Source organism: Lepidochelys kempii, chromosome 9 (genome assembly GCF_965140285.1).
Source record: "Lepidochelys kempii isolate rLepKem1 chromosome 9, rLepKem1.hap1, whole genome shotgun sequence".
In the NCBI taxonomy this organism is placed as follows: domain Eukaryota; kingdom Metazoa; phylum Chordata; order Testudines; family Cheloniidae; genus Lepidochelys; species Lepidochelys kempii.
In genome coordinates, this window is record NC_136388.1 from 100615321 (window position 1) to 100683745 (window position 68425).

The following is a 68425-nucleotide window of genomic DNA, read 5'->3' on the forward strand; positions in this document are numbered from 1 at the left end:
CAGCCACAAAGCTTGCTTTAACACTGCACAGGAGAGATCAAACAGAGCAATTCCTGAGATAGCAGAATGCTGGTCTCTGCGCTTTCCAACCAACGGGAAGACAAGCTGAGCTGAGAAACAGCTGCTGTGAAGAATGGCCGCCACATGGTCAGAAGATGTCTAATACAGAGCAAGAGCGCTGCTCCCCTCTGTGAATGGAGTCCGCAGTGTTCCTGCACACTTAGCACAAGCCAGTCTCTGCTCGGCAATAAAGAGCCTGAGGTAACCGGCATGGCAGCCGAGCCTCCAAGGATGAGAAAGGGAGCCAAACGGGACAGTACCCACACAAGGGCTGTAGCATGCCAAACAATGCAAAGTGAAACAGGACAGGTGGAAAACGCAGAAATATGGCCACCAGGGAAGATGCTGGGGGAAGAACAAAGGGACACGGATGTGCAGCCTTTTAACACTGGTCCATGCCCCACTACAAGACAGAGGAGGATGAGTCAGCAGCCCGGTTATTGAACACGAGCCAGTCACAGAGAAACAGAGACAGACGTGAGAAACAGACAAAGCACCATCAAGGAATCCTGATCAGCAATGCCACAGCGAGGAACCTGGACTGGGAGATCTGAGGCCCAGATAAATGGTGCAATGGTAAATCTATTAGTGGGAATGCTGGGAAATTCTCACCAATTATAGTCCCCACTGGGGCAGAAATAAAAGGAGAATGATTCAAGATCATCAAGAACCTTATCAGAGAGGTTGTGAGTTAGTTTCTAGAGAGTCTATGGTGCTCCTGGCAGGTGCCAGGGTAGAGCCCTGGAGAATGAAGTCCTTTATTTACCCACAGAACAGGCAACGCTGACCCAGAGGCCATCTCTAAAGGTGAAAAGTTCATTCAGTCCCTGACCTCTGTGTTGAAATTGCCAGCAAGAGGGTCCATTGGTGTCAGTTACTATGGGGGAAAGTTTGTGCAATACGCTGAACACTGGACTAAGGCCACCAGCTTTATTTACATAGTAAAAAACCCAACCTTGCTGCTGTCCAAGATCCTCATGGGGAAGGAATAGTTAAAGTACAGAGTGCTTCGTGAGCAACAGTTCATCCCTGGGGAAGCAGGCATGGAGAGATTTGCTCAAGGTCACTGGCAGATCAGTGGGAGAGAGTCAGGATAGAAGTAGGTTCTCCTAACACATAATCCTTTGCCCTAACCGCGAGAGACACTGGCTCTCAGTAGTGCAGCTTGGGAAGCAGTGTGGACTTTGACACAAAGTAAGCTGGTCAAGATGAAGTTTAGGCTCACACCTAGGTCTGAGCTTGACTAGTTTACCATATCTTAAAGCATACATTGCCTTGTCTACAGAAGATATTTAGAAGGTATTCATTAGAACACATTAATACACCTTTGGATCCTGGTCAAGACAAACCCCAAGGGAGTCCAGGAGACCAGCACAATTCAGTTTTCCCCATCTTTGCTCTGTTTACCACTCTCCTCACCTTTCCATAGTTCTGGGTTTCTCATTTTTCCAAGAGCCCGGCTGCTTCTCCTGGCACCAGCCGTTCCCACATGGGAGGTAGTTGATAAGGATTGTAAATCCTCACTCCGATTTGCTTGTAGAATTTGTGCAATGGGCTAATGCTGCTGACGTGGGTAATTTGCTTGGCTTCCTAGTGTTTGTTTCCTTCTTTTAACCGTCTCGATGCTGCTAAAATGGTCTCCTTCCAGCAGCAGCAAGTTGCTAGATCACCTTGGCGACAGGAGAGGGTGATACTGTTGCTAAGTAACCACTGCAGGAAAAACTTTATAGGAACGTTTGTAGTCATTCTGAGAGAGGATGCATTTACCCAAGCGTTGTGATTCTGATGTGATAGGAGAGACAGTGAAGTGAACCTTCCCCCACCCCCCCATGGTAGCTGAAGCTAATCAAGGAGAAACCACTTCCCCAAGAAGTCAGGTCAATATCTGGAGCAATCAGATAAACAATGAGACACAGAGTATAAATACTAAGCAAAACAGAAGACAGGAGAGACCTTTTAATTATGTTCAGCTCTTAGAAAAGAACAAAAATCAGAGCCAATGTCCACTTAAGCAAAACAAGACAGATAGCCCTGGATGTGAAGAGCTAATTGAAACTCATAGAATATCAGGGTTGGAAGGGACCTCAGGAGGTCATCTAGTCTAACCCCCTGCTCAAAGCAGGGCCAATCCCCAATTTTTGCCCCAGATCCCTAAATAGCCCCCTCAAGGATTGAACTCACAACCCTGGGTTTAGCAGGCCAAAGCTCAAACCACTGAGCTATGCCTGCCCCCCATCCCATCCTATTAGGATTATCCCTATCCTAATGTAGCTAAAATTAGGAAGTAAAAGCTTAGCATCTATAAAAACTAATTTCCCTTTAGTAGGAACCTTCCCTGAAGTACCAGCTGGATAGCCATCCTCATAGTCTAGCCAGTTCAGCCACAATAGCTGGTTTGCAGAGGAAAATGTTACCCTTGTATGAAGGAAACACCGCTGAAAAGGAAGTACATCTCAGTCCTATGGAGGCAGCACCACTCTGCTTTGCACCCCATGGGGCTCCATTCACGTCACGAAGCGGAGGGGAGTCAGAGCAGGCAGAATTCAGCCTGGAATGGTTCTGTGTTGTTATAAGAGCAGGGGAAAAAGATGCTCGGAATTGGACTGGCTTCAGCCAGCAGAGTATGATCTGACCCTGACTAGAATTTAGGGGCCTTACTTTGGCTTGACAGGAAAAAAGTCCAGCTATGGTAGCTCCAAACAGATGTGACTCTCTGAAGAGAAAAAACAGTCCCATGCTGTCAGCTGCATTTGCGATCCTAAGACAGAGTTTCCTTAAAGTGCAAGAGAGAAAACTTCTTATATTACAGTCTTTGCAAAGTGACACATTTTAAAGGACTGAAAGATGCATTTAAATATTATAAGTCATCATACCCAGATGTCAGAATCTGACTAGAGTAAAGAGTATCAGTGAAGCTGACAAATGCATTCTAAGCAGGAAGAAAGGTGCACAATGGTAACCTGTCACTGACTGACAGGTCAGTAAGCTTCTAGTAGGAGAAGTTCATGCTTAAAAGGATTCTGTCCAAGTTGCCTTACAGAAGACTGATCTGTATTTAAATATATGTATGAAATGGCTAACAAAATACTCCAAAGACCATAAATGGAATTAGAACATAAATTGGAGCAGTCATGACATTTCTAGTAGCCATGAAGAGGATAATGCTCTGTCCCTAGGAGATAAAAAGGATGTAGAACCCAAATACAAAGTTCTACCAAATATCAGTACTCTGGAGTACCAGAAGTTTTCAGTAAGGTCACAGCACCACTGCTGGACCTTTTCCATCTTGTTGTCATTAAAATTCTGAAGTCCTTATTAAGATTTCCCTCAGCTGAGTAACAGGACCCAAAGAAACCTTGCAAGTCCCCTTTGATCTTAGTTACTCTTTATAGTGTGCTGTACTAGTGAAGTCACAATCCACAAGAAATCTGGTTCCAAGGCCCCAGATCCTGGGGTGTACTCCATGTTGATGGAACCCATGCAGAGCCCATGGCCAACCCCAACTGTTCAGAATTCCGGAGTCAGGCTTCCTCCAAAAAGTCATGAAAACGGTTTCAAAATGACGTTTTTAAAACAAGTTGTGGGTCTTTGCCTTCTGGCCTCTGATCCTTTAAGTTTTCTGCTGCATAAATTTAGGAGACTGGAGAATTGTGGCCCAGTCACCAAGAAGCTTATGCAAAGAACCCAGGCTCTTGGCCTACGCTGGGATTTTTAGCTTTTGCAGACAAGTCTCTCCACTGTAATGCCATCTTGCTGAGGACACTGGAGTGGCATCTTGACATCGAAGGCCCAGTGTCAATTGCACTGATAGGGGTTTATACTGGTGTGAGGACTGTCTCACCACCCGTTCTGGATTGGAAAAAGGGTCACTGAAAGCAGGAATTCCCCCCAGTCTTTGGGTATTTCACAAAAACAATTGTCTGGATTACAAACAATTGTCTTCAGTCAAATATCTTCCATACAAAATAAAAATTCATCCTAAAAACCAACTGAATCTGCAGCTTTCATCTATACTGACAGAATTTCCAAAGCCCCGAGCATTTCCCCTTTTTATTGGGAACAGTATCCCTGACCATGTACTTCAAGTCACGGACTCGCTCCATGAACGCTGGATACCAGGTGTTGAATCACTCTCTGAAAAGCCATGATCTATGCTAAGTGTCACAGTCCTGCATAGTGCCCCAAGTTCTCATTCATCTCCTCTTGCTCAAAGAGATTTGTGCAGACACGCTAGAAAACTCGTTTGGCACCACTGGGGTTCACTGCGATGAGTTCATAACGCTGGGGCACCTTTGTCAATAAGTAGACCTGTACCTCCTTGTGAGGATGGCTAATGGCAATACAAGGAGGCAGCCCTTTTAACCTCACGGCACAACTATTTCACAGAACTTGGCCCTTTCACAAGGAATTAATTTGCTGGCACATGCCAGATTTGGAGCTGCAGCTTTTCCTCTGATATAGATAGGGCCCTACCAAATTCTTGGCCATGAAAAAAAATGTGTGAAATCCAGTCACCCACCCCCCCATCCCAACCTGTGAAATCTGGTCTTGTGTGGTTTTACCCTATACTATACAGATTTCACAGGTGAGACCAGTGTTTCTCAAACTGGGGGTCCTGACCCAAAAGGGAGTTGCAGGCAGGTCGCAAGGTTATTGGGGGGCGGTTTTGCCACCCACACTTCTGAGCTGCCTTCAGAGCTGGGTGGCCGGAGAGCGGCGGCTGCTGGCCGAGGGCCCAGCTCTGCAGTCAGCAGCGCAGAAGTGAGGGTGGCAATCCCACACCGGGCCACCCTTACTTCGGCGCTGCTGCTGGCAGGATGCTGCCTTCAGAGCTGGGCTCCCAGCCAGCAGCTGCCGCTCTCCAGCCGCCCAGCTCTGAAGGCAGAGCCACGCCGGTGCTGTGCGCAAGTCAGGGTAGCAACACCGCAACCCCCCCCCCCCCGACAATAGCCTCGCGACCCCCTCCCCCTTTTTGGGTCAGGAGCCCAACAGTGATACTGTGACATTTCAGATTTAAATAGCTGAAATCATGAAATTTACGATTTTTAAAATCCTATGACTGTGAAATTGTCCAAAATGGACCATGAATTTGGTAGGGCCGTAGATACAAGCGTCAGAAGAATTAGCATTTCACATTGAGAACTCTAGCCAGCCTAGCTTCACAGGGATGGGCTTCAATCTTTAAACACATTCTAACATGTGGTTAAGGTCATATTTTGTGGGTGGGAAGCGTGCAGTGTCACAACTTCTCAGAGTAATTCCCACCAATACTCTCGCATTGTCCCCTGGATAGCGAGTGGAAAAATCTTCCAGTCTCCGCTGAGGCTGCCCAGGGCCCAGAATGCAAAGGGTGTGCGGGTGGAGAGGCTGGCAGGGAGCCAGAAGGCTCCTGCTGGGTCAGAGACTGCCCTGCCAGGGGAGTGGAGAAGATGCTTGTACAGCACCAGCCAGGGGCAAAAAGTGCTACCAGGAGAGGCTCAGAGAGCCGAGCTGATTCCCGCAGTCTCTCCCCAGGCACCCTGTGTAAGGTCCTAGACAGAGCAAGGTGGGAAGTGGCCCAGGAAGAGGTCAGCATAGCCGGGCCTTGACCTCTTATTAAAAGGTTCCTGGACCAGAACCAATGGGGTGGGGGTCAGGGGGCTGGGTTCCCCTACCAGGCCACAGAGGAAGGTGGAACAGAACCCCCCCATGACAAGAGGTAAAAGACTATTGAAACTCATGATACCGGGGGTTAGTACTAGTGAGTCTGAACTCAGATGGACAGTCCAACATGCCAGGCATCTCTAGGACCACGGGGCATGCCGGCCACTGCCAGACCCTTGGGGGCTGCCCGGGCTCCCTCCCAGCCCCAGACCTCAGCCCCCATCCAAGGCAATCTTCCACCACTTTGACATGCTACTCTATGGATTCCTAGCACACCCCCTTCCGAGGCTGGCATTAACAGCCTCGGCCTACACTTCACCCCCATGGGTTTCCCTGAAGAGCCATCGCCCTCCAAGATTGCCTGAAGAGCCAGTCCACCACCCTGACATCATGCATGGAGTTCATGAGACAATAGCCAGTAAGTCACCAAGAGGCAGATGGTATCTCCTTGCAGGGTTCCCCACTAGCTAACAGGGTGGAACAAGAGAAGGAACCCTTCCCCTTAAAGGTCTGTTTCTATTTGCTTTATCGTTGCTTCATTGCACTACCAAGAACCCCCACCCCCCAAGGCACACTTACTGCTGTGGGTAGGAAAAATGAATGGCAGATGACTAGAGGGGGAATTGTTGTGTGAGCCAAAAGGAGAGCAAATTCTAACATCACCATCAAATGGAAAAAAGGACCTCTGAGAAGCAGCTCAGAAGGAATGGAAGGGAAGTACCAACTAAGTAGGCTCCAACAAGCAACAGACAGAGCACCTGACAGATGAAGAGCTGCAGCAGTGACGGTAAAGACAGGGGCAACAACTGGACTGTGGTTCAGCACCTGTTAAGGATTGATGATTGTTTACCCCTCTGTGTTTCTGCTGCAAAAAAGTGCTGGATCTCACCAGTTCAATGAAATCTGTACAAGAGGCCACACATATTGGGACTCCTTCTCAAAGTATCTCTGAGGACATGCAGTATAATTTTGCTCCACCAGTCCTTAAAGTCCACCTCTATTAAGCAACCAACCATGGTTTGTCAGTCTGTGTGGTGTTCACTTAAGAAGCATTTCACCGGGTATCCAATCAACCAAGAGAATGTGATTTACAACTCATTCATCAATTGTCCATTTTCTCAAACGCAGAGTCAATCTGGACACCTCTTGGGCATTATGGGTCACTGATCTATTCCTGGGTTGATGTGGATGGCTGACAGTTTCCCACAATTCTTCATGTCCCTGAGGTTGGGAGATCATAAGCACCGGGCTAAGATTGTGTTTTCATATTGTGCTTGTTACTTTATTCCAGACTCTGATCCAATTTAGTTTTAGCCCTGACATACAATAAATGCTTCCTGTTTCTCCTCTCATGTGCCATTCTTAATCCTAAGGAGCTCTTTACAAGTCTATCAAGGGGCACTTGCTTAATGATTCTGTATCCAGATGTGTTCATAGAAGCACAGGGACAATGTAATTGTTTCAGTTTGGGAGGCTGCCCTTTTGATTCAGGGGGGAAAATGGCTGACAACATTCTGGCATGTTATTCTTCAGAAGTTCTAGTTTAATGAATGTCAAAACACATTCTCCCTGATGGACTGTAATGGGATGTGCCAGGCCCTTGTCAGAACACTACCTGCTGCCTTATAGTGATCATTCTGCAAGTCTAGAACTCGGCCTACCAGTAAATTGGGCATGATCTCTCTTCCCCTGTGGAAGTCACACAAGCCTTGTAAGGAGAAGTAATGTTTTTTCCCAGCACTGGTGCTGAATTGGCTAGAACACACATTTGCATTTGGATGAATTCTTAGTAATTTCGTATTGTTTGTAAACACTCAGCAAGTTCCTAGTTTGTTTACGGGTTATTTCAGGCCCTGGCCTGCAGCCTTTAGTCAGGTAAAACTCCCACTGATGGAGTGGAGAACACGGATCTCAAATAATCAAGTCCTTGTGCTCTCTATGGATTTATTCTGCACTGGGACTTGTGATCGTGCCGATTTAAGAAAATGTAAATGGAGACAGTTATCAGTTGTTGCAACACAAGTCAGTCAATGGAGGTTCTGGCCAGGTAAAAAGACTGATTTGTCCTTTAATAGTTGTGGCTAAAACAAAAGGGAAAACTGAAGTAACAAGTGTGCTGCATGCAAAATTACAACATAACGAATATTCCTCCGCTTATTATTTCAACCATAGGCATCTTTTAAGAAAGAGCTTGGTTAATCAAGGCTTGCCCACGGTGGAAGTGTTTCCTCTAGAGAGATACAGCAGCTTGCTTTGCTGAGGCCATCACTCCAGAAAGCGGCAGCACAAAATTGGCATATGTGTCTTTGCCTTCTTTGCAAAATGTGATATTTATTTGTGCAGATGAATTTAGCAAGAGATTGAATCTAAGTTTAGTTTTATGGAGTAATAAATAATGAAAGAATCACAGCTCTTCTGGAATAGATACCAGCACTCCAAGCAGCAGGCCCAGTTCCAGACTGCAGCTCCCGCTGTGAGCTTTAAACGTTTCGTTCAAAAACGAGCTCACAGTAAGCAAACGCCGTGAGAGAAAGCGGAGTGTTCCTTTCTCTTCACGCACCAGGACATCGGCAATCCAATGTCTGTGAACATGAGAGGACTTCCAGATGAGAAGAGCTTCACTGTTGCGTTCCTTCCACTCACTTAGCAGAAATGCCTTCTGCGGCTAGGACATGGGTCAATTGCTAAAGTGGTGGCTGTGGTGGGGTTCATCCAGTGAACAGGAGACGTAAATGGAGGAGCTCAACAAGAGCATGTTGCTACTAGCTGACAGCCACTCTATGCTTGTAGATTCAGACTGGGCCTGAAGGGCCAGATCCAGAGACCAGCTGTGCATATATCCATAGACAGCACACGCCTGAGCAAGAAACATCCTGTCTTGACCAAGAGAAAGGGTCAGAAGTTCCTGTTAATGCACAGAGGTTGTTCACCCATCTCTCCCCACCAGCCACAAGGATGCACACGTACTGCAGCTCCCATTCTGAACACCTGACTAGGGTTTTACTTCTGTGTGCTAGCCATGATCCAGAGAACCAAGCAGCCAGCCTGGACACCGAGGTCTGCGTTATAGGCACCACAACTACTGTGTTTTGAGCTGTCTGGAGTATTGACACTAGCTTATAAAAAAAAGTTAAATGTTTTTAACCAAACAAAACATTCCCATCTGCCACCTGTAAAAACCCCATTGAGTTATTTCCATTACTCTACAAAACCTTGCCTGACACCTCCACAGCTGGGCATCCTCTCTTTTCCATGCCTGCTCTGGCAGCATTTCTTAGCCCATTCCCTGCGCCTTAACTGGAGCCAAGAGATTCCTTGAGCTTTGCAAGTTACAGTAATGGGTTATTAGGCTTGAGCATTGCCTTAGAACAAACATCTGTTTTTAAAAGGGAAACTTCATCTTCACTGAAACACGAAACTACGTTTTCAGCAAGTGATACTTCCAGAGAAAGCCAGTTAGAGAAACAGACATGCAAATCAAATGTAACAAGCCTTACCATTATCTACAAAGATAAAGGGATCTGCTCCAAAGCCCATTGAAGTCCATCGCAGTCTTATAGTAAGATATACATCCCCTATGTTTTATAGTTGATTTTGTCTTTCAGCTGCTCCTCTAGAAAGTAGCTGGTAGATAGATGGCTAACCTGTTTTCATTTTGTTTTTACTGGGTATGTGATAAAAGTTTTTTTTTTAAATTGACTGAGAAGTTAAGCACTGAATGGCAGACATCATGATGTTATAACAGTAACAAAAATTTTGTTGCTAGGAATTATAGCTTTTCTCTCTCTCAACAAAATATGCACGCAAATAATCTACGTTTATTTATAGAGCAACATCAAATTAAACCGTTTGTATAATGACTTCAAACTGGTTATCACTATGCTGCACAATATCTGTTTAGCCACATCATTGGTAGCAAGCTTTCCGAATCAAAGGAGAAGACAACCCCCCCCCCCAATATCATCATGCTCTCTTCTGCGCACAATATTATGGCCATGCACTGCGCGGCACAAAGTGGTGGGTTGTTTGTTTGTTTTTTAAACCACCAGTAGATGGAAGAGAAACTTCACAAACATTTCTGCACAGCTATTTTGAGTGTTCCACTGCCAAACTCTCAGATCTAGGAGATCAGCTGTTTTTGTTTGTTTGGTTTTTTTTGTTTTGGGGGGGTGTGTTAAGAGCAACATTAAAAAAAAAAGCAGAGATACAAATGTTTTATACACTAAATTGACTGATGTTTTATGTCCAGATGGGCCTGGGATCCACCATTCTTTTCTGAGTGTTTGGATTTTGTACTCAGTTTTGCTCACAGCTGCTTTAGGAGCCTGATCCCCCTGAAGTCCCTTAAGTAGCAGTGGATGAGGACTTAGGTGCCTTTGTATCAGGGCTGGGTGTTCAGAGACCTTGATTTGCAGAGCTGACTCGAAAGATAGAACTTTCATTTCTTTGTCTCACTGCAGCACCGAGGAGCCCCTGCGGCAGCCAGGACCCCATTGTTGCTAGGCACTGTACAGACACAGACTGAGGTCCAGATCTGATCGCCCCCAGGTTTGTGGCTGCAGGCTCCAGTTGAGGCCCATCTCTAATGGCAGGACTTTGCACCAAGGCATGTGCTGTAGCTGCTTTTGCGGAGGTGCATAAAAGAGATCTGAGAGCAGGAGAGGGACCTACATAGTTTAAGGGTCTAACGTTTGATACTAATGTTGACCAGGTCTAAGCAAGACTTTATTTCCAAACACCAGATCAATGGGCACTTGCTAACGCCATCAGCCCGGATAACCAGCCCTCCACCCCCCAAAAACTATCAGTTGTAATGAACAGGGACAAAAGCAAATGCAACCCCAGAAGTTACATAAATGAAGTCCTGAAAACACTTTCCATAAGCTTTGATCTGTGGCAAGCAAGTCTGGTCTCCAGTCACCTCTCCCCTGATTCACTTTCCCTGTCCATGGTTTTGAAGAAGGCCAAGTTTCATAGCTTAAACAGCCCCACTGCAGTTTACGATGGTCTCAGTGACCCCTATGAAACTCCGGCTGCACAAGACTGGCTCTGCAAGCTGCTCCTGGAGCTGGGATGCGCTCCAGCATGCACGCAGGGGTCAGAACAGTTTCTGGTACAGCTTCCTTTGCCTGCATGCTTTGGAGGAGTGCCCCAGCAGCGCTGTGCTGGTGAAGCAGTGCTCGTTAATCCAACAAGGGCAAACCTGCCCCGCACTCAGGGGTGACCGCTGTTCATTTTGGCGGTCTCTATTAACTTCTCCTTCTCTGACATGTGGCGCACAGGCAGTTACCAGCTTTCCAAGAAGGCATTTATAACATTGATCCCTCAGGTTGCTAGATACACAGTGTCAAGAAGGTTGCATTCTCCTAGGCATTGGCTTTTATCCACCCCCGCCCTGGGAGCCGTCTGCAAGCACAAGGCCTCCAGGCTCTGCTGACATGCCCAGGGAGTGCACTGGTGCTCCATCCCTTTCAGGGAGCCGGCACCCACTCCCCTCGCGGCTGACTGGATCTGCTAACAAAGCAGAGCGCAAGGAGTACAGCTGTGGCTAGCCCAGACATGGGGGAGGAAAGGAAGTGGAAGATCCTTGCACCTTCCCCTGCTCGTGTCCCTGTGCAGGGGAGAGCCACAAACAGGCCCTAGGCAGATCTGTACTTTACCTACCTGCAAGCCAGTGATGTGATTTCTCTACTGTAACAAAGTGCCCCCCAAGCCTAGGAGAGACACTGTCCCGGGGTGCATGACCTGCCGAGAAGAGAGACATTTGTGTTCCCCATAACCCCCAGCCTACTTGGCAGATGGGCGATCCTGCTGCACCCACTAGCCACAAGGACACCATGTTCCTGAAGAAGGTGCTGAATATACTGTGTTGAGTTCCTAGCACATCATGGGGGGCTGGGAAGAGCCCTACCTGGGGGCATAATCTCTCCAAAACTGCAGCGCAAAAACCCCTGAGGCAACTTTGTGCCTTCCAGTAGGCAAGCAAGTGTGGGCTCCTAGCTACCCAGGAGCTCTAGGGATGAGTGGTCTCTAGCCGCTTAACAGTAGCCACAGGAAGGGCATGAGTTCTGTGCCAGGAACCCAGCCCTGCAGGTCGGTGGGAGCGTTCTAACAAGGGACGGGGAACTGTGGTGAGCACCTTCCAGCACACTGCCCCTGCCAGGGCTCTTTGGGCCAGCCGAGGCGAGCCTGATAAGCTCAGCTCGCTATTTCTCAGGCTGAGGCTAATAAATTTGATACTTCATTGCTCGCTTTTTCAGTCTCCATGCATAATGGATTTCTCTCTTCAGGCTCGACTGCTAATGAGGTAGGGAGCGTTTAAAAGTCTCATAACACCAAGAGAGCTTTGCTGGAGCAATGGCAATTATTCGTTAGTTTGGTTTTTGTACGAACAAGCAGGATTCTATTCTCCTTAGCATCAGTGGCATGCATGAAAATCACTCAGCTGTTCCATCAGTCCCCCCACACGCGCCCCACCCAGTTTAACACAGCAACACACCCAGCCAGGTGTCTGAGCGCCTCTGTGCCCAGCCTGGAGAATATGCAAGAGTCAACGGCGGAGATGCCTGCCGCAGGGTGGGCTGGCCATGGTGGGGTGCCTCCACAATACGTGGGATTTGTTCATTGTTTTTCCTTTGTGTCACGGGTTATTCCTTCCTGCCAGGTGCGAGCACCTTCGGTTCCCATTCGAGACAATAGGAACTCTAGTCACTTTGCAAGAGATTCGTCCTGGAGGCAATAGGAGGAACGTGAGGCGGAGGTGACCCCAGGAATGCCAGCACTTCAGGGGACCAGGCCCTTCCAGAGATTGCCATTCTGCTGATGGGTCTGTGATGAACACGGAATAGCAGTGAGCTTGCTCTAGCTGGGACACGTTTCAAGTGCACAAAGCCTCACGCTGCGCTCCTTTGCTGGACCTCATTTGCAGCACAGTCCTGCAAGGGGGGCCAGTGGATTCCAGACAGCATCCATGCGAGTCTGCAGTGTGACTGCAGGGACCAGAGCTCTCGGAGCAGGATTCACGTCTCTAGGAGCTGGCAGTGTCCCAGCTCTACGTGGCACATCTCAGGCTGTGCAGCACAGGAGATGGTGTCTGCGGGGTGGACAGAGACGAAGGTGGCTTCACACTGGAATTTGGGTTCCAGCCAAGAGCATGCCTGGCCCCTAATGCAACTGAGGGCAACCCTAGAGGTTGTTTGACAGTGCCTTTGATTGGCCTCCTACATGGCAGTCTGCCACCCAAGAGTGGCAAGAACCCTCCCCACTGTGTCCCTCCCACTCTGGCACATCCCTACGGCATGGATGGAGAGGGTGGGCAGCATGGGGTCATTTTGCTGGCCCTCTTACCTGAGGAAATGCCCTGAACTAGCAGAAGATCATAGGAGCAAGTTTGGGTGTCTCTGCAACACCATTCTAGCAACGGAGATGCCATGAAGGTGCCACACAGTCTGCCAACCAAGCTGGAAGCATTGAAAGGGAGAGACCTTTGAAAAATGCTGATTCCCACCACATTGCCTGCCAGGAGTGGTGGGAAGCACCATGGAGGAGTTTAGAAGAGAGCTGTCCCTGTTGCTTAGCCAAGTACAAACCCTGGTACATTTAACACCGCAACCCGGCGGAGCTAGGGCACATGAAACAATGCGCCAAGAGACAGTGTAAGGAAGATCAGCTCTGAGACCAGCGAAGTACATACTGCATGAACGGCATACAAGGAATGCCAGCCGTTAATAAGACATTGATTGGCGATCACAGAGCAGATATCACCTCACTACCAAAGCATGCGAGACTGACAGGAAATAAATTGGACCTTCAGTCAGCTATTTGAAAGTTGTGAAATGCTCACCTTTCTTCTTTACCAAATTAAGTGACCTGCTGCTGGGGGATTGCCCCCCTCCCTGCTCTGTTCCTTCTCTTCGGACTGTTCCTGGGGTTAAGGAGTAACTAATATTGCAGGAAAGAATTATTTGACTCAGCTTTTTCCACACACGGGAAGAAACGTTTGTTTATATGGTTGGAATATTTGCTTAACTGTTTAAAGAATTTGGGTTTGATGCTCGGATGTTTATTTGTTGTGGGGAAAGAGTGAAGAGGCAAATTCTATTTTGTTTTATTTCTCTTGTCGACTGTATCCCCATATTTGTTTCATGCTACTCCTCCCACCTCCGTCTACTGCAGGGTCCTTGCACCTTCCTCTCAAGGATCTGGTGCTGGCCACCACCACACACAAGATACTGGATTGGATGGATAAAAACTGAGATCCAGTTGGACAGTTCCTGGGTCCCCATATGGACAGAGGGTGCAGTAGACAAATGGGAGTCACACAGAGGTGGCCAGCCTTTCTCCACGTCTTTGGGTAGATGTTTGCTTCCCTTGTGCTTAAGAGCCTACTTCCATTAGACATTTGTCACTGTTAACAAACACCCACTCATTCCTTTTAAAGGTACAGGCCTTTTAATGCAGAGTTTGAGTATTGGGACATAACATAAGAACGGCCATAGCGGGTCATACCAATGGTCTGTCTAGCCCAGTTTCCTGCCTTCTGACATTGGCTGGTGCCAGGTGCTTCAGAGGGAATGAACAGAACAGGTAATCATCAAGTGATCCTTCAGATCTTTCCTTCCATCTTCCTAGCAGTCCCAGCCTGGAATGAAGATAAGGAAAGAAATCAAGATGTCCAGAATCACTTAAAGCTTGCAGTGAAGAGATAAGAGCAGTGGAACGATAGAATGAATTATTGTTAGCCAAAGAGAATAACAGGAATAATATCAAGGGCAAGTGTCAGAATACAGGACCCATGTGGCAAACAAGTTTAACTCTGTGCACAAGAAGATGTGTTTATGTGGAGCAAGATCCCTACCTAACCTATGAGCCCATATATTGCACTTTGACTTTGCTTTGTACTTCACTGGGCCAGGTTCTCCTTTTTCCAATCACTTCTCAGGAAGATGATGGGGTCCAGAAACTTAGAATGATCACGACCCTCAATCTGCTGGCAATGCCCCTACTTATACATCCCAAAATGCCATTGGCCTTCTTGCCAACAAGAGCACACTGTTGACTCATATCCAGCTTCTCGTCCACTGTAACCCCTAGGTCCTTTTCTGCAAAATTACTGCCTAGCCATTAGGTCCCTAGTCTGTAGCGGTGCATGGGGTTCTTCTGTCCTAAGTGCAGGACTCTGCACTTGTCCTTGTTGAACCTCATCAGATTTCTTTTGGCCCAATGCTCTAATTTGTCTAGGGACCTCTGTATCCTATCCCTACCCTCCAGCGGATCTACCTCTCCTCCCAGTTTAGTGTCATCTGCAGACTTGCTGAGGGTGCAATCCACACCATCCTCCAGATCATTAATGAAGATATTGAACAAAACCAACCCCAGGACTGACCCCTGGGGCACTCCACTTGATACTGGCTGCCAACTAGACATGGAGCCATTGATCACTACCCGTTGAGCCCGACAATCTAGCCAGCTTTCTATCCACCTTATAGTCCATTTATCCAGCCCATACTACTTTAACTTTCTGGCAAGAACATTGTGGGAGACCATGTCAAAAACTTTGCTAAAGTCAAAGAACAACACGTCCACTGCTTTCCCCTCATCCACAGAGCCAGTTATGTCGTCATAGAAGGCAATTAGATTAGTCAGGCATGACTTGCCCTTGGTGAATCCATGCTGACTGTTCCTGATCACTTCCCTCTTCTCTAAATGCTTCAGGATTGATTCTTTGAGGACCTGCTCCATGATTTTTCCAGGGACTGAGGTGAGGCTGACTGGCCTGTAGTTCCCAGGATCCTCCTTCTTCCCTTTTTTAAAGATGGGCACTACATTAGCCTTTTTCCAGTCGTCCAGGACTTCCCCCGATCGCTATGAGTTCTCAAAGATAATGGCCAATGGCTCTGCAATCACATCCGCCAATTCCTTCAGCACCTTCGGATGCAGCATGTCCAGCCCCATGGACTTGTGCTTGTCCAGCTTTTTGAAATAGTCCTGAACCACTTCTTTCTCCACAGAGGGCTGGTCACCTCCTCCCCATGTTGTGCTGCCCAGTGCAGTTGTCTAGGAGCTGACCTTGTTCGTGAAGATGGAGGCAAAAAAAGCATTGAGTACATTAGCTTTTTCCACATCCTCTGTCACTAGGTAGCCTCCCTCATTCATTAAGGGGCCCACACTTTCCTTGACTTTCTTCTTGTTGCTAACATACCTGAAGAAACCCTTCTTGTTACTCTGAACATCTCTTGCTAGCTGCAACTCCAGGTGTGATTTGGCCTTCCTGATTTCACTCCTGCATGCCTGAGCAATATTTTTATACTCCTCCCTGGTCATTTGTCCAATCTTCCACTTCTTGTAAGCTTCTTTTTTGTGTTTAAGAGCAGCAAGGATTTCACTGTTAAGCCAAGCTGGTCGCCTGCCATATTTACTATTCTTTCTACACATCAGGATGGTTTGCTCCTGTAACCTCAATAAGGATTCTTTAAAATACAGCCAACTCTCCTGGACTCCTTTCCCGCTCATGTTATTCTCCCAGGGGATCCTGCCCATCCGTTCCCTGAGGGAGTCAAAGTCTGCTTTTCTGAAGTCCAGGGTCCGTATTCTGCTGTTCTCCTTTTTTCCCTGTGTCAGGATCCTGAACTCGACCATCTCATGGTCACTGCCTCCGAGGTTCCCATCCACTTTTCTTGACCTGCTGCTCACAAACCGGGAAGAATTAGTAAGGGAAGCAAGAGCTCTGCCCCTAGTTGGTTCCTCCAGCATTTGCACCAGGAAATTGTCCCCTACACTTTCCAGAAACTTCCTGGATTGTCTGTGCACTGCTGTATTGCTCTCCCAGCAGATATCAGGGTGATTGAAGTCTCCCATGAGAACCAGGGCCTGCGATCTAGTAGCTTCCGTTAGTTGCGAGAAGAAAGCCTCGTCCACCTCATCCCCCTGGTCTGGTGGTCTATAGCAGACTCCCACCACGACATCACCCTCATTGCTCACACTTCTAAACTTAATCCAGAGACTCTCAGGTTTTCCTGCAGTTTCATACCGGAGCTGTGAGCAGTCACACTGCTCCCTGACATACAGGGCCACTCCCCCACCTTTTCTGCCCTGCCTGTCCTTCCTGGTCTCTGACCCATGGCAATAGTGGTGCTTCTCTGCGACAGTGCAGATCACAACGCCCTGGGTGACGCCTCTGAGCACGGACACAGCATTCCCTGGCCAGGGGACCCAGCTGTGGGACACTCTTCCAAAGGAAATCAGGCCACCCCAGTGCCTGACGGCCTTTAGGAAACATTGAGGGGGGGAGAGGGGGAACACCCCCCCAAAAAACACTCTTCTTTGAGAAAGCATTTCCACTATAAGGGACTTGCAATAGAAACACGCCTGCTAATCTCAGGCCCCTCCCACTTGGCCAAATACCCAGCCCCTCCCCGGAAGCGGACTTCTGACTCCAGAAAGGGAAAGTGCTAGAAACGTCATGAAACCTGCTGGAGCTTCACGATTTCTTGCTTACTTGAAAGGCACTTCGATGCTACGGTAACGAGCAGCAGCACAAACCCGAGGACAGAGAGCGCCTTTGCGCTGCAAGGGGGCACACAGCTGCGGTTAAACTGCTTACGCGGCCCCGGGGGCCTTTCCTGAACATGGACGTCTTTAGGTGGTAGAAAGCAGCTCTTCCATCCCTCCCCACTGCATTTTCTGGGGAAGAGGGCATGTCTAGGGCATCCCCTCCGGCTGCTGGGATGGCCCCATGGGCTGGGGGGCTGCCAGGGTGTTACGACAGCCAGGGGAATTTGTGCCAGGGGTCCAAGCCAGAAAAGATCAGCACCAGGATCTGGTGGCCGGGGTGCTGGAACAATGTGTGCAGTGGGGGTGCGGAGAGCCACTGAACCCAAAACTGTAAACCCAGGATCTGGCAACCCCCCCCCCCAGCACTCCTAGTTCCAGCACCATACTGGTGGCTACAAAACGTGAGAGGAATTGCCACCAGTCTCACACCAGCCACAGCTCTGTCAGTTGCAGGTTCTGGGACGCTATTGGGTTATTCCTCCTCCTAGAATAGAGTTCGGGAGCTACTGGACCACGGTGTCACTAGTGACTCACAGGGGAAACAAGGTTAGTCAGGAGTGGGGGTAAATCTAAGCAAGAAGAGGGATTGTTATTTCCTACACAATATTAGGAGAAGTATAAACAGAGCCAAATGGATGGATCCTGAACTAGCTAGCTGGAAAACCAGAACAAACAGAGTAGGCTGCCCGGTCTCCCCATTTCCTGCCTTCCCAGCTGACAGCTTTCACAGTTTTACGGAACCAGTATATAAACAATATACTGCCTGCTCTCCCTTTCAGGGGCTCTTCACCGATACGTGGACGTGAAATTTCTTATTCTTTTGTATTATGCAGCCAGAGTGCAGCATCAGGAGTTTTCCTGCATTTAGAGCTGACAGGTTTGAGTTTTCACTCATCACAGCCACGGCCTTAATAAAAGCTAGGAAACTAGTGTTCATGAAGTTAAATCTACATTTAAAGGCTTTTCTGCAGAGGAAAAATAGAAGCCAGTATTCCTGAAGGATTTAAACCTTCAGAAACAAGCATCGTGGTGAGGCAAAGGCAGGGAAGAGAGTTGACAAGACCCTAATTTTGAGCTCTCACTAAAATATGCCGTGGTCTCATCACAAAAGCTTTAGAAATATGCTTTGTAGCTCTGATGAAATGTCTGGAGGGGCTTTTTCTGCAGTAGGCAATGGTTGTAGGACCTGCAAATTACCCTCTGAAAAAGCCACCGAATTTCTCCATTGTTACAAGTATTTTAATATAAAATCGAGCCTGAATAAATTTTCCTATTTGGGTTGCAACGTAGGAGGTGTTGTAGCTTTTATATCAATCGTTATGCAAACCTGCCTTTAGCATCACCCTTGGTTAAAATCATCCTCCAGTCTGTTAAAGTTATTATAGACACTGAGGTAGTGTTTGGACTAAGTTAACTTTCCAGAGATTGCGTCATGCAGCCAGTGAGTTAGCATTATAGAAAGCAAGGAAGAGAGAGCGAGGAGGAGCCTAGTTCTTCTTTCACAGCTGTGAGAATCAAAGGTCAGGAGAATGAACTGGTGCAGGAGAAAGCAGAATCCCATCTTCTTTAAGAGACTTGTGTGCATTTGTCACCAAATACTCTGAGTGTTGCAGACTTAAGTTGAGACTAAGTATATATCTAAGTGATCACACTTCTGGAATGCTTTGGAATATAAGGGTGATATGTAGGGCTGTTTACTCACTTCTTCTGCAAGGAGGCTACCCAGCCCAGCAGGAGAGCCTCTCCAGGTATAAAGAAGTTTTATTGTTCCATGGAAGTCGGTGGAACTATGTGGCTTGACACCAGCTGATACTGCCTGGCCTCTGTCCATGGGGGTGATTTACATCTGCGAGGTACACAGAGTGAGCAGCTCCTGTGCTCCCCAAATGGAGGTATTGCAGATCTCCCCAGCCCTTGTGCAAGTCAGCAAGACTCCTCGCATGCACGTGCGTGCACACAAGCGCCCCCTGCACGCTTCCACAAGGAGTGGGGACACGTGCCCCATAGTGAGCTGGTACCAGAGTAGCGTTGGGATGAGCAGGCAGTTGGGCTTTCCCCTCCCGCCCCAGCACATTTCTACCCGATTGGATCTATCGACGTGCTTTGAGCGATGGTCAATGGAACAAAATGGGGAAGAACACTCAGGGCTCTAATTATTTACTTCAGCTCAAACATGTGTCATGCCATAGCCTGTCAGGCTACAGCACTGTCTATGCACAATGTTTAGGAAGCTACCAGCAGAATACATCTAACATCAGCAGGAGTCCTGCAGCCCTCTTCCCATGGCTAAGGCCTGATCTACACTAGAGAACGAGATCGGTTTAGCTACGTCGGCCAGGGGTGTGACAAATCCGCACCCCTGAGCAGCATCATTAAGCTGACCCAAGTCCCCATGTAGACAGAGCTAGGTCAACGGAACAATTCTTCCATCAGCCTAGCTACCACCGCTCGGGGAGGTGGGTTACCTACCCCAATGAGAGGAACCTTCCCGCAAGCTATGCTGTTGTAGCACTTTGAGTATAGACAAGCCCTGAGATACTTGGTTTCTATTACCCGCAACTACTCACTGGTTAGCGTGAGCTCAGGACACACAAAACCCATCAATTAGTGCCGAGTGCCAACACGGTTCACAAGTGAGCTTGCCTTTCTCAACAGCTGGTCTCCCAGAGGAGGCTTTTATCTACTGGCTCCACCTCCTGCACGAAACCCATATTTTTTCTAGTGGGCAACTGCAGTAAAACTGCTTTATGTTCTATGAAGCCAGATTTTTTAAAACCACTGCATGGCTTTTTTTTTTTTAAATACCGTTTTATATTGGCCAGGCAGGTTTCCCTTCAGCAATTGTGCTCTATGAGGTGGAACACAAATAGGTCAGTAAAACATCCAAGTAGGATGGTTAGCAGAGACCTGAGACTACTCTATGTGATTAACGATCTGCAGATTAGTTATCAGATACCATCACTTCAGCACCACACTTTTGGGTGTGCCCTTTCTCTCCATGAAATTGCAAAGAGAAACCACCAAACCAAAACCCACCACACAGAGCAGAAACAAAAGGATCCAGCAAACAGAACAAAAATCTTACAAATGTTGAGTCCAGTTCAGAAAAGTGTTGCACACCCTCAATGTCTATTGATGTTATCGAGGGGGCTCATCAGCTTGTGGGACTAGGCCAGCTTTTTGTACATGGAGTCCTCAGTGGGGGGGGGTCTCCTACCGCACACAAAGGCTGATTAAGACCCTGACTCAACTAAGCAATTTCAAGCACCAGCATTCCTGTTGAAGTCAAGGAGGCGACTCGTGCTTAACGTTAAGCATTTGTTACGTTCCACAGTGTGCACTGAAGCATATTAAATGCAAAAGGGAAAAAAAAAACCACCAGTGGAGTATTATGGTTGTCAAATTAAAAAAAAAAACCCAGAACAAGAGTGAGGGTATGCAAACGTTGAACTTGGAAAAGCAGCGTCAGCTCAGCTGGGTGCATGTAAGTCATCTTTTGTATGCCTGTTTTTTCTGGTTATGTATGTAGATTAGTTACTGTTTATATAATGAGTATACGGGGGGCTGGAACAATCTGTACAGTGGGGGTGCTGAGAGCCATTGAAACAAGTTGTAAACCCTGGATAGAATGGAAACCACTTCAAGCCGGGGGGCATGGCAGCCCCTGCACCCCTAGCTCCAGCACCTATGTGAATATACCTTTGACTATGCAGAACGTGAAGCGTTTCACCCTCATGATCAGCTGTACTCCTATTTACACGTGGATGGGCTTTGTAAGGACAGTGTGTGGAAACTTATTTCACCCTCAGATCACATTCTTTGCTTGATTTGCCAAAACATTCCCAAGTGGTGTTTGTCTTGGTGAGGAAGAGTTGAAGAATGAAAGAAGAGATCTGAGCCTTTATCTCTTTCTTTTCCCCTTCTTACCGCCTTTCACTCTCATGTTCCACACCTCCCTTTGTCTTTGCTCTGATTTTCCCCTACTCTGGCCTCTGGCACATACCAGTATTTAAGTTAAAATGATGATGTCATTAGTAACTGTCAGTAAGCTTTCTGATATCAATATGCTCACATGTCAGACTCATAGCAAAGAGAGCTACCTCCTCACAAAGGCTGGTGACAGCTGAATCAGCATGGCTTGTTTCTCCATCATGGACTGCAGCCACCAGCTCAGTTTCCCTTTGTTTGGTTCAGTAATTTAGCCTCTGGTCAATCCCAGATCTCTTCTACTGCCAGTGTAAAACTCCAATCAAACAATGTATCCAGCAAGCCATTCTACATCCCCTTCCCTCCAGGGTCTGGACCATCTTCCATTTTGATGTAGGAGAGATGAAAGGGGTTTCCTCACCCAACCTCTCTCACAAGTCCCAGCCACAGGCCCTCAACCAGGAACTCAACACTCAGTTCATGTCCCAAACCCTCTGTTCTCTCTTTGCCTAAGGCTTCTGCCTTCCCTCTTTTAGCCATTTAACTTCCTCTCCCAGGAAAAGGCTGTGGCTGACTCTCTAGTTTAACACCCCCCTCCACAGATAATCCAACACCCTCTTATTACTAAAAGTCAGAATGCTTCTTAACTTTCTGTCCATCTACCTCTTAGGACTCCTTCCAGCTCTTAGCACCTCCACAAAGGGACTCCACAATACACTTCACCTCTTCCTTGGTCTCTCTTGTACTAGAGAAAGAGGGAGCTCTTTATAGTGCTTCCCATTTTCCCAGCATGCATTACTGCCAAGCCTACAACTCCCATCAGTCCTCGGAACTACCACTCCCAGAATTCTTCTGTTCTGGGTGGAAACCAGGACCATAGCAAAAATGAACGGGGTGGGGGGGGGGGGCGTTCAGAGAGCTACCCCTGCCTGTGACAAAAGGCAATAACAATCTCTATCAATACTGGGCAAAAAACATCACAACCAGCTGTCACCAGCGATGAGGAGAATGGCTCCATCTCGCAGGTCATAGCCTGCAGCTCCTGCCCCATCCAGAACCTGGGTAAAAGCCACTGAGTGACGTGCCATCAGAGCGGATGATGCATTTATCACATCCTGCCCTTTACAACAGGCAATGCAGGGAGGTAATTAGGGGTTCCCTGATTTGCAGTCTCCTTTCCAGGCTCTTGTGAGGGTAGCACAACAAGATATTGCCCTTTATCCCAGGTGGCTTGAGGCAGGCTAGTCTAGTGGGTAAAGCCCTGAACTAGGAGACTTAGGTTCTAGGCCTAGCTCTGTTGTCGAGTGATTTTGGGGAAGTTACTTCCCCTCTCCGTGCCTTGGAAAGGGCTTTGAAAAGTGCTACGTAAGGGTCCCTTTTCGACGGGGTGTTCCGGTCACAAACTGGACACCTGGTCACCCTATGTTATTGTTATGACTCATGATCCGGCCCACGGGTAGAACATACCGCTCTGTGTGAGTGTGGATCACACTCCCCTGACTTACAATGAGGCAGCGAGAAAGCATAGGGCCATGCCACGTCTTCCCAGCGCAAAGCTTTCTGCCTCTTTCCATAGGACTGACAGCTAGGTTCCCGGCATTCCTACTTCGTATGAGAAAGTGGCGCTATTCCACACGGCACCTCAGGAGGAATCTGCCCCTGAGATGCAGTGGGGCTGGGGCAATTTTTGTTTTCGAGTGTATATATCTATAGCTACAGATGAGGAATGTTGCAAATCACTTTCCAGCCTTGTGTGTTTGCTTCGTGGCAGGAATGTGACTGGGGACTGGGCAATCAAGTTTCTGGGCACAGTCATTTTTGCAGGTATATCTTTTATTCTATTTTGCTCCGGATGGCCAGAGTGCACCAAAGGGGGAGACCTGCCTTGCTGAATAGGAACAGCTTGTTTCTGTTCTTTGCAATGTCAGCTTGAGTAGCCTTTTTGTAGCCGAACTGCATTAAGATGTTAATAACGAGAGCTCAATATCCCATATAGCTGTGCTTTGCAGGGAGGAATCCTGCTCCATCCCCATGCCACAGCCACAGGAGTTTCCCTGTGCAGGGTGTCAAGGTGCAGAGAGAAACCCATACAGAGGGTTTGGAACTCTCCACCCTGCCTACCCCAGGGCCGTGCTCCACTCCCAGTAGGATGGTCCAGTATCGGGTGGGTGGGCGACTGGCCTGTCGCTCCATGATTAAGGAAGCTTCTCCAGGCCCGGGGTGGGTGAGGCACAGTTATTATTACATCCCTGACACTCCTGATGGCCCACAGCTTGGCTGCCACTTTGGGGGGGATGATTCCATCTGCACCCTGTGCCTTTATCTCTTGGGGATAAGCCTGGGGATTTGGCCCTGACTAAGAAGAGTAGAGGGTGTATCTCTTTGGGACCTGCATGGAAAGCCTATTTGTACATACCAGTTCTCTACAAGTTGGGGAGCTCAATTTGTAACTTGTGTTCTTTTAGGTTTATTTTTATTTTTGCTTTCGGTGATTGCAAAGCTCTGCACAGTTATGGCGACTGTATTCCTCGCCCAGCACTGGTTAATGATGAGAGGGCTGCAGCACTCTCTGAGGCCTGAGTCTGACATAACTCACCCTCGTGTAAATCCAGAGTAACTCCACTGACATCACTTTAGATAAGATCAGAATTTTGCTCATACAATCAGAAAAAGGCCATAAGAGGTAAGTAAATGTCTCGTTTTTAATAAAGAGCCTTATTACTAAGCACGGCCATCTAGAAAGGAGCTGTCAGAACGATAACTAACATTGACTTACATCTTCTTGCACAATATACACTGTAGTAGGTTTACTGGGCAACTCTAAAATCTCTAAGAGTTTCTTGATTTCAGGTTAGCAACCTCTCCGCAACCATAAGAAAGAGAATTGCTAACCAGTAACTTCCAATTACCTTTAGGAATCTGACTTAAGCCATCCTTAACTCAGCCTGTTTTGCTTTGTTATTAAAGTTCATTTGACGTAAAATTACCTGCTGACTGGGGACTCCTGCATACACAGTGTGGGCTGCAGTACTTTACAGACACCCTGAATTTCCTTGCTTTGAAAGTTTGTACTAGTCCCTCAATGTAATTTTAAATAGTATTCTATGGTTTCACTTCCTTTGAGACGGCACTGAGTTAATGACAACTTGACAGTCTTAATGAATGTCCTTGGAATCACTGCATAAGATTTGCTGCAGGATAATTTTTAGACAATGATAAAATAGCCAGCAGTTATGAGTTATGGATAATGATTAGTGCAATTCACAGTACACCAGGTGAGGCATGTTTGTGTAACATGTATAGTAGAAGCAGGAATATGACCCTCTGGAAATGATTGTATTTAGTATGTGACTAATTCATAGGGCCATTTCTGGCTTCATCTGGCTATATATAAAATGTCTCAAAATTACTCCTAAGCTATGTGAGTGAGCCATGTACCACAGCTGTGGCCTATAAACCCTGTACTTCTATACCTATCATCCTGGGCCAGATTCTGATACCCCCTACTTACACTGACTAGAACTTCAGTCCATGGGTGAGACCATTCTTTTTTTTTTTTATTGCCTCGCAGACCCAATCATTGTCCAGGAGCCCATTGTACTAGATACTGTACAAACCATGACCAGGGAGATGAAATCAGTGGGAGTTACTCACCTACCAATCTGTGAGGATCTGGGCTTTAGAATCCAAGTCAAAGTGACCATTCACTGCGTGAGGTGCTACTCAACATGAGCGGTGAGTCGGCATCTGGCCCCATGATGTCCCCTTAGACCTTTGTCTTTATGTGAGGAGATGGGCTTCTTTCTAGACAAACACTTAGTTCACGGTCAACGGGGGTGTTAAGCTGCCGTGCACTAGCCGGCCATGTGCTGATGGTCTGCGTGGGCCCTGGTGCTGCACGTATAACGTTCACAGTGTGCTTTGCTCAGCCTGCTGTGAAACAGGAGTAGATCAGAGCATGCTAGGGAACTGCCAGTGGGCAGTAGCAGGGTCCACACAGACAGTGTGTGGCAGGCTAGTGTGAGGTAGATTTACAGCCCAGCTGACTGCATGCTAATTGTTCATATAGACAAGCCGTGAGAGGGCCCAGACCAGAGGTGGAGTTGGCCAAGCCAACTAAACTTCAGGTGTCGGGTGTTCAAGTCCCACAAGTAAACAAAACATTTTAGCCTGGCCTTGAGCCTCTTTCACAGTGTACATCCACGCTCACATGCTGGACATGGCCTAACCCTGATCTGACACCCATGGAATCAGACCCACACCGGGAGTCAATGGGCATTAGACTGGTTTATCAAATGCAATTGCAGTAATGTTACTTCAGTTCATTGAATGAGTGTGTGATGCTGGCAGACCAGGTGCCAAGACTTTAGGCTTCAGCTGAGCACTGACAAATTCATCGCTGGAAGCAAGTCTGTTTCACTTGTGTGATCGTATGGTTAAAATGGGGGTTAGACATATGGCAATGTGTTTAGCGTTCAGACTTTGTGAAATGCTTTTCAATTGCTGCATGCATTAATCTCACTTATAATATCTTTACCATATGCCATAAGGTAATAGTTATGTTTTTGCTTTGTAACTATAACAAATATTTGCTCTGGAACTGTGAACCCAGTCAGGAGGGATCCTCTCCTGCCCATCAAGAAGGCCGATCAAAACTAAATAGGCCATTGCGGGACATCACAATACAAAGGCTTTGTTAATTTCCCCTTACATCCCGAAGAGGCTACGTGCAAAAGGGCTCATCCCATCAGCTTGAATTCTGGAAGAAGGAAAAAAAATAGCCGGACAGAAAATTTTTCATCTTTTGCTGTTTAGACACTCACAGAGCCGGAGCTATGAAACAGAAGCAGAGATCCCAGGGTCAGTGTGGGTTAGTCCTAAAAAGACCTTCACAGCTGACAGATTGCTACAGCTCTGTCACCTTTTGGAACCACAGACTAACTCATTTGTGTATATATGCCTGCCTGCTTTAACGTTGTCATAACTCTCTCATTTCTTTCTTAGTTAATAAATCCGTAGGTAGTTTACTATAGGATTGGCTACAACTGTTGTCTTTGGTGTGAAATCTAAGGTACAAATTGATCGGGGGTAAGTGACTGGTCCTTTGGGACTGGGAGTAACCTGAATGTTGTTGTGATCTTTGGTCTAAGTGACCGTCTATCAGTAAGTCCAGCTTGCCTGGGTGGTGAGATAGACTGGAATACCCAAAGTGACTGTCTGTGACTCCATGGTAAGGCTGGTATAGTGCTGTAGGAGTTCACATTTGTTACTGGGTTGGTGAAATGACAGAACACACAGCCAGTATGGGGTCTCTGCCCTGCTTCTGGACAGTCTGGTCTGGGGTTGGCACTCGCAGACGTGAGCTACTCCAGATAGCATGAGAGAGTGCTCCTTAATTAATTCACTTATCTTGGATCTGTAGGAGGATGGAATGTCTTTGGGCCAGGTTTACGAAGGGATTTAGGTGCTTAAAGAGGTACATAGTTGCCTAAAAGGACCTAAGCAGGTTAGGTACAGCGAAGTTAAGGGACTTGCCACAGAATGACTGTAACAAAACCAAGATCTCTAGAGTCTTCTGCTTTAGCTACAAGACCAGCCTTCTCCTCCTCTTCTCCACTGGGAGAGACTGGTGATACAGATGGCAAATGCTTAAAAACCTAATAATAACTCCTATCTAATAACAACTCCTACACCACCTTTAAAAATGACTGGGGGTTAGAGGATAACGTTTAAACAATATAGACAGAAAAGCCTGAAATGTGAAGGGGTTTGCTTGTTATACGTGCAGGATACTGCATTAATTAGAGACTTTTCATCAGGGGATTTCAAAGAACTTGACAAACGCAGAAAGAAACCAATTTAAATATGCAGAGTTTCCATCCTAGATTATCTGAGCAGTCAGCACTATATCATCCTCTAGTGGCATCTGTAATTACTACACTCCCATGACTCTACAAAGGACACTGCATTATATTGTGCCAGCAATTTCTCGTGAAGGGTAGCGGTCAAGTCAGACATTGGTTAGCATGATTGTTTGCAGAATGTTTCACATTAAAAACTAACCACCCTGTAAACAGACCTTGTAGATGACTATGCAGAGGTATATTTCATTATAATTAGAGCTATACAAATAATTGACTTTTTGGCTTTTACTAGCAATTCCAAAAAAATGAAAACACAATTGTTTTGGGTCAAACCAAAAATGATTTTTAAAAAAATGTTCAGTGAATTGGAAGTTGAAGAAAAAAATAATTTCAGATAGAACAAAGCATTTTGTTCAACCTAAAACAAAATGTTTCATTTTTGACTTTTGAGCATTTAACATGTTTGATTATTTTAAAATTAAATTGAAGGAAATTTCTAATTGAAAAGTCATTTTGAACCCAAACGAGTGACGATTTCTGTTTGAAAATGTCAAAACAAAAGCTTTTGACTTTTTCTGAATTTTTGTTTTTGTTTTGCTTTTTTCGACATGAACAGATTTGGCCAACCCGGTATGAAGTCACAATATGTGTGTGTTGCTGAATCTTCATGGGTCACACACACACACACACACACACACAAATTGGTCTGAAAAATTTCACCCAGCTCTATTTATAAGCAATGAGTACCCAAAAGCAACCAGGGCTGAACATCCAGAATGATACTATTAAAAGTGGGTGCGAGGTATTGGAATCCTAACTGCTTCGTCTCTTGTTTACTGATGCTTGTAATACAGGAGATTATATGTATTATATATGTATTAGCCAACAGAGCTCTCATCTATTTAGGAGGATTTCATACTCTCTCTTACCCAAGAACCCCCCAGCTATTTTGTTTCTCAGGTAGAGAGATGAGGAGCTGTTGGCGGGTGGAGTAATGGATTCATTTGCTGGCTCTTAGAGGTATATTTAAGACTGCCTCTGTTTTTCTGCTAGGAGTCATAACAGTTGAAAAATAGGCACCAGGAAAGTTATAGTTCTGATCAATGTTACGGTGTTTGAACAGCCAACTAATGCTGTTGCCCCGTGCGATAGAAGTCTGAGCATGATGCACACCTTGTTTCAACAGAGGCTTTGCCAATTATCTGGCCATCAGTAGGAAGGCAGCATGTTCCTCCTCCTGTGAATGTGTTAAGCAGAATTCAAGCCTTCAGCTTACACACAAAGAATCAGCTTCACATAGCAAACCAGCCCATCTGTGAGGATAGATGGAGACACACAAATGTCCCTGTCTATAGCCAAATGTACACCAGGCCAAATCCGCTTAGGCCAGCCCCAGTCACCATTCCCAAGAAAAAGGCTGAAGGGGTTCTGCAGGGTGATGAAAACTCAGCCTAGTTCCCTTCACCGAAGCTCTGAACACGTCTCCTGTAACGAGGAGGGGTATGTCTCCATGGGATAAAAGCCCCACAACACAGCTGCGGCTGGCCCGTGTCAGCTGACTCGGGTTCGAGGTGCTCAGACTGCAGAGCTAACAATGGAGCCTGAGCTCTGGGACCCGCCCCCCTCAAGCACCGAGATCCCCAGGGGGCCAGGACCACCTACTCCAAAACTCTGTGCCTCAGCACTGACTCTGGTGCTCCTGCCCAGCCCTATCCCTGGAGCCGCACTGCCAGGGCGTGTCCGTCACTTGCTGCCCCTGGCCTCGGTGCCACAGCATGGAGGAGACACACAGAGAAGCTGATGCAGCTTCAGGCCGATTCCCTACAGGGCTGGGAATTACCAGACCCCAGTGGCTCTGGGTGGTCCTGCCTCCCACCACTCCACTCTACAGCACAGCACTTTGGACCATGGGGACCATGCGAGTTTGGGCGGACCCCATTCTAGGGCCTGGATCTCTTTACAGGTGCTGCCTGGATTGTGAGCCCCTGTTATGTGTCTACCGTGGCTGGCACAACAAGGCCCCGAGGCTTGACTGGGAGCCTCTAGATCAGTGGTTCCCAGACTCGTTCCGCCGCTTGTCCAGGGAAAGCCCCTGGCGGGCCGGGCCGGTTTGTTTACCTGCCGTGTCCGCAGGTTCGGCCGATCGCGGTTCCCAGTGGCCGCGGTTCGCTGCTCCAGGCCGATGGGGGCTGCGGGAAGTGGCGGCCAGCACGTCCCTCGGCCCGCGCCGCTTCCAGCAGCTCCCATCGGCCTGGAGCAGCGAACCGCGGCCACTGGGCGCCGCGATCGGCCGAACCTGCGGACGCGGCAGGTAAACAAACCGGCCCGGCCCGCCAGGGGCTTTCCCTGGACAAGCGGCGGAACAAGCTTGGGAACCGCTGCCCTAGATATAACTCTAATATGAAGAATTCAATGTGAGTAATAAGCTTAACCATAGTGGGGGGTCCAACTCATCCCTGGTGTAACCCCATTGACATTGATGGTGTTACATGAGGCATGAGTTTAGTACAGTGCATTCACCATGTTATACACCGGTTGCATTTTTTTATGAATAAGATAAAATGTACTTTTTTCCCCGTCAATGGCCTTGTTCACCTCACGCAACGTACAAGTCTCTTGAAGCCCAAAAGATCATGAATAATGCAAGGTGTTTGAGGTCGTTACCCCACACATCCGAACCAGTGCATTTTCATGTCTGAAAGTTTAATCACTTCTGTGGAAATGTAACTTTCAATATTTCATTAGCATAGTCTCCCAGCTGTCAGACATCAGCCAAGAGGCTTTGGTGACACTTTCAGTGCAGCTGTGAGAAGATGCCTTCATTTTAGGTGGAATTGGACAGCTGCTTTATCACAAATTAATGAACCACAGTGACCAGAAAATCCAAATTTAGCAAATAATTTATTAACAATTAATTCTGACTACAATCAGAACTAGACAAGTGATTGGGAGCTTTCATGTGAGGCAATGACCTGAATTAAAAAGAAAACCACAGGGCAACGCAACAAGGCAAAACGCTTTGCCATGACAGTGCGTCTCTACATAAGGGCAGGTATCCTGAGATAAAGATCATTGCCCAGGGACCCAGCCACCAAGGTCAGCAGCAGAACTGCTTGACTGCAGATGCATCTTCTCTGGCCCCAGCACCTTTGAGCTGATATTTCCCTGATATTACACCCACTGGCTGTGGCCCAGCTGCTCCCGTGGACCAACCCAAACCAGCTTGATGCTACACCACATTCTCCCTTGTGAAAATAGGTCCACAGGGAGCGTGAACACCTCCCTGCTTGGCTGATCCACGATTTGCCTGCTCCCCACCCCGCTGCTAAGGAAGTACACACATTCTACTGCCAATCAAAGCTAAGCATGCCCACAGAGAGGAGACTTAGGGGTTTTTTAGGGGTAGGGGTGAAGACAAGATTTGTGCATAAGTGATTTTTAAAATTCAGCTCAGCCATTATTCCCCCCAGCAGATAGGCTCTGGAAGGTCACTTTTACCAAGCTTTCCACCACCCCCTTAAAGCAAGCTGCTAGAATATGGTTCGTTTGGATTGCTCTGATTTAGTGATACTGCTTTTGTCCCTCCAAAGACTGAGTGCCTGGCTCTGTATTTAGAATGGTGGTATCCTTCAGCAGAAATACCAGGAAGTTTTCTATCTAAGAAATGTATATGGCTCCCACTAGTGCAGTTAGACCTGGTGAGGAATTTTTCACTGAACCATTTTTGTGCTAAAACACAGTTGATTTTGACAAATCTCCCAACTCAAAAACTTTTTGGAAGGAAGAGTTGAAATTGTCAGAATGTCCCATTTCAGCATCTTCTATCCGGAAAGTATTGGGGGTTTTGAGTCACAGTGACTTTTCATTTCAAAATTTTAGTAAATTTAGACTAAAAAAAGGTTTATAAAAAAGGGGGGGGAAAGGCAAAATTGAAATAAAAAATACCTAGATTGCCCCCCAAATATTGTGGGTTTTGTTTGTTTTTGTTTGCAAAAACTTTTGAGATTTCAACTTTTCATCCTGATCTTGGATGGGAAAATTTTTTTTGAAACCTCAACAATTCTCACAGGGTGAGAAAACTGCTTCTGGCCTCGCGCTAGCCACAGTATTTGAGCACCTCACAATCTTTATTGTGTTTGCCCTCACAACATCCCTGTGAGGTAGTCAAATGCTATTACCTCTATTTTATAGATTGGGAACTAAGGCATAAAGAGTAAGTGACTGATCAAAGTCACGCAAGGAGGCAGTGGTAAAGCAAGGAACTGAAGCTGGATCTCAAGAGTCCCAGGCTAGCACCCAACCCTCTGAACCACCCTTGTCCTTTTTTTCAGCTGATTCCAAGCTGGCCAATGTCGGTTTGGAAAAAAGCCGATATACTGATTCTGACTCGCCAACTGAGGCCTATACAAAAGCTCAGAGATCAGCAGAAGGCTTCTAACCAAGTCTGCTGGCATTTCCACTAGGGTTTCAAATTTCATGAGTAACCAGTTTTCTGTTGGAAATCTTTGCCGTGACAAGAAGCTCCAAAGAGTTAGCGGAACGGAGGTGCGTGTGCCACATATATAAATCACTTGTCGCTGGCTGCTAAAATCAATCCCGCCTTGATCACTGAGTTTTCATTGCAGCTGCCTCCAGTTCTGTCTCTGCTTCAGCCCGCCACATGGCCTTCTTTTCAGCATTCATCCTCAGCAGCGTGTCCTCTCTTCTCGCAGCCTTTGAACATAAACGGTGAATCTCATTTGCACAATAAAATTTCCCCAACAATAAATATCCCACTTGTTTGCTTCTCTTGCTTTCCGTGTTCTTTTGATTTTTTACAATGAAAGAAATTATTGAAGATAGATTTCCTTGCTTCACCTAATTGTCAGCATTTGGAGCCTCTGATTAGCAGAGAAAGCATATTGCCTTTGCTCCAAAGGCATGCAAACATCTAGGACAAACCGGGGCGGTGGGGGGGCTTTCATCACTGAAAGACCCAGAAGCAGAGACCCTCTGGAGTTGTTTTTGTTTGCTTCCAAAGCCCATCCACCCATCCCTGTTTGTTTAATTTATTTCACTCATAGGCTTCAGGCCACCAGTTTCCACATCAAGGTTTCCCATCCCTGCCAGGAGGCCACCTGTTCCCACCTACGCTGAGCTGACGTTTCTGGAGGCTGTGTTTTTTCTGTGCTGTCACTCATCAGAAGGGTCACACCAGCCCAGCAAGGAATGGTCACTGCACACAGCTGATGCGTGTGTAATTAGACCACGGCGCTGGATGGTCTACCTCACAACCAGCAGGGCAGCATGAACATCAAGCAGCTGCTGAGCGATGCCGCCGCAAATGACAATTCCTCCAGGGCAAGCCGAGCTTGCGTGGTCTGCTCAGTGGGGAGTGTGAGCCCACAGCACTGGGGAAAGAATGGGCTGAGTGGCCTGAAAGAAATGGATACAGTGTCTCACTTAGGCCTGAGCCAAAGCCCACTGAAGTCAGTAGGAATTGTCCATTCTCTTTGGAGAGGACCTATACTGAGCCACAGAGAAATAACTGGTTTTTAAAGTTGCATTGCAATGGGTTATTGCAAAGTCAATCAGAAAGAATAATGGTCCAATAAGTCACATCACCAATACCATACTACAGCCAGAAACATGTGGTAAGTAACTCATCATCCCTAATATATTGGTTAATGTGTATTTGCTCAAAAAACCTTTGTATTTATTAAGAAAAAAGTCGTATCTGCACCAGTCAAACAGTGCGGTTGCTGACCAGTCAGTACAAACATACTTACTTGCTTGCCTGAGATGATCATGACCAAGCAGCCTAGCAGAGTCAGCGCCATTGTGATGTAGCAAATTTTGATCCTCGCTCTGTTCGTAGCAGCTTTGATGACTTCAGATCTGCAGAAGGGCAGAGCAGATATCTGGTCAAATGACAACAGCATGAAATAAAACAAGAGGGTTGGGGGGGGGCAAGAGGGGAAAGTTGTTTAAAGAATTGCACAATTCTTGCCAGTGGCAGTTTATTTTGGTCAGAGGTCTTCTGGTTTCTTTATATTAATGGATTGTTAAACAAGAAGTTAACAGTCAACTAGCTGCTGCCTGAGGGGTTTAGCCAAACGCTGCATAAAGCAAACATCTGAAGGGGGCCCACCAGGGAATGAATGCTGCTCCTCTGCCTTTTCCTGACCCATTCAGGAGTGAAGAGCAGACAAGTGGCAGAGCTCGGAGTGCAATTTAATCCTTTTCATGACTGAAATCCAGGGGGCCACGTCCTCAGCTGACTGTGCTGATTTAAACTAGATGGGGGTCTGACCTCCATTGATACGTACGAATGATGGTCCTGCCGGCTAATGCTACCTTTGGTGGGGCGACATGGCGCTCTGGCCTGGGCCAGGAACGCAAGTCTTGGCTAGGATTAATGGAAGCTTTCACATTGCAGCTGCTTCTCACGGCGACTCCCCCTTGGGTCTGTCATTATCATCCTATCACATTCCAAGACAAGCTCATGCACGAGGCGCTTTTCAACGTAGAAAAGTCAGCCAAAGCAAAGCAAGCCGTCCAGCAGCTGCGAGGAGGATGGAAGCGAGTGGGCAGCAGCTGAAGGCTTAAAGCACGGGACAGTAGCACACCAGCTGGGAGGATTTTATGAAGCCCAGCGCATCTGCAACTGTGACCATCAAGTAACAAACGTTGTTAATAGCAGACTCCAGGGCTAGATTCTCAGCAGGGCTAAGTGAGCATCGTTCCCCAGTGCAGGTCACCTGCATCGTGGGAGCCAGTGTGGGGAGAGAAGCCACTTCTTGCACAGGCAGGTGGGCAGAGGAAAAGTCAGGAAGCAAATTGTGATTCTCAGAGGCACTGTCTGATTCCTACCCTGCTCCTGGGACAGTGAGCTATGCTCTGCCCTTGACTTGATCTGGACCGTGTCCTTATAATCCATGTTTTATACTGGGCATCAGTGGTGACTGATCGCCAGCACCTCAGGGGCCATCCTGTAAACACCTGGAGACCTTTAACGGTCCCATGGGTCTCAATGAGACTCCCTACCACAGCGCGGTTAAGCCCATTTGTGCTTGCTTGCAGGATTAGGGCCTTGAATGGAAAACAAATATGAAAATGGAACAGATCTGAGACACAGGAAGAGGCAGATTCTGCACTAACCCTACCCCCAAATCAAATACACATTAGAATCAATCCACTTGTTGAAACCCCCATGTTTCCCCACTGACTCTGTTCCCCTCCTTCAGCAGAGAGCCCAGGGGAATATTTTATGTTAGAACACCCACTTTGAAGACATCTTTGTTTGATGTTTCTTTTCCTGGTGTTCAATTGTGTTAAGTGTCCACAACGGTCACTATCATGAGGAGTGAACTAGTCACTTCCCGGAGCTTCAAAATCTCACAGCAGGTCAAACATGATCTTAGGCAACAACTAACTGTATTGCAAATCCTTCCACACATCATGAGGGGGAAAACACACCACCGGTGCTGCACTTATGGGTACAAAGAAAGATGTGTGCTTGTGGGCAGGTGGCAAACAAGCAGTCTGTAAATGCTGGGTTTTCTTGCTGCAGGCATTGGCATTTTTATGCAAACCCATGCCCATGTTAAAGTTATTGGGACTATTCAAGGAATAAGCTTGATCCCAGCAGTTCTGTTACTTAGGGTCCTCAACTAAGTGAGGTGTCCTTGTAGCTCAGACATCACAGCCCTGCACCTTGGCAGTTTTCCCAAACACCTTCCTACTAACACCAGGGGACTGCTTGAAATGGTCCTTGAGGCTGTAGATGGTAGATGCAGTCTTCCCAGAGACTTGTTAACTGTTCATAGTCATTGCTGAGATGTTTCTACTGGGCTCTGCAGATGACTGAGGGCACTTCTTTGACTGTTATTTCTTGCAATAGACATTTTAGCATGACAGCTTAAGCCAATCACTCATGAAACTGTAGCAAAAGAGTGACTTTAATTACATCTGTATGGGGAAAGCATGTGTTGAGGACCCGGTAAAGAAGCCCACCACCACCACATAAACACACCAATGTTAAAAACCAGGTGGCATTAATGTCTCTACACACTGAACTGATGTTCTTTTTCAAAAAAAGATCTAAATAGGGAAATGAAAATATAAACTGGCCTGATGGAAACTCACTTCAGACGTTGTTTGCTAAAGCTATGGATGTTCCCGATTCAGAACAGTGGTTAAAGCACGTACCCTGAAATGGACATTAGGCAGCTCAGTGATTTGTGAGCTACCCAGCAATTTGTGTCAAAAATGATTTCTGTCCTCTTCTGAAATTCCTAATCTCCAGAGCAATTTAACTCAGTTCACCTTACAGAGTTGGCAAAAAAAGCGACTGCTTCAAGATGGGCTTGTATCGTTTTTGTACTGAGACAGCAGTGCGCCCACACATTTCATGCACGGTCACGTCGTCCTGTTGTACTATTAGAAAAAAGAACGCTCATTGTGTAAGCGCAGCGCTGGCGACTGGCCACGCAAGGGAAGGTTTGAACTGGCCGTTCCACACATACCCAGTGGTGGAGATTTTGACAACATAAGAAAACAGGTTTACTTACGATACTAGAACTGGAATATCCTCCTCTTTTTTAAACCGTCCCGCCCATAATAATATCTTTTTATCAAATGCTGTAGGTCTCCTGTCATTTCTGAATGTGTCACGGCCTGTAAAAGATAGTACCAAAGAAAGTCATCAGCTAAGTTAAGAGTGGAAGTAAAAAGCTGCATTTAAAGAAAAAGAGCCTTGGGCTGAAAGTTTAGAGAAGGGCTTCACGTGCTCGAGGACACCTGTCATTAAGGGCAAACCCACCCTCAATTAAGATCAATGAGATTTAGCGACTCAACTCAAGGGCCCTGTCTAGACATTTTCTTTTGTAGTTGTCCCCCATTGCAATTCAGCCGCAATGATGAAAGGAGTTTTTTAGTCATTGTGTAGTCTAACCATTGCCAGCGATGGTTAAAATACCAGTGGCCGGTCTACTTTCTGGATGGGCACTCTGCCAAGCAAGCTGCAATGGTGCAATGTTCACGACAACACTACAAGAAGTTAGAAGATTTCATGTCATGAATTGTATGGATTTTTCCAATTCGGGGGCAAAACGTAGATACATAGGATGAAACCCTGTCCTCACTGAAGTCAATGGCAAGATTCCTATTGATTGCAATAGACCAGGATTTCACCCACAGATTTTTAAGGCCAGAAGGGACGTTAGATCAGTCCAGCATCAAGCCCATAAATGAAATGAAAAATCTTTAATTTAAAAAATGTTGGAAGAAAATTAACTTTTTCTTTGGTGGGAGGGAATTTCCATTCCATTTATGAGCCTTTTCCATAAAAAAAAATGTTTCAAAGAAATAATTTTGAGATGTTCTATTAAAAATGGTGCTGCGGGGGGGTGGGGGGTGGAGGATAAGAGTCTAGTGTGGACACAGCCAAGGACTGGCTCCAAGTGCCTTGTTGTTAACTGCAGCCTGGCCGCTGTGGGCTGATTTTGCTTGGAGCCCTCGGATGAATGGCGAGGGAACGAAGGTTCTTTCTCTCTTTGAGGGCAGCGTCACAGAAAACGTACCACAAGGTCAGAGTGACATTCTCCCCACCGCGGTGAATGGCTTGATCTATACTCTGATCCCAGATGTAAATGGCAAGTGTCTCGCCCACCCCAGTAATTCCCTTCACTGAAATCAACAACACACACGGCTCCCAGGAAAAGCTTTGCAGCAAAAACAGACTGTACATTATTTATGTTTGTAGAAAGAAAGCCCCAAAATAAATTGCTGGTCTGAAACTATAGCCACTTTTCAGCATTACCGCACACAGGTCAAGCAAGAGATTTACAAGGAGATGCTCCCCCCCACCCCCTTCCAGTTCAGTGTTCGGAAGTCAGAAACACAGCTCAGTTCCTCCTCATCATCTCTTTGTATTTGATTGTATCTGTGTTAGCTGCCGCATCTAGTACACAATGTGCAGCTGCAGGAGAGGCTGCTCTGGTACCGAGCCGGAACCGAACAAACTTCAGGCCCGCCCCGCGCTGACAGAGTCGCACTCCTCCATCGCCAGGCGTGGCCACTGCAGTAGTTTCCCCTCTTTGCTGGTGTGACTAGATCAGTTTTGCGCTTGGGCCAAACCAGCAAAAATTCTCCCTTTCCAAGGTTAACAAACATCAAACAAAAAGTCCACAAAAGGTGCCCGTCTGCCCATTCTTCCTCTGTGCCAGGGGTATAATCGCACCACTTCAGAACACCGCCCTGCTGCCATGGAAGAGTCTGTGCTTTTCCACTGCCATGCCCCTGAACCAGCTGCCTCAAACTCAACCCTCCCTGTTTTCTGTTTGCCCCAGGGCCACTGCCAACATTGGCCTCCTCCCCAACCCTTCCCAGGATTCTCCAGTCCAGCACCTCCATGCTCCTTCTACCCCTCCCCGAGACTGGGACCACCACGGGGCACACCCAGTCACTGCAGAGCCTCCCATACTCTCCCCAGTATCTCTTTACACTGAGCACAAGGGCTTTCTGATATCTCTGCCCCCTTTCCCCACGTGCTCTGGTTCCCGCTGAATCTTTCTGCTCTGGGCCAGAACTTGAGAATGTCCTGGACCCATGCCTGCCTTCCTCAAAGGTCTTATCTATCTTCCTTTCCCATTCCTCTCCCCCAGGCAGATGCTCTGACTCTGAGAGCGGAGTGGGATGTTTTGCTGAAGAGAGTCTTGTTGACCAGGAACCCTGTCTCCTGTTTCGTCTTGTTTTTAAATGCTCAAAATAGTGAGGTTTAGCAAACTGTCTGCTGTGTTAATTCCTTGACAATGTCGCCATTCCACAAAGAGAATGAGGAGGGAGGTTGTGTTAAGATACAGTCTATTGGGAGGCTGACAACATGCTTTCATGAGAGCCAATGACAGGCACAACCATTAGGATGCATTGCACCACACGAGATTATCCGGGGGAGCCCATTGGTATTCTCTCTCAACATGTGTCACTACAAAGTAAGTTCTGTGCCCCAGCCTGGAAATGCATTCCCAACATTGGGTCTGAAATGAGGCCAGTTGAAGTAAGCCCACTGTGAAAGAATAACAAGAAATGGCCAGCCGGATGCCAGAGCACCTGGTTTTCCACGGCCTTCTCTCCCGCACAGTTAGAAGTGAGCCGAGGAATCTGCTCTGGCCGCGTGGAGCTGTAGATGACAACTTGAGACACAAGGCAGGAGAAAATCAACCCCCCTGAGCCGAGACTATGCTGCTTGAGTTTGAAAATAAAGAGTGGCATTAGAAGCACATAATGCTCTGTGTGGGGGTAGGGGAGGACGGGGTGCAGCTGATGTGCCCAGCTCCCCTTGAGCTCCCCACGTTGCTAATGGTCACAATTACTGCTGCTCTCCCTGGATGAAACGCACTCTGAAGCTACATACAGACTTAGGAGACAGAAGACAAAGACCATCATTCCCTGCTGAGTTTACCTGGATAAATAACACCACATTGTTCTGACCAAGGCCTTTCTTTCACCCCAGTTTTGAGAGAGGCTGAAAAATTCAGAGTATAAACCCTGCCCCCCTTTCTCACACAGTGAAGGGCGGGGGGGGGGGGGGGCTTTTACTGTCCCAGCCCTGGGGAGAGATGTGGTTCAGAGGTGCGGGACACACTGCTGGCTTTCTTAGCAGGGTGAGTCAGTGACAGCAGAGCAGGCTTGTAAACCAGCAGGCTGGGGCAGGATGACAGCCCATTGCAAGGCAGGGAGGGCTGGAAGCCCAGGCAATCAGCCATCCCCAGGGAGTCAGCTGGAGATCCCCAATGGCTACTAGCCTCCACCCTGCACCCCGACTCTTGGCTGCTGAAGCTCCAGGGGAATTTTGTCAGGGCCAGCCCCCGTTCAGACAGGCAGCCAGACCACTCTCCCGCCCCCTCCCCCAGGCCAGGTTGCTGAAAGCTGGCAGTGCAGGTTAGGAAAGGAGACCTCGGCAGCCAGGGGTGACACTGGTAGGGTTGGAGGTGGCTGAGCAGCTGCTGCAAGGTCCCGGGTATCATGGCTGCTGGAGAAGCTGCTCAGCAGGGCTCATATGGAGCGCCAAGCAGCTACCCCACCCTCCAAGCCACCTCTCCCCATGGGAAGGCTGTGCCAGCACGAACTGCCCTCTCTCAAGATAAATCCCCACTCCGGGTCTCTCTAGCCCAGGGAGTGCAATTCAGTCCGCTTCCTGCCTAGCCATCGTTCTGTGCCTGAAAACATTACCTTCACTTGGTGCCTGCAGGAGCCCTCAGGGACACAGAACCTCGGCGCTGCCTGACCCGAACCCTTCCTGCACCGAGGCCATAGTTCTCCCACTTTCTAACGCTCCCACTGCTGGAAGAGCTGGGGGAGAGACCCCGCTGCCAGAGGCTGGGTTGAGACCTACCTGGATGCTACAGGACGAACCCTGGGTACCTGAGAGCTGCTATCAGGGTATATTTGTAAACTTAAGGTGACAATTTACTTTGCAAGGCCTGAGTCTAATAGCAGCTCCACCAGCCTCGGCCGACTGCCTACAATAATATGAATAGCTTCTCTTCTAGGACTTCATTACTAGGGCATGAATAGATACATCTATTTCCTGGCTGGTTTGTTTTTTAATTTAACTAGTTTACTTCCATGAACTGGGAACATTTGCTTTGATGGAAGCAGGACTATTTTTAAATGGAAATTAAGAAATTGTCCATGTACACTGTAAAAGGTGGGGCTGCCAGAGACTCTGTCTCAGAGACTTTGTGGTACCCACAAAGAACATACAGAATCTCCTCAGCTTAGCTAGAGGATAGAGAAACGGGTCAGTCACTAGCCATTTTACTGTAAATTATGTGAAACACAGAACAAAACATTTCTACCCACCTGGAATAGCTGTTTGAGAAATAACCTTCTTTGTGGCCTCCACTTTGTTACAAAGCGTTCTTCTTGTCTGTAACAATATCTGAGCATCCTTGGTACATGGACACCTCCAGAAATTGGTTGCTCTCAAAATACCTGTGACAAGAGGCTTACTTTTCAATAGCCGCCCCAACATTGTGTGTCCAGTGCTGAAATGTCCACTTCTATCTCTCGTGCTTCAGTGAATAGACAACTCAGTAGTAGCCATTTACTCCTATAGACCTGATGTTCTGGCCAGCACACAGCAAATCAAAATAAACTTGCCAGGTGTTCGAAGGTTAAATTGCTGTATGTCCGCTGACGGTATCATATATTTACACCACTTACCAGCTTCGCTGAGTCACAATGACTTGAGCAATAGATCTACTGCTCGTGTTTGCTCAAAGACACACCTTTAAAATCACAAGGGCAATAACCCTAACTGCTCCTGCCTATGTACAATGGGCCTAACCCAATTTCTGGTTAAGTCACTGAGAACTGTACGTCTCCCGCTCTGTAGCTCCAAGGAGCTGCCAATGATTGTAAAGATTTTGCATTTCTCTTATACCCCCATGACCAGCAACAACAAATTCTGTAATGACTGTATCGATCAAGAACTGAAATCTCAGTTTGTGTTAATAGAAGGAGTGCTGTAAAAGATGCTTTTCCCAAAGGGAAGTTATGTAGCTGTTAATTGTCATTTCAGGTTAAGCCTACGAGAGACCTTAACAATCACACACATTTTATCTTGAAAACCAATTGATTTAAACATGAGTCTTTAAGAAGGAGACACTTCCTTTGTTACTGAATAACAGTAAGTATAGGCTGGTGGAGAGAGAACTTATCATGATTAAAGCTAAGATTTTGTCATGATTATTTTTAGTAAAAGTCACGGCCAGGTCATCGGAAATAACCAAAAATGCACAGAAGCCCGTGACCTGTCCCTGACTTTTATTAAAAATAACTATGACAAAATGGAGTAGGAGGAAGATCCAGTGCCCACCGCTGCTGGGGCTCCAGGGTTTGCCCCCCACCCAGGGTGGCTGAAAACGCAGGGCCCCTCCCTGTCACGGGCAGCAGTTTGGAGCTGTGGGGTCTGCCCCCTCCTGCGGGGACTGGAAGCTGCAGGGCTCCCCACGGCAGCAGCTTGGAGCTGTGGGGTCCCCCCACTGCCTGCACCAACTTCCATAACCTCTGTGACAATATCTTAGCCTTAATCAAGATATATTACTGGACCTGGATTTCAGTGGATGTCACAGTACTCAGCTCTTTGTTGTTATTGGCCATCCATTAACTAATTTATCTCATGTACATCAAAAAGAAATGATTAAAAACCTCAAATTTGCAAGCGGATTGATTGCATGCCAACCTTTTGGTTATGAGAGCAGTCTGAAGAGAAGAGAAGAGAAGAGAAGAGAAGAGAAGAGAAGAGAAGAGGACTAGGCAGCTGGCAGTTTCAGTTCTTAGGAGTTCTTGCCTCCTGAATTAGTTGCTGTGCATCTTGTGATAAATCCCCAAATACAAAGCAAAATTCATCTGACACCTTTGTGTTATGCCTGGTTTCAAGTAGAAGCCACTCAGAGCCACTCAATTTAAGATGCTTTCCACCAGAAGCCACAACTTCAGAAAGTTGTGTCTGAAACTTGGCCCAGGGTCATGAGTCTCAGGGCTCCTGAAACCAAGTTGGTATCTGCCACAACAACTAAAAGTAAGCAATTTTCACTTGGTTCTGGGTTTTGTTACAAACAGTTTACAAAATTTTGTTTTGAAAAAGTCACTGTTGTGATCTTTGAGCAACATTTCCAAGGCTCCTGGAGCTTCCTAGGAGCCAGGGCTGCCAGGCTGTCAAAGAATCAAGTGGGCAAGTGAACAGGAAACCAGGCAGATTTCAAAACCTGCCTGGCAAGCAAGTTCCGACTGGAAACCTGCCTGCTTGCTGCTGGAATTTTGTCAAAATGGGACATTCCCGCAGAACTTTTCTGTTTTGACAAATCAGCATTTTCAGCAGAACAACATTCCATCAGAAAATTTCCACCCAGTCCTGGCTCTGATGTCACTGACTAACCTCCCTGTAAATGAGAACTTGGAAAATGATCCTATTCATATTATGCACTCTCTCTTAGCTGTGCTGGAGCTGCAGAGCAAAGAGGAGGACATCATCAAAAACTTATTTGTGTTCCCAAACAGCTAAGAGGTTAACCACAGAGAAGGAGGCAATCGAAGGAGAAAGTGCCCGTTTTGCACAGTAACATTTCAGAGCAGAACCAAACTTGCAATATTTTGTAGTCACCAAAGTAAGAAGAGTATGTGACAGTTAAAATTAGTCTGGCTACAGTATAGCATTTTGTAATATTGGTCCTTGAATGGAAGTGATCACTGGACCATAGCTGTAACCTAAACAAAGCCTGGGTGGTCCTGAATGTGTTTAATAATATCATCCCTATTAAAATGTTATACACACAGAATGAAGCATGAACACTGTCATTTTATCAGCTTGATGTTTCCCCTTCTGGTTTTTGCACAATATTCTCTCTAATGGTTCATGAAATGAAAATGCAAAATAAATTTCCTATTTAGAGTGCTGTGTTATTTACTCTGTTTATACGTATGAGGCTCTAATGTTGATTTATAGCCAAGAAAAAAAATTCTAATTTGAAGGGAAGAGGCTTTTGCCAGAGGGAAAGTTTTAAGAACCATTTAACGCTATCAAATTGAATATTGCCTAAGACAATCAAAGCGTGGGGGTGGGGGGAGGTGTGATAGAACACAGATTGTGTTGTTGGTTAGGATGTTCTTTAAGGAGTTGGGTGATGAAAGATGGGAGACAGAGGGAACAAAATGAATTACTCAAGCTATTCAGCCCTTGGCCCCAAGGGAAAATACTCCTCTGTTTATAGAGATGTTTTATGTTTTAGAAAACATGAATTTATTGACATTGAAGGAAAAAACTTGTGCTGATGACAATTTACTGCTTTTCTCCTTGATGAAAAACAGACAATGCACCCAGACAAAACACAATGTATTTAGCTTAATTTGCTTGTAATTCAGTAAAGCAAATTAAATCCATTTCCAGATTACAAAGCCATACAGCAACTAAATGGGAGTTTGAGCTTCCAGCTGCAAACTCTGCTGCAAGTTAGACCTGCAAGCCAACGTTACTCAGTGAACGTGATTATGATCGAATAGGCACAGCAGAAACCTGACGGGCCGGCTGGGAATATCAATGGAGCGAGACAACTGAGGGAAGATGGGCAGAGGAGAAGTGGGGGAGGGGGTTGGTTTAAGAGAGACAAGTTTTACATGCAGGCTTTGGTGCGCATAACTCTGCTTGCTGCTCCGAGTTCCTCATTTCCTTTAGGAGCCATGCTGCTGTGCCATCATCCCCCTTCCCTTACCTTGTGGCTGCACAGCAGAAATGTCCAGGAGAGTCTCTGGGCCTTCCCAGCACTTATGGACACTAACTCCTGTACAGAAAACTGAGGTCCCAGCGTGGGATTGCCCTTCAGAACTCACTCTGCAGAGTCGGGGGCTTGGGATGTGGGGAGCAGGAACAGGTCTCCATTTGCCACGCTTAGAGCATCTTGCATTCTAATTCCTTCTCCCCTCAGCCCCTCCTGTGGGGGAAACCTGGGGTCCTCAGCCTTCTAGGTGCCATTCGGGGCCCCGGTTCAGCAAGGGACCTAAGAATGTGTGTCACTTGAAGTATGCACCTTGCTGAATCCAGGCTTAAAATGCTTGTTGGCACTCAGATCAGTGCTTCTTGTGTTTAACACATCCCAGGCCCTGCACAAAAGCAGAGCCCCACCTCAATGAATAATCTGGGTCCCGGGGCAAGTTTCACTTTAAATGGAGTTCCCAGAACAGCTCATTGCTCAAATGTCTGCTTTTACCCCGTGTTGTGGTCTGAATTTAAAAAGGAGAAATTATCTTTTTTTTTCTTCATGTCGTCTCTCTCAAACACAGAGAAACCAGCAGCTTTTGCAGGCCCCCTGTGTTTCTCCGCCAAAGGGTTGTCAATTGTTAAGGAACAGCCACTCACGGTGATAAGAATCGTGTCTGTGGGGTCAGAAACAGCACTTCAGGATGCGCAAAAAACAGACATATTCCCTGGAAACCACAAAGGCATTTACTTGTCCCTGAAATTTAGTGGTGTCTCTTGTACCGATTGTGCAGGGGTGAATTTTACTTCAGTCTAGGTGGGAACATACAAAGCTCTACGTACTCCTTAAGCCCTGTGTTTTAAAGGCCAAACAATGAGGCCTGTATTCAGTTTTTAAGCAACAGTCAGGCAGTACTCCCATCGACTTCAGTGAGAGTTTGCTTAAGTAATAACTAAGACTGTCAAACTGGACAGTCTCTACGTAAAAGAATAAATGGACACAAATCAGACGTCAAGAATTGTAACATTCAAAAACCAGTCGGAGAACACTTCAATCTCTCTGGTCACTCGATTACAGACCTGAAAGTGGCAATTCTTCAACAAAAAAACTTCAAAAACAGACTCCAACGAGAGACTGCTGATTGGAATTAATTTGCAAACTGTCTACAATTAACTTAGGCTTGAATAGAGACTGGGAGTGGATGGGTCATTACACAAAGTAAAACTATTTCCCCATGTTTATTCCCGCCCCCCCCCTTCTCCTGCTTGTAATAGCTCATCGTAAGTGATCACTCTCCTTACAGTGTGTATGGTAACACCCATTGTTTCATGTTCTCTGTGTATATAAATCTCCCCACTGTATTTTCCACTGAATGCATCCGAATGCACGAAAGCTTATGCTCAAATAAATTTGTTAGTCTCTAAGGTGCCACAAGTACTCCTTTTCTTTTTGCAAATACAGACTAACATGGCTGCTACTCTGAAACCTGTCAGTAAGACTGAGAGCGAGACTGACTTCTGCCCTTCCCCTCCCCACCCACATTCCCAGCCCTCTGTAGCTCCTTCTTCTGTATCCCACTGGGCTGGGGGCTGTGTGTGAGGAAGGGGCCAGGCTAGTGTGACATTCACCTTGCATAGTTGTCTTCCCCTCACACACACAACCTGGGTTCAAAATGGTGTCTAAAGCTGGGTGCAGCCTTCTACCTTGCGGCTAATTCCCCCTTTGGCTTCTGCAGAAACCAGAAACTTGCAATGGACCATTTTACAGCAAGATTTTGGCCACTGATTATCAGTATTTATTTGCTGCAAAATCTGGTGAGGCACTTTAATGTCCTTCTCTACTGCAAATGCTGCTGAGCATTTACTTGGCATGAACTCACTCCTCAGCACAGCTACCTTCCTTAAGGGTCAAATTGGCAACGAGAAGCTGGAAGCCAACAGCCAACTCTGTGCAGATAGGGAAGGCATGGAGAAACCTCATTTAACAGCTAGAGTAGGCATTTTTACTTTGGCAGAGACTTCTCATAGCAATTTTCACAGGTTAACTTGGTTCTGGACTTGATAACTTCTCAAGGTCCCCTCCAGGCCTATATTTCTATGATTCTGTGTCAGCTGCCCTGACCCTCTTGCCCAAGCCCAGCCAAAAGCTGAGTCCCAGGGCAGTGATACCTTGCCAGGCCTGGGCTTTCCCCTCCACCTCATGTCACCATGCTCACTGGGATAGATTGTCTCTTCAGTCAGCTGACTAGAAAGCACAGCTCCAGTTTCCCTTCACACCAAGAAGTGAGCAACTACCAATTTGACCGCAGTCACCCGGCACACTGAGGAGCAGGGTCCATTCTTTGTTATGCTGGTGCCGCTCTGGGGGAATGCCACTGAAGAGAGAATCTGGCCCGGAACTTTTGCTGCAATGTTCTGCTCCCGTGGAACTTGCAATAGTCCCAAAGGGTTGTCAACGGAGGACAGCCAAAACAGAGACCCCTTTTCTCCCACTTCCTCACCCTCGTCCCACCTCCATGTCATTCATTCCCCATGGGCGTCTCTCTCCTTTCCCAGCATGCCCTTTTCATTCCTCTCAGCACACTTCTCTGCACACAACTTCCCCACACCCTGCAACACCTTGTTGGTCCCCTCTCCTCACACTAAGAAAAGGAATACTTGTGGCATCTTAGAGACTAATCAATTTATTTGAGCAAAAGCTTTCGTGAGCTACAGCGAAAGCTTATGCTCAAATAAATTGGTTAGTCTCTAAGGTGCCACAAGTACTCCTTTTCTTTTTGCGAATACAGACTAACACGGCTGCTACTCTGAAACCTCTCCTCACACTGTCTCCCCCACCATCACATCACTCTCCTCCCACTAAGGCTATGGGGCTAATCCCGTTCTCCTTGCTCAAAGATCCCAATGAGCACAATGGGAGTTTGCTAGGTGGGGATTCCGTAAATTCTGCAGGAATTGGCCCTGTACGTGGCAGAGCTTGGAGAAATACCTTGGACATCCACTAACCCAGTGCATTACATAAGAACAGCCATAGTGAGTCAGACCAAGGGTCCATCTAGCCCAGTATCCTGTCTTCCGACAGCGGCCCGTGCCAGGTGCCCCGGAGGGAATGAACAGAGTAGGTAATTACCTGGAGTTGCAGTGTTATGTGGCTGAGTCATTACAGAAGGCTGTAGATTGTTCTGGCAAGTGCCTTGTTTTCAGTCAGACGCTTTTTACAGCTTGCACAGTGAACCACACCTCTTGTACCAAGCACCTGTGTGAAAGGCCACTGGGGAAGAAGCACTTTTCCAAGGGAATAACCTGAACAACACGTCTTTTTCCCTGAGTTAGTATTGGTTTAACAATAGAACTTTTTACAAATACATATCTCTTCCCCCCTCCCCCCAATACACAGTTTCTTTTAGACCAAAGAGTATTCTTTTAAATAAATATTAAAGCCGACTGGAAACTGACCTACAGCTTGCCCCTGAGGGCTGCCGTAGCTAGGGTGACCAGACAGCAAGCGTGAAAAATTAGTACAGGGGGTGGGGGATAACAGGAGCCTATATAAGAAAAAGACCCAAAAATCGGGACTGCCTGGTCACCCTAGCCGCAGCATTCCACAGAAATGACAATCTTCTGGCTAAGGCAGCGGTGTAGGACATGAGAAGCGTAGGTTCAAGTCCCAGCTCTGGCCCTGCCTCCCTGTGGGACCTTAGGCCAGCTGTTTCTGGGAGCCTCAGTTCCCCATCTTTAAAACAGGCAGAGTAGTGTGAGGACACTGTCATTAATGTTTGCCAGGTGCTCACTCACGACAGTGATGCGGGTCAGACCACCACTGACATAGCAGGGCCTTCGCTTCCCAGCTCAGTAATTAAGAACTTCTGGGAAAGGGGCACTCTACTCACAGTGCCAGGCGCTTCCTCCCTGCTGAACATTTGACCTATCGGTCTGAACAACATGGACCCAGGAGTGGTGATCAGGTCAATAATTATTTAGGTCTTTAGCTGCAGTTAAGGCGCTTGTTAAATAGTGCAAATGAACCCACAGGTGCCATCTTTTCTCTGTGCCCGGTGGGTGCTCGCGCCCCCCTGCCCCTGGCCCCGCCCAAACTCCACCCCTGCCCCGCTCCTGTCCTGCCCCCATTCCAACCCTTTCCCTAAAGTCCCTGCCCCAGCTCCGCCCCTCCCTGCTCCTATTGGACCCCTTCCCCAAATCCCCGCCCTGGCCCCACCTCCTCCCCTGAGCGCGCCGCGCTCCCCCTCCTCCCCCACCCTCCCAGGCTTGCCGTATGAAACAGCTGTTTTGCGGCGCAAGTGCTGGGAGCTAGGGGGAGAAGCAGGACGCAGCAGCGTGCTCAGGGGAGGAGATGGAGGTGAGCTGGGGGGGGCAGGGCGGGGAGCAATTTTCCCCCATGGATGCCCCAGCCCCGGAGCACCCACGGAGTCAGTGTCTATGAATGAACCTACAGGTATCATACTTTCGAATGCAAAGAGCCTTACAGAACATTTTAAAGTGGGCTTTGCTGTCTGACGTCTAGTATTTAGCTGGAGGCCTAGTGGTAGCAACAGTTAGCACAAGGCCCCAAGAAGCCTACTAAAAGCTGGCATTGGTGAGTAACCTTGGGTGAGAGGATTTAGCAATATAGACCTTGTGATAAACTGTCTAGGCTGTAAAGGCTTTATTTAGCCAGACTTATTGCATAGAGAACCTTTGAACTGCACCGCTGCTTATGACAATTGTTAGACCCACCCACATGGGTAGCAGGAATGACAAATATGGACAAGATGCCAAAACTTAACCACATAGGGTCCCAGCAATAGGTAGGTGTAAGGAATTGGTGCATAAAAAGGGAATCAAACCCGACCATCTGTGGGACCTTGAGATAGCAGGATGGTGACAACCTTAACACTTAATCTCACCTTAAGGGGAACCCCCAGGCCCACAGGTTTGGGAGTACATGTGATGCTGTCACCTTATCTGGTTTTTCTAGTTCTGTGATTTCACTTATATTGATCGTGCTACTAATAAAATTCGAAGTCTCTGTGAGTCTCACCAATCATCTTTATAATTCGGCTCTAACTCACCACCAAAGAATGAATTTGTTATTAGTGACAAATGCATTTTGCACCCCAAATTAATCATAAAGCTACAGAGGATGGGGTGTTTACTATCACACAACAACACAACAAACCTACAGATGCTCCTGGAAAGCATTGCATGGCCGACACCTAGGCTTGCACACCACTTTGGGCCCAGTCTCACCTCACTGAAGTCAGGGGCAGAGCTCAAACAGCATAGCCCCCAGTGCTCAGATGGCACACAGAGGTGGGTGCAGCGTCAGAAGCAGGAGCATACAGCTGGGCTCCAGGCTCAGCCACTGTTCTGCCACTGGCCTGCAAGCATCAAACAGAGCTCTGTTTTCTTTCCCTTCCCCTCCTCCCTCTTTTCTGTGTTTCTCTTGGTTTAAATTTAAATGTAATTAAATATTAGAAAATTCTGAGAGTCGCACAAGTAAAACCAAGTCCCCAGTAACAGAATCCTGAACCCAAACTGCTTTATATACTGTGGGAGTAAGAAAAACAATCCATAAGCCCCATCACAAGATTGTGTTAATAATTTGATCAGACGTATCCCACTCTGTCACACCCTGGGTGTTCACTCAAAACCTCACTCCATCTCAGTCTAGGTGCCCGCTCCCTGCCATCTTGGCTTCAGAGAGGATGCAGCTTCATATTTCATGGGGTCTTGTGTTCTCCTGGTGACTTGGAAGGTATTTAGCCTAAGGATCTACAACTGCAAATCCATGAGAAATCAAAAGCTCACTGGCTATTTGCCACCATCTACAGGGCAAGGTCAGAGATCATTGACTGTCATCACGTTGCAACTGCAGCACCTTGGAGCAAAACTAAACTTGGATGGTTTATGCAGAAGCTTGGAAAACTGCCACCAACATGAAGCCATTAGATGTATATTTTCTTAAGGATAGTCAAGTGCAATTCCGCTATTTTCAGAGGCAGCCGCTAAGCATAATACAGCTGCTCAAAACTACACGAGGAAAGTTCTTTTGTGGGGGGAAGGGAAGGCATCCCGCTTTTGGCATTTCAAACTTTAAAGTTTTGTCAACTTTTAAAAATTAACAAATTTCTCCCAGCTCTATAGTTAATTGCAATTTGAAAAATTTACACCAGGTGAGCATCTAGCGGGACCCATCAACCTCAGTATGGAGAACATTTAACTGAAGACAAACTTGTCTAGTCTTGTTTAGAAGTAGCAGAATCTACTTGCTGCTGAAGAAGTGCTGAGCAGGGCTGGTCAGGAATTTACTGACACAACAGCTTAATGTTGGAAAATGCTGATTTGTCAAAAACTGAAACTTTGTGCAGGAACATACCAGTCTTGACAAAACTTCAGGTAGGAAGCTCTCTTGGGGCTAGGATGTAATTCCTGGTCAGGGGGAGACACCCACACTGGAATAGCCAATAGCTGAGTGGTTAGGCACTCACTGGAGATGTCTGCTCAGTCTAATGTGGTCTCCAACTGCCCACAATGACAATGAAAGCTTCTTATCAATAAAATCAATCTAAACAGTTTATTTTCTCCTGCTATTCTTATAAAACAAATATACCAGCTGAATGTGATTCATAGGCCTAGGCCAGGCCTCACTGAATTCAATGGGAGTGTTGCCATTGACTTTACCAGGACCACAATTTGGCCTGGCATCCGCTTTATTGTATTTAAGCATTTTGTTCAATTACAACAGATTACATCTTGCCTGAGCAGAGGTGCCTGACACTGCAATCTGCAAATTATCTTTACCTAACAAGATTGCCTGTTCATTATCATTGGACACCTTTATTTCTGCCTGGAGTTACACCAAAATTAATAGTCATGTTTTGCCATTCATGATTAACAACACAATGTTTTAATAACTCCAGGGGCTCGTCCTGTAACTTTTACTCACATGAGTCATTCCCCTGACTTTAATGGGGCTACTTGTGGAGAACAGCTCGATCATAGGAATAAGGATTTCAGGACCGCGGATCATAACTGGTGTATTATGTCCCATCAGTTCTGTACATAGGACTGGATCCAACACCCATTGAGGTCAAAGGAAAGACTCCCTGGGCATTGAACTTTACTTTAGCTATAATTTTCAATATAAAACACACAAGAGTTCTACTCAGAGTCCACAGCATTGGAGCAATGTGTACAGTGGGGGTGCTGAGAGCCATTAAACAAATCTGTAAACCCTGGGTATGATGGAAACCACCTCAAGCAGGGGGCGCTTCTGCACCCCCAGCACCCCTGCTCAGAGTTAAACCAAGGATTTATATCATGGCTCCAATTTACTCAGTAAGTATTAGGAATAGGTAGGCATCAGTCAGCTGTGATATACTGGAGTATAGAGGGTCACAGAAATCCAGATATGACTTTTTCTAATGGGGCCACAGAGTCAGTTGAGCAAAACTCCCGTTGAACTTGGTCCAGGGTTACGAACATCTGTGAACAAACCTGAAATCTTGACGTGGGAGGGGGAGGACTGTTCCCTAGCTCACCATTTCACACGCCCTGGATACAGAATGTTTGGGGTTTTAATCACTGGTATCGCTGGGAACAAAAATCACAACCACAAAACAAGATGGGGGATGGGGGAATATCTTTTATGGGACCAACTTCTGTTGGTGAGAGGGACAAGCTTTCAAATTACACAGAGCTCTGTTAGTCATCACTTCTCCTTTCTCTGCCAGCCACCAGGATATGACCTTTTCCCAGAGTTCATGAGTACTATGCAGTAAGAATGAAACATGATGCTCTCTCCAGAGCATGCAACTGTGGCAAGCAACCAGCATGCATTTGGCAGTGCATGCCATCTGGACTGAAATGCACTGCGATTGCCTAAAGCTTGTCTCATTACATAGACGCCAACGAGCAGCCATATGGAAGCAGTAAGGCTCCTGGGAAGTATGGACTCCCAGCAAAGAATCTGGGGTGTTGCGCTTACCGCTGCAGTTCTTACAGCTAATGAAATTTACACATTGACTAGCTTTGCAAGCAGTAACTGATTTCTCAGCTAATGCAAAGTGGTCTATATAGCTTATGTAGCATAAGTGTGCAAGAATTGGTAGGTAAAACAAAGGCATTTCTACCACTACAGCCATCAAATAGATTCTGAGTTGAATAATTTAGATGTTTTTCAACTCTCAGATCATAGAACAGTGTAATTTAAACCTATTGTATGCCTGTTTCCCCAGCACAGTTTGAGGAATGCAATTAGGGTGATCAGACAGCAAGTGTGAAAAATCAGGACAGAGGGTGAGGGGTAATAGGTGACTATATAAGAAAAAGCCCCGAATATCAGGACTGTCCTTATAAAATCAGGACATCTGGTCACCCTAAATGCAAAGACCAGAATAGCCTGGTTGTCTGCTAGGATTTTTTGGAGGAGGACTTAGAAAAATGGCATTGCTTTCACAAACAGGTGTGTTTTGAAATTTTTCAGCCCATTAGTCAATAGTTTTCATAGATTCATAGATATTAAGGTCAGAAGGGACCATTATGATCATCTAGTTCGACCCCCTGCACAACGCAGTCCACAGAATCCCACCCACCCACTCCTGCGTTAAACCTCTCACCTATGTCTGAGCTATTGAAGTCCTCAAATCGTGGTATAAAGACTTCAAGGAGCAGAGAATCCTCCAGCAAGTGACCCGTGCCCCATGCTACAGAGGAAGGCGAAAAAACCTCCAGGGCCTCTTCCAATCTGCCCTGGAGGAAAATTCCTTCCTGACCCCAAATATGGTGATCAGCTGAACCCTGAGCTTGTGGGCAAGACTCACCAGCCAGACACCCAGGAAAGAATTCTCTGTAGTAACTCAGATCCCACCCCATCTAACATCCCATCACAGGCCATTGGGCCTATTTACCATGAATAGTTAAAGATCAATTAATTGCCAGAATCATATTATCCCATCATACCATCTCCTCCATAAACTTATCGAGTTTAATCTTAAAGCCACATAGGTCTTTTGCCCCCACTGCTTCCCTTGGAAGGCTGTTTCAAAACTTCACTCCTTCACACCCTTCTGACCTTAATATCTATGAATCTATGAAAACTATTGACTAATGGGCTGAAAAATTTCAAAACACACCTGTTTGTGAAAACAATGCCATTTTTCTAAGTCCTCCTCCAAAAAATCCTAGCAGACAACCAGGCTGTTCTAGTCTTTGCATTTAGGGTGATCAGATGTCCTGATTTTATAGGGACACCTTTATTCATAGATTCATAGTATGATGGGGAGGGGGGGGAACCTAATTTAAAAAGTTTGAACTATTTTGTGGAGAAATACAGTTTTCTACTCATATGCGCTAAGCTTCTACTAATATAAAAATGTCTAAGGGTTTTAAGCCCGTGCACAATTACGTACTATCAATCAGTTCAATAAATTGCATATCCTAGAGGGATTGTTATAACAGACCCTGTACAATTGTTTCAACATCTCATTTTTAATGAATGCCCAAATATATATGTAATCAGTACAACATAAGGGTCTAAATTAATTCCTTGGCGAAATTAATTATTACACCAGGGATGAAGTTGTCCCAAAAACTCCAACAGAGTCCCACACATTTTCAAATTTGATAAATATTTGGGCAGCCCTATCAAACAGACCATAAAGATGTCTTCCAAGCAGTTGCAATCAGTTAGGTGGGTAAGATGCATTTGGAGAACAACATGTTTACTTTCCCAATTAAGCCTTTATGTGATCAAAAGGACTATCAGACAAATACAGCTGCCAAGCTACACTCACTGCATCAAACAAGAGTGCGGAGAGGAACAGAGGAGGGATGGTTTTCTACTGTGTATATCATTGCATGTGTAAGGGGACTGTTGCCCCCTTACTAACATTCAGGGGGGGCGTTTTAGTTGCTAACTCCCAGTACTAAAAGGGGGAAGGGTGATGGGGAATCAGGACCCTGAGACTGACAGTCCCCAGGAACAATGGGGAGAGGCCAATGCTCCAGGTCAGCCTGAATGACAGGGCGGGCAGGCTAACCAGGGAGTCAGGAGGCCAGGGAGGTCCTGTCCTCCCTGTGAGCTGGATTGGCCTGGGTCAGACAGAGTGGGGCTGAGCAAAGGAGGAAGCAGGGGCCCGAGCTGAGCTGCGGAGCAGAGCTGGGCCAGAGCCAGAGGGGCCAGAAAAGCAGCCCAGAGAGAGCAGACCCTGTCCTGGTAGCAGAGCTGCAGCGACCTGAGCCAGAGGGGCCAGAGAAGCAGCCCAGGAAGCAGGTCAGTGCTGGGAGCAGAGTCACAGAAGCAGCCTGCAGAGCAGACCTGTCCTGGGAGCCGAGCTGCAGCATCCAGAGCCAGAGGGGCCAGAGCAGCAGCAGCCGAGCAGAGACCGAGTGGTGAGGCTGGGGCTGGAGCAGTCCGGAGCTGGGTGCGGTGAACAGCTGGGGAGACCGAGGGGGACCCTGGGCAGCGTGCCCAGCACAGGGAGACGCCTCAGCCAAGAGGCTCTGCAGGCCAGGCTTGGATCGTAACCCCGACAGGGCGGGGGCGACACTGGGCAGAAGGGTCCTGCCACTTAGAGCCTGAGAGCGTGTGGCCACCACCAGAGCGAGTGTCCAACCCCCAGCATCCCTGCAGCACAGCCAGGGCCGGAGCAGGGGCCTGGGACTTACAAGGAGCAGGCTGTGAACTGCCCTGACGTTCCAGAGATGCTGTTTGTGATGTTCCCTGCCACAGAGCGGGCTGATGTGTTTCCTTTAATCTTTCCCATTTTCCCTTATTCTTTTTAAAATTAATTGTTGATTAAATAACTTGCATTTGCTTTAACTTGTTTGTAATGGTCAGTGGGTCAGAGAAGTGCCCAGTGCAGAGAGAGTACCCCAGAGTGGGGACACCCTAGCCCCTGTCCTAGGTGACTGCAGCAGGGTTGGGGGTCGAGACCCCCAGGAATCCTGGGCCCAGCCTTGTTGGGGTTACGAGGACTCTGCCAGACAGGAGAGAGGAAGGGGAGTCCTCAAGGGCAGGGAGGCCACTGGGTAAAGGAAGTGGGAGCGAGGACTCAGATCCTTTTGCTAGGCCACTTCAGCGGGGTAGTGCAGAAGCCAGGAAAGTTCCCCACAAGAGCGGGACTATTCCCCCGCTTACACATAGGTGACAGGGTGTATTACGGTGTATAGGCTGGGTTTGCTGCACTGCCCATTATGTCACGTTTGTTTGTAATTTCCCATCTGTCTGTACCTATCAGCTGTCTCTTGTCTGCTTGGATGGTAAGCTTTTAGGGGAAGAGCCTTTGTACTGTGTTTATACAGCACGTAACACAGGGGGGTCCTGGTCCGTGACTGGGGCCCCTAGATGCTGCAGTGATATAAATAAATAATGATCATAATAATGTGTGAGGCAGGGAGGTTGTGTTTGACTGAAGCATCAAGTCTTGGCCACACCTGGTTAAAGGTGATCAGGCACAGGGCAGTGGTTAGCCCAGGGCATTACCTCCCGAGTACCTACGTAAACCAACATTTACTCCTCTGACAATAACAATAAGTCCAGTCTAGCAAAACGTGTCCCTGGGCTGCCCAAGTCACATAAACACACATATGAAGCCACCGCAAAGGCTGGTTTATCTAAGGAAAAGCTTGGCCTGTCTGCCGGAAAGTAAAAGACTCAACTTGCTGGACCGGACCCATCTGCCTCTGTTCATCCACCCCAAAGCAATGCAGTGTGCCTTGGAGTAGGTGAGGGGATTTCCCCAGCTATGTCTGCTAAGAGAGCACACATTACAACCCCCCTGGGCAGTCCCCATGCTTTGCCAGCCTCCTGAAGTATTGCTGAGGAGGGCTTTAACTTTTCTTTGCATCTGCATTGTCATCACTGTTCATAAAACAAGTTTCCAAGGGAAGCTAAATTAGGAGCTGAGAAAAATAATAAAGAACAATGTAATCAGATGTAAGAGGGAGATCGTTTCATTACCTGAACCAAGGCTCATTATTCACCATTTCTCTGGGAAGAGCTGATAAACTCAAACTAATGAGTCTTAGCCCAAAGAAACAAAGAGGGACTATCTATTTCAATACTGTAGCATACCAAGCAGGGAGCAGATTTTGTGGGTGGTGTAGCTTCCCGTACAAAGTGAAACAGCAGTGAAAAAAGCCGAACCAATATTATCTTCTGTTACTAGAGAAATACAGTGAAATTATAGAAGTATCTTACAGATACAGTAGTTACCCTTACAGAATCCCCATTCACCAACAGGTAGTAGACATGGGGGTAAGTTGCTATCAGGGCACTTCACCTTCCTGTTTTAAAGTTGTGTAGTGACGAAACCACAAGGAGGGGGATGATTTCATACTTTTTTTGGGAGTCCAGAGCATCTGGTAAGATTACATCTGTATAAATATCCAAAATATAATAGATACACTCCCTGTCATATTTTCTATATAGCCCTTCTGCCAGGTGTCGGCAGTAGCAATAAGAAGCAGTTTCAAATATTGAGGGGGACCCTCTTCAAACCACAAACACCTCTAGCCTGAGCCCCACTCAGCATTTCTAGGATGACTAAATACCTTCCCTACGCACCCTGTAGAGACAATACTTCCCCACTCTCAATCATTGTACAAAACACAGCTAACTTCACTGGAGGAACGGTTACTCAATATCAGCTTGGGAAAACACAGCAACAGTCCAAGAGAATGACAAGTAAATCACTCCTCCATGGTAACTTGTACAGTTATTGGTTAACTCTGTTCCCCATCCACCAGTTTAACCATCCAAGAAACAAAATGCCCTTTACAGTGTCATTTCCCCTTCCCCGTTCCCAGCCCCTTCCCCTTAACTCCACTCACGGTTAGGTGTCAATGATAGCATAGGCCCTGAGATCACTCAGGCAGGCCTATCTCCAGTTTCGTAGATAGTGCAGCTTGGTCCTGGCCTGAGGCTTCACCACCTTTTGCAGCTATATGGTTGAAGCTTTATTTGGATGCTGGCTAGAAAGGACTCTGGTGTTGTCTCCCATCAAAGAGTCTTCCCCGTGATGCAGGGCCCTTGTTAAATGGAAACCAGTACCATATAGGACCCTTGTACAAAATCTTTGCCACAAGCTAGGAGCTCTTTTTTCTAACCAATTCTGAGTTTTGTGCACAGTTATGGTGACTCCCAAAGCATCAATGGAGGAATTCTGGGTGGGAGGCTTATGCAAATGAAGCTCTCTCTGTAGCTGTACTTCTCCCTTTTCACCAATAGATGGAGGCAGAGCACACCTTTCCCTCGAGAGCTTCTGTTCCTCTGGAGTTCTGGGTAAATAGCTTATGCAGATGAACCAGCTCTGTGGCCATCCTTACCCCTGTTCAGCAACAGATGGACAGGACCTCTCTGCTCCCGTCCCTCTAGAGCTTCTGGCTCCAGGGCTTACCCCTATACTGTTCCCATTCTCATTTTCACTGAAGACAGCAGTGTACAATCCCCAACATCACTTAATTAGCCCCCAGAATGTTTGCAGAAGTTGCAGAATGTCAGGCCCCTTTCAGCTGCACTGGTGTGCACTGAAAAAATACAAAGAGTGCTTAAGGCTTTACTCTACTGATCCACTCACCCTTATCTTTTTCCTTCTCCAAAGCATTTGCTCATGCAGGATATTCTCCGGTGACAGATTCCCAGGAATCCCTCAGAAAGTTCACACCGTATTTCCCCACTGGATTAGAATGAAATGAGAAACCCTAGAATCATAGAATGTCAGGGTTGGAAGGGACCCCAGAAGGTCATCTAGTCCAACCCCCTGCTCAAAGCAGGACCAATCCCCAACTAAATCATCCCAGCCAGGGTTTTGTCAAGCCAGGCCTTTAAAACCTCTAAGGAAGGAGATTCCCCCACCTCCCTAGGTAACGCATTCCAGTGTTTCACCACCCTCCTAGTGAAAAAGTTTTTCCTAATATCCAACCTAAACCTCTCCCTCGACAACTTGAGACCATTGCTCCTCGTTCTGTCATCTGCTACCACTGAGAACCATCTAGATCCATCCTCTTTGGAACCCCCTTTCAGGTAGTTGAAAGCAGCTATCAAATCCCCCCTCATTCTTCTCTTCCGCAGACTAAACAATCCCAGTTCCCTCAGCCTCTCCTCATAAGTCATGTGTTCCAGCCCCCTGATCATTTTTGTTGCTCTCTGCTGGACTCTTTCCAATTTTTCCACATCCTTCTTGTAGTGTGGGGCCCAAAACTGGACACAGTACTCCAGATGAGGCCTCACCAATGTCGAATAGAGGGGAACGATCACGTCCCTCGATCTGCTGGCAATGCTCCGACTTACACAGCCCTAAGTGCTCTTAGCCTTCTTGGCAACAAGGGCACACTGTTGACTCATATCCAGCTTCTCGTTCACTGTCACCCCTAGGTCCTTTTCTGCAGAACTGCTGTCTAGCCATTCGGTCCCTAGTCTGTAGCGGTGCATGGGATTCTTCCGTCCTAAGAATAGAGTAGAGGAAAAACTTAGTGGATTCCACAGCCCAGCAAAGGTTTCAGTAGCATTAGCAGGAGGTAGCACTGCCAAATGCATAGTCTGCATGAAATTCTCTGCTCGTGCAAATGGAGGCAGTTTCACTGGCTTCCGTGGCATTTTGCACACCGGCTCTGGCATGGCAGTCTTCTTTGCACTGACCCACTGGCGAAATCCCATTGTTCTCAATGGAAGGGCTGAAAAACAGAGCCCAAAATGTCTGAATTCTCAAAGTGGAATTTAACATTAGAAAGGTCTTGGTTGAATAAAAAAAGGGAAACTGAATGAGCAGATGGTGGTTTAGCCCAGATGGAAATGATGGTTTATTCTACTAAACTATACTCGTAAATTAATTTATAAAATAAAGACAATATAAGGGAGACAAAAAATCCTAACCTCCAGGATAGCAAGAGTGGAACTCAGCAGCTGGAACTGTGGAGACAGCCTGGACATAGACTGACTTCCAAGCACAAGAGCTGGGAACCAAGAAGTTCAGTTCAAGCCACCTTCTTCATGTGAGTAGTTCTGTTGTCATCAGGGGCTCTGTTTGCATGATTAAAGTTGGGCAGAGTTCAACCCTGTTTCCTAGCTCCATTCTTGACAGGGACCAGGATTCTGTCCTGGTAGAATTCCAACACCAGGGGGAGTGAAGGCAAATGTTTGACATCTAGGACGAAAAAAGGAGAAATAAAGGTACATCCAATTCACTAAAAATAGGCTTTTCAAGTGAAAACGTTACAGTGAGTTGAGAACGTAGACTGTTTGCAGATGTAACCCTTCTGCCAGGTGGAGCCGGCAGCAACCAGGGCGGGTTCAATATCTAGGGGTTCCTTTTCAACAACACAACACAGAACCGGCTCAAGCCCCCGTCCAGTCACCTGGAAAAATTACACCCCATCCCTGGGAACCTCTGAGAGGCAGTACTTCCCTACTCACAAGCGCAGAGTCTGAGTGTAGAACAGAAACTTTTAATGAAAGGAGGGAAGTCGCCCAACATTAATTAGGGAAAATGCCACAAGCGGGATTCATAATCATAGAACTGTGATCAGGACACCCACCCCCCAGGGCGTGGGGCAGAGCCTTCTGCCCCCTGTTCTTGAGTTCTACAACCAAAAATTCCTTTTCTGTGCTCCTCTGCTCCCTCTCCACACCCAACTCACAGGGGTTGTCCTGGGTCAGAGAGGATCCAGGGTTCAGAGGCGCATCTGTGTGAGTTCCCCTCCCACCCGGGGAAGAAGACCACTTGCTTGCTTTGCCATCTGAGCGCTTGTTTTGGCTGGGTGCCCCGCCAGCCGCTGCTCCTCACCACCCGGCCATCTTGCCAGCCACTGTTCCTCCCTGCCTGGCCGCGCTGCCAGCCGCTGCTCCTCGCTGCCTCACCAACCACTTGTTCACCAGACATCAGTCACCTTCTGCTGCTGTGACCACTACAAATCCATCTCTTAGTCATTTTCAGCTCCTTGCAGGCTGGGTAGAAACACAGCCCCACCACAACGGAATTCAGCTCTGATTGAGCATTCAAAATAACAAAGAGGCTCCGAATGAAGCCTGTGTAGTTCTTTCTGTGAGCAGTTGGGAGGAACAGGTTAAACCAGACCAGTAGGGACAGTCCATGTCATCTGGCTAGGATACGTATCTCTATTTATTGTCACAGGGCTCTGATATTCAAGCCCCTGGTTTCATAGAATCATAGAATCATAGAATATCAGGGTTGGAAGGGACCCCAGAAGGTCATCTAGTCCAACCCCCTGCTCAAAGCAGGACCAATTCCCAGTTAAATCATCCCAGCCAGGGCTTTGTCAAGCCTGACCTTAAAAACCTCTAAGGAAGGAGATTCTACCACCTCCCTAGGTAACTAGGGACCTAGGTTTAACTAGGTCCTTTCAGCTGAGGGTGACCCCCTATTTTGGGACAGGTTGAGCACAGTTTTGCCCCCCTTTATTCATACAATAAAGACAACAACATTGATAACAGCATTCCACTACCCTGGCATTCAGTACTAAAGTGATTTGTAACCCAACACCAGCCAAAGTTGATCACTTTGAGCAACAGGGCTCTATCTGCTGGATATCTAAGCAGAGTAGGTGTGTTCAGGTAAATACAGTTTGCTCCTGAAGTCTCTCCCCCCCCCCCAGCTAACTGTCAGGTAATAGTTCATTCTAGGGTGACCAGATGTCCGGATTTTATAGGGACAGTCCCAATTTTGGGGTCTTTTTCTTATATGGGCTCCTATTTATCTCCCACTCTCTGTCCCGATTTTTCACACTTGCTGTCTTGGTCACCCTAGTTCATTCAGACCCTGCTTACACAGATTTTGTTTGTGATACAGAAGGAACTTCTATTACTTCTCCACGAGACAATGCTGACAACGAAGTGAGATCTGCAGAAAGTATTTTGGCTGATGGAAGTACAGAGCACAGAACGTCTCCGTTCACGTTTTTCAAAACTCCAGGGGCAGCACTGCTCTCTGAGCAGATGGAAATGCTACTCTATCCAGGGCTGGGCCTGCTAGCTCTTTCGATGAGGTTAGTGTCGCTGCGTCTCAGAGTGAGGGGGTGGAAAGCAGGATTTTGCTGATTCCCAGTATGCTGACACCTGTGCTGGGCTGTGTCTTCCCCCCCGCCCCCAGACTCCCATTCTGTTTGATTGTATTTAGTAAACCCCAGATTTAATCTGCCTCTCCAACGTTGAAAGCACAGTTGCAAGTGACTGGCATTTTGAGAGTCATGTCAACATGTTGAACTCTGAATCCTCTAACTCATAAATCCAACATACAGGGATATTTTTTAAAAGATGGTTTTCATCCATCTGAAATCCCGAGAAGAGCAAATACAGATATGTCTTGTCTTATACTGTGTCAAACTAGTGCACTGGAGTCTCTAGACAAGGGTTTAGAACATGCTTTGGCTTTAGGGTACAGACCTGTCCCCTGGGGGAAAGTGGAAGGATGTATTCTGCTCCCCGCCAGCTGATGGCATTGGCCCATCTTGCTAGATGGGTCACTATTGGCCAGTCACCACCCAGCTTCATTAGGAGCAGGGACTGGCCAAAATGGCCTGCACCCTGACCTGCTTGCGGGCAGATGTAGCTAATGTCTCCTCCACCTGCTACCTAGAAACCTCTACTTCTCCCCACCACACCACAAGTCACCTAGCGTCATAGGGTTGTGGCCACTATCTTAGTACAACTGCTACACCACCCCCTAGCTCTGACCCCAGAGTGCTGGCAATAGCGGTTACTTCTTCCCACACTTGGACAAAACTCAAACAGGAGCTGCAGGCTTTGACCCACAGGAAATCCTGGTAACTGGGAGTCTGTCCCATCCATCCAGAAGTCCCATGATACCAGGACCTAGAACCTTGGTGACGGGCCAGGACTATGGCTCTGGGGCTAATGGTAGGTCCTAGCAGCACCCTGCCCAGCACAGAAACTCCTGGGGGCCAACCTACTGCTCTCAGACAGCTGCACTTAGCCGCTGCCATTCTAGGCACATGCCCTATCCTAACCACTGTATGAAAGAAAGAAAGAAAGAAAGAAAGAAAGAAAGAAAGAAAGAAAGAAAGAAAGAAAGAAAGAAAGAAAGAAAGAAAGAAAGAAAGAAAGATATCACTTCCAACTTGTTGACAGAAACAAACAAAAGATTCCACCAATAAAACTAAATATTCATGGAAATTCTCCATAGTGAATAAAATACCCATTTCCTGAGCGGCTCTAGGAGGGGAGAGTCTCTATGACTGATGCCAGGAGCCCAGTTGGACTAGTTTAGTCACCGAAGCCATGTCTAATACTGACACCTTCCTTATCAGGTGATCCTGTGCCCTTCCCAATGTCATGTCTCCACCCTCGTTTCTGCCACTTCACGTGCTCTTGAGTCTGATCCATACCCCAATAATCGCCGCAAGGCCCTTCTGCATGATTTTTTAATTTGTTTAATCATTTCACATTCTAGTCGTTCACTTTAGTCAGGTGCATTACAACAGATTCCTCTAATTAGTTTAGTCTTCGTAATAACTCTGTAATATTCTACATAGTTACTAATTTCTCCCCAAACAACTCCTTCTTTGCTAATATTGCTATATCTTCCCCTTCTATATTTCTGTCTTCCCTACATAATCCATAGCTGTGACTATTTATCCCTGACTAGCCTTTTCATTTCTTTATGTTTGTTTTTAAAGCCTTTGGATGAAATTTGACTAAAGAAAAACACTGTAGACTAAAATTCAGAAGCAAGGTAGTTAAAAGAGCTGTAGTTAGCTGAAGAGCTCTGGGTGGCTGGAGAGCTTGTCTCTCTCAGCAACAGAAGTTGGTCCAATAAAAGATATTACCTCCCCCACCTTGTGTCTCTAATGAGCAAGGTAGTAATTCACCCACGTCTAATCATGCTAGTCGTTTAACAGATGGAGGAAATCTTTCTTTTTCATGTTCTTAATGTTTTATTTCTACCTTTTTAATAAGCACCAGATACAAGTTAACTTGCAGGGCTTTGAATATTCGTGAGTGCAATAAGATATCAGCTTTTTCTGCGCACTGCAAATGAGTGTGCTTACTATGGTACGTACTATGGTCCATACTATGGCACATGCCATATTCAAAGTTGAATTCCAACTCCTATTGTAAATGTTTTCCCAGTCTTCCAGCAAGCAATATCTCAAGTGTTGTCCAGACGTGAATTGTTTTTGCAAATGTTGAGCAATAGTAGTTCAGCCATTTGCCCGTGTGTGTGTGTGCAGACACATATATATTCATTGGGCATGTGTAATTTGAACTGCTGGACTGATTTTTGTTCAAACTTGACTTACTTTGTAGATCTCATTCACGCAATTTGAGTTAAACACTGGCATTGGTGTCGTACATCTGAAATCTACACGACACGTAGAACTAATGAGAATCAGACATTTCCCTGGGAACAAAATTGCGCTATCCTGTTAAGTGCTTTTATGAGCAAAAGAATGTCTCCACTTTGCCCACCCAGCAGAATCCTTGCCCTGCTTACCCAGAATTCTGAGTATCCTGGAGGCTGAATGCAGGGGGAACCTGGACTAATATTTTAAAAAATAATCTATAAATATGTCTGTGGTTTTAGCACGGTGTAACCAGCACAGGAGAGGCCTGAGAAATCTGGGAGTTTGAATGGGAATCTCAGGAGAAATCATGAGCTAAGGAAAGGTATAATAGAAAAAAATACCAGTGCCCCAAAATAGACTGCATGTTTGGGCTCAAACCTGTGCTGTCTGCTGCTGTCCAAATGCAGGCGGCCAAAAAAATGACTGATTGAAATTCCCAGGTTTGATTATGCTCCTTTTCCCCGCCACCTCCCAGACCATCTGGTGGCTTGCTGCGGATCCAATCCCAGGAGTGAATGTCAACAGAGCAAAGAAACAGACAAGGAAATCAATTGTCAGGTCCCTTCTCCCTGCTAGGCCTGATTGCTTTTCGCCATGCACAGCCTCCAGTGCAGAAAGACAGCAGCATCTGCCTATCACCTTTTATTAGCCAGCAAACTTTAGCAGCCATTGTTGCAGGGCAACATCATATATAGTGCACCCTTTCCCTTTCTGAAGCATTGATCTTTTGGGCCATGCTTTAAGCTTCCTGTACTCGTATTTCCCCTGGAATGTTTAATACCCTTTTTTAAAAAATGCCCATGTTTACTTCCCCCTGCCTTTTGTCTCATTACTTAGAGATCATAGAATCATAGAAAAGTAGGGTTGGAAGAGACCTCAGGAGGTCATCTAGTCCAACGCCCTGCTCACAGCAGGACCAACCCCAACTAAATCATCCCAGCCAGGCCTTGTCAAGCTGGGCCTTCAAAACCTCGAAGGATGGAGATTCCACCACCTCCCTAGGGAACCCATTCCAGTGCTTCACCACTCTCCTTATGAAATAGTGTTTTCTAATATCCAACCTAGACCTCCCCCACTGCAACTTGAGACCATTACTCCTTGTCCTGTCATCTGCCACCACTGAGAACAGCCGAGCTCCATCCTCATTCGAACCCCCCTTGAGGTAGTTGAAAGATGCTATCAAATCCTCCCTCACTTTTCTCTTCTGCAGACTAAGTAAGCGCAGTTCCCTCAGCCTCTCCTCATAAGTCATGTGCCCCAGCCCCCTGATCATTTTTGTTGCCCTCCACTGAACTCTCCCCAATTTGTCCACATCTTTTCTGTAGTCGGGGGCCCAAAACGGGACACAATAGTCCAGATGTGGCCTCACCAGAGCCGAATAGAGGGGAATAATCACTTCCCTCAATCTGCTGGCAATGCTCCTACTAATACAGCCCAATATGCCGTTAGCTTTCGTGGCAACAAGGGCACACTGTTGACTCATATCCAGCTTCTTGTCCACTGTAACCCCTAGGTCCTTTTCTGCAGAACTGCTGCCGAGCCACTCGGTCCCTAATCTGTAGTGGTGCATGGGATTCTTCCATCCCAAGTGCAGGACTCTGCACTTGTCCATGTTGAATTTCATCAGATTTCTTTTGGCCCAATCTTCCAATTTGTCTAGGTCACTCTGGACACTATCTCTACCCTCCATCATATCTACCTCTCCCCCCAGCTTAGTGTCATCCGCGAACTTGCTGAGGGTGCAATCCAGCCCCTCATCCAGATCATTACTGAAGATGTGGAACAAAACCGGCCACAGGACAGACCCCTGGGGCATCCACTTGATACCAGCTGGCAACTAGACATGGAGCCATTGATCACTACCCCCTGAACCCAACGATCTAGCCAGTTTTCTATCCACCTTATAGTCCGTTCATGCAATCCATATTTCTTTAACTTGCTGGCAAGAATACTGTGGGAGACCGTATCAAAAGCTTTGCTAAAGTCAAGATATATCGCATCCACCGCTTTCCCCATACCACAGAGCCAGTTATCTTATCATAGAAGGCAATCATGTTGGTCAGGCATGACTTGCCCTTGGTGAATCCATGTAGACTGTTCCTGATCACCTTCCTCTCCTCCAAGTGCTTCAAAATGGATTCCACTCCATGATTTTTCCAGGGACTGAGGTGAGGCTGACTGGTCTGTAGTTCCCCAGATTCTTCTTCTTCCCTCTTTTGAAGATGGGCACTATATTTGCCTTTTTGCAATTATCTGGGACCTCCCCCAATTGCCATGAGTTTTCAGAGATAATGGCCAATGGCTCTGCAATTACATCAGCCAACTCCCTCAGCACCCTCGGATGTGTTAAATCCAGCCCCAAGGACTCGTGCATGTCCAGCTTTTCTAAATAGTCCTTAACCTGTTCTTTCACCACTGAGGGCTGCTCACCTCCAGGGCAGCAGTCTGGGAGCTAATCTTGCCTATGAAGACCAAGACAAAAAAAGCATTGAGTACTTCAGCTTTTTCCACTACATCTGTCACTAGGTTGCCTCCCGCATTCAGTAGGGGTCCCACACTTTCACTGACCTTCTACTTGTTGCTAACATACCTTTCTTGTTACCCTTTACATTCCTTGCTAGCTACAACTCCAATTATGCTTTGGCCTTCCTGATTACACCCCTGCATGCTCGAGCAATATTTTTTTATTCCTCCCTCGTCATCTGTCTAACTTTCCGCTTGGATTCCCGTCTTTCAATTTCTTGTTTTCTCTTTACCTTCCCTTCCCGGTGCTGTTATTTTCTTTTGGTAGAGAGTCCCACTATATAAATCCATGATATGCCCACACCTTGAGTACTGTGTGCAGTCCCGGTTGCCCCGTCTCAAAAAAGGATGCATTAGAAATGGAAAAAATACAGAGAAGGGCCACAGAAATGATGAGGGGTCTGGAACAGCTTCCACATGAGGCGAGATTAGAAAGACTGGGCCTGTTCAGCTTGGAAAAGAGACGACGCAGGGGGATTGAGAGAGGTCTATACAATCATGCCGGGTGTGGAGAATGTGAATCAGGAAGTGTTATTTACTCCTTCTCATAACACATGAACCAGGGGTCACGCACTGAAAGTAATTGGCAGCAGGTTTAAAACAAACAGAAGGAAGTCCTTCACACAACACAGTCAACCTGTGGAACTCATTGCCAGCGGATGCTGTGAAGGCCAAAAGTATAACTGGGTTCAAAAAAGAATTAGATAAGTTCCTAGAGGACAGGTTCATCAATGGCTATTAGCCAGGGGTCAGGGCTCTGGGTGTCCCTAAACCTCTGACTGGGAGTGAAAGACAGGGGATGGATCACTTGAAAATTGCCCTGTTCCATTCACTCCCTTTGCAGTGCCTGGCACCAGCCACTGTTGGAAGACAGGATACTGGGCTAGATGGACCATTGGTCTGACCCAGTCTGGCTGTTCTTAATCCACGGGAGGGGGAAGTGAAAACCTCACAAGCTGGCACTCCCTGACGCTACATCTGTCCTGCAATCATTGGTTCAAATGGTGCTCAAGTGGCTTTATAGATTCATAGATACTAAGGTCAGAAGGGACCATTATGATCATCTAGTCCGACCTCCTGCACAACGCAGGCCACAGAATCCCACCCGCCCACTTCTGCGATAAACCTCTCATCTATGTCTGAGCTATTGAAGTCCTCAACTCGTGGTTTACAGACTTCAAGGAGCAGAGAATCCTCCAGCAAGTGACTTGTGCCCCATGCTACAGAGGAACGCGAAAAACCTCCAGGGCCTCTTCCAATCTGCCCTGGAGGAAAATTCCTTCCCGACCCCAAATATGGCGATCAGCTAAACCTTGAGCATGTGGGCAAGGTTCACCAGCCAGATACTACAGAAAATTCTTTCCTGGATAACTCAGATCCCACCCCATCTAACATCCCATCACAGGCCATTGGGCCTATTTACCATGAATATTTAAAGATCAGCTAATTGCCAAAATCATGTTATCCCATCATACCATCTCCTCCATAAACTTACCGAGTTTAATCTTAAAGCCAGATAGATCTTTTGCCCCCACTGCTTCCCTTGGAAGGCTGTTCCAAAACTTCACTCCTCTGATGGTTAGAAACCGTCGTCTAATTTCAAGTGTAAACTTCCTTTACTCTAGCTAGCTTGGGCAGTGGAGCAGCGAAGCTCATGGCAGCGCAGAATTCAGCGTGGGCTTGCACCGCAAGAGTTCCCTGGGGCTCCAGGCAGACCAGTACAGCCTGCCCCGACGTGCCAGCTGCCACGGCTTCACTGCTCTGGGACCTGAGCTGGCTCGATTCACTGCAATCACAGCCCACATTTCAGGCTAGACGTACCCTGTATTCTCCTGATTCGTCCTTTGGAGAAGGGGTTGGAGACACCTCTTACCTGCTCTGAGGACATCCACTGGAGGCCAGGGTTATCTATATGGGGCCTCCTTGTTTCCATATGCTGACCCTGGTCCTTGGCTCCCCTGGGCAATATGGTTTCTTCAGGATTTTGTTGGGTGTCCCCAAGCTGAAAGTACTACCAGTGACCCCCTCCTTGCATTCCCCTCCCCAGTTCTCTCATGCCAGCAGGTCAGGCAACGTATCCTGAGACAACAATGGCAGCTGCCCAAGGAACTCCCTGAGAGGCGGTTGCAAAGCAAGAGGGGAAAGTGATGAAGGTCCCTGCAGACCCTGGGGCTGATGCACTGCTCCCCGTGTAGGCCCGTCACAGTGGCGCACGTGTGTTCCCTGTTCCCGCCAGCCTGGCTTCGCCATGGCAGGAGAACGCTGCTCGGGATACAGCACTGATACCACGTGATCAGGAGCTGGCCCCTCAGGGGCCTCTTGGGTAGAGCTGGTCAAAACCATGGAAAGACACCAGCTGGCCATCAGACAACGCAGGGATGTCCAAGCCGAAGCGTTCGGCGGGCGCATTGACTTTGACAAAAGTTTATACAGAAAAAAGCTGAAATGAAACATTGCAACTTTCTCGTTTTGTTGTCAAAACGTCTCCTTTCGACAGGGCAAAACCCTCTTGTTTTGCCTTGAGCATTTCAGTTCATTTTGTTTTAACTTTCTTATGCTATTGACCTATTAACTTAAATATCACATCACACTTAGATGGCTGTTATACAATAGATGGCTTCACATTGCGTTACGCTGTCACGACACGAAGAAAATGAAGAATACGAAACATTTCAGCGTTCCTGACTCAAAGCTGGGGCGGGGGGGAGGGGGATTGGCACTCCGCAGGACACCGCAGCTTCTCACTCAGGTTCAGATGGAAACCAGAGCTCAAACTGGAGGAATTCCTCACTGAACGGCTAATCCATTTTCTGAGCAGCCCTATCCTGGGCACCTGGTGTCCACACTCCCAGGGCTTTAGCGCTCCTCATGTGGCTGTGAGCTCTGCTGAGCAGTGCGTGTGAGGCTGGGGGGGAGCCAGTCCCATTGGCAAGAGGAATGAGCTGTCCCCTTACTCCCAGGAGTGCTTATCTCTGACCCACGCTGCACAAGGAGCAGGGCAAAGGGCTCTGCACACTCGCTCCCCCCTGCTCCCCACTGCACACTTGTGCAAAGGCCGGGGGGGGATTCCAGCCCTTCTGGTGCAGGCTGGAGAACAGCAGCGACCATTGGGACTGTACGGTTGCAACCAGATACTGGTTTCTTGCCCCAAAAGCCGCAGACAAAACTAATGTGTTCCAGCCCGAGCTGCTGAAGAGCCCATTTGCCTGCACCTAGTTGACAAATGCAGTGCAGGGAGTACAGAGCATCAGTGCAAAGAGGCCCGTGGACATCAATGCGTTCTGCATAGCAG

At 47.1% G+C, this 68425-nt stretch overlaps 1 protein-coding gene across 4 annotated transcripts; it reads right to left on the reverse strand.

Annotated features, from left to right (window-relative positions):
- Nucleotides 1–29958: 29958 nt before the first annotated feature.
- Nucleotides 29959–58631, reverse strand: LOC140916966 (protein FAM162B). Of its 4 annotated transcripts, none has more exons than XM_073358862.2 (7): nt 58163–58631; nt 57581–57735; nt 56868–56966; nt 56122–56319; nt 35600–35705; nt 32816–32924; nt 29959–31760 (listed from the first exon to the last, which is right to left on the reverse strand). In XM_073358862.2, the coding sequence occupies exons 4-7, from the start codon at nt 56141–56143 to the stop codon at nt 31653–31655; spliced, it is 345 nt and encodes a 114-aa protein (XP_073214963.1). In that variant the 5' UTR covers nt 56144–56319; nt 56868–56966; nt 57581–57735; nt 58163–58631; the 3' UTR covers nt 29959–31652. The 4 variants fall into 4 exon arrangements, with proteins under 4 accessions (XP_073214963.1, XP_073214962.1, XP_073214964.1 ...); XM_073358861.2 differs by having other exon boundaries at nt 57581–57963; XM_073358863.2 differs by lacking the exons at nt 57581–57735; nt 58163–58631 and having other exon boundaries at nt 56868–57064.
- Nucleotides 58632–68425: the final 9794 nt, after the last annotated feature.

Coding starts and splice junctions, on each gene's coding strand:
- LOC140916966 (XM_073358860.1), bottom strand. CDS start 40,065: ATGTTGGGGCGGCTATTGAAAAGTAAGCCTCTTGTCACAGGTATTTTG. Junction 35,706..39,893: donor TTCTCAAACAGCTATTCCAG/GTGGGTAGAAAT, acceptor TATCTTTTACAG/GCCGTGACACATTCAGAAAT. Junction 31,761..32,815: donor TGATCATCTCAGGCAAGCAA/GTAAGTATGTTT, acceptor TTATGTTCAAAG/GCTGCGAGAAGAGAGGACAC.